Source organism: Gossypium hirsutum, chromosome D08, assembly GCF_007990345.1.
Source record: "Gossypium hirsutum isolate 1008001.06 chromosome D08, Gossypium_hirsutum_v2.1, whole genome shotgun sequence".
Lineage (NCBI taxonomy): Eukaryota > Viridiplantae > Streptophyta > Magnoliopsida > Malvales > Malvaceae > Gossypium > Gossypium hirsutum.
The window spans coordinates 32,381,881-32,453,969 of NC_053444.1; the positions used below are offsets into that span (position 1 = coordinate 32,381,881).

Here is a 72,089-nt window from a genome sequence, read left to right on the forward strand (position 1 = left end):
TTTCACCTTTTCTTCAGTTTCTTTCACCAAATCAACTCCGTGAATCTGATTCTCACTGAGCTCAGTCCAATACAAAGGTGTTCTACACTTACGTCCATATAATTCTTCGTACGGTGCCATTCGTATACTCGACTAATAACTATTTTTATAAGCAAATTCAACCAATGGTATATATTTCTCCCAACTGGCTTCAAATTCTAGAATACAGCACCGGAGCATGTCTTCAAGAACTTGAATCACTCTTTCAGATTGTCCGTAGGTTTGCGGATGGAATGCAATACTAAAGTTCAATTTTGTACCCAGGGCCTCTTGCAACTTTATCCAAAACCTCGAAGTAAACCTCAGATCTCTATCCGATATAATGGACTTAGGCACACCGTACAATCTCACAATTTCAGCAACATATAGCTCTGCCAACCTATCAAGTGAGTAATCTATGCGTACCGGTATAAAATGAGCCAAATTTTTCAATCTATCAACGGTCACCCAAATAGCATCCTTCTTCCTTGGAGTCAGATGTAATCCTGTCACAAAATCCATCGTGATGCTGTCCCATTTCCACTCTGGAATCATTACCGGTTGGAGTAAACCCGATGGTACTTGATGCTCAGCTTTCACTTATTGGAAAATTAAACACTTTGATACAAATTCATAGATATCCTTTTTCATGCCCGGCCACCAATACAATTTCTTCAAATCATTATACATTTTCACACTACCTAGGTGAACTGACAAATCACCACTGTGTGCCTCACATAAAATGGTCTGAATTAACTCATCATTTCCCGGTATACATACCTTGTCCCGGAACATCAGACAATCATCTGATCTAATTCGAAGATCAGAGTCAACACCTGCTTCGCACTGAGCCTTCCTGGCTTGCAATTTACTGTCATTCTTTTGAGCTTCCCGAATTTACTGAAGAAATAACGGTCTAGCCCTCAATTCAGCCAAAATCGAACCATCATCAGATAAAGTTAATCTTGTATTTATAGCTCTCAAAGCAAATAAATATTTTCTGCTCAAGGCATCAGCAACCACATTAGCTTTTCCGGGATGATAATCAATCACTAGCTCATAATCTTTTATTAGCTCAAGCCATCTTCGTTGTCGCAAATTCAAGTCTTTTTGATTCATTAAATACTTCAAGCTCTTATGATCAGTGAAGATTCGGAACTTCTCACCATACAAGTAATGGCGCCAAATTTTTAAAGCAAAAACAATGACAGCCAACTCTAAATCATGCGTTGGATAATTCTTCTCATGCGGTTTCAGCTGTCTCGAAGCATAAGCTATTACTTTGCCCCCTTGCATTAACACACATCCAAGACCATTCAATGATGCATCACTGTAAACTACAAACTCCTTCCCTGACTCGGGTTGTACCAACACTGGTGCCTCAGTCAATAAAGCCTTTAATTTCTCAAAACTTTGTTGACATTTATCGGTCCATTCAAACTTGACATTCTTTTGCAATAACTTGGTCATAGGAGAAGCAATCATCGAGAATCCCTTGACAAAGCGTCTGTAATACCCGGCTAAGCCCAGAAAGCTTCTAATTTCGGATACATTCTTTGGTGGTTCCCAATCAACAATTGCTGAAACTTTGTTTGGATCAACCCGAATACCGTCACTTGAAACTATATGTCCCAAGAATCCAACTTCACGAAGCCAAAACTCACTTTTGTTGAATTTAGCATACAATTTCTTCTCCCTCAGAATCTGCAACACAGTTCTCAAATGTTCTGCATGCTCGGATTCATCCTGAGAATAAATTAAAATATCATCTATGAACACCACCACAGACTTATCCAGATAAGGTCAGAAAATTCGATTCATCAAATCCATAAAAATAGCCGGAGCATTAGTTAAACCAAAAGGCATTACCAAAAATTCGTAGTGTCCGTACCTCGTTCTGAAAGTAGTCTTCGGTACATCTGACTCCCTAACTCTCAACTGATAATAACCGGATCTTAAATTAATCTTTGAAAACACTGTCGCTCCTTTTAGTTGGTCAAACAAACCATCAATTCTCGGAAAGGGATACTTGTTCTTTATAGTCACTTTTTTGAGCTGACGGTAATCAATACAAAGTCTCATAGAACCATCTTTCTTCCTCACAAATAATACAGGAGCATCCCAAGGAGAAAAACTCGGTCTCACAAATCCTTTATCCGTCAATTCTTGCAACTGAGCCTTTAATTCTTTCAATTCAGTCGGAGCCATCCGATATGGAGCAATAGAAATTGGTGCAGTACCAGGTAATAAATCGATAGCAAACTCAACTTCTCTAATCGGAGGTAACCCAGGCAATTCCTCTGGAAATACATCTGGAAATTCAGAGAGTACCGGCACTGATTCTAGCTTCAACCCAGTTATTCCAGTATTCAACACATAAGCAAGATAAGCTTCACATCCTTTTCTCACATACTTCTGGGCAGACATATGCGAAATCACCCTAGGCAGTTTATTCGGCTCCTCCGCTTCAACCCGAAGAGTTTCACCATTTCCACATTTCAATTCAAGGATTTTCTGTCTACAATTTACCTTGGCATCATGCAAAATAAACCAATCCATCCCCAAGATAACATCGAACTCATCAAATGGTAAGAGCATCAGATTAGCCGAGAAACAGTAACCTTGAATCGTCAAAGGACAATTCTTGCAAACCTTATCAACTAAAACATATTTGCCTAAAGGGTTTGTTACTTTTACCACAAATTCAGTGTTTTCAACAGGAAAATTTTTATTAGATACTAAATTCACACATACATACGAATGAGTAGACCCAGGGTCAATCAAAGCAACAACATCAATATCATAAAGAGAAAATGTACCAGTAATCACATCGGGAGATGGTGCATCCTCAGGAGAACGTATGGCATAAGCTCTAGCAGGTGTTTGAGGTTCTGATTTTGCAGCTGTGCCCTTCATTCCACTTTTACCACTATCTCTAGTTCCGGTGTTTCTCGACGGTCTACCTCTGCTGACAGTATCACTCGATCTAACATTCTGAAATTTTTCTTCTTCAATTTTCTCAAGGAAATCTTTAATATAATGTTGTCGAGAACCACACTTGAAACAAGCCCGACTAATTAACCAGCATTCGCAAGGATGTTATCTTCCACAATGCTGACACTCCGGTCTACTAGGCTTCATACTACCCACACTTGATACCGATGTAGCTTGAGCTTTGGAACCCAAATACAATTTCCCCGGTCTTGACGTGGATATCCAGTTAAAGCAATTACTCTAGGATTCATCTCTTTAGACTTCTTTGACTGAGTTTGAAATGGTTTACTCATAGGCCGCTTTCTTGTATCTCGAGCCTCCATCGCAGCTTTTCTCTTTTCTTTATTCAATTCTTCAGCCTTACAAGCTCGATCAACCAATGCTACAAATTCCTTCAGCTCCAACATCCCAAAAAATATTCTAATGTCTTCATTTAAACCATCTTCAAACCTTTTACACATAGCAGCTTTGGTGGGTACACATTCTTGAGCATATTTATTCAATCTAACAAACTCTCTTTCATACTCAGCCACAGACATTTGGCCTTGCTTCAACTCGAGAAATTCCTTGTGTTTTTGATCGATGAGCCGTTGGCTTATGTATTTTTTTCTGAATTTATCTTGGAAGAATTCCCACGTAACATTTTCTTTCGAAACCACAGATACCAATGTTTTCCACCAACGATACGCTAAATCTTTTAACAAAGATATTGCACACTTTAAACATTCTTCGGGAGTACAAGACAATTCATCAAATACCCGAATGGAATTTTCAATCCAAAACTCTGCCTTCTGTGGGTCATCATCTATATTAGCTCTGAAATCTTCAGCTCTATGCTTTCGGATTTTGTCAACGGGAGGCCTACTTGATCTTACCAAGTTAACATTTTGTGGAGCTGCGAGAACCCATTGAGGAATAGGAGAGGGTGGAGGGGGTTGAACATTCGGATTTGCACGAACAAATTCTGTATACCAATTACTCATCATTCGAAGGAAAGCTTCTCGAGTCTCATCTAGACTATGTGTCTCATGTCTACTTTCTTCATGCGCTGTCCCTTATGCGGGAGCCGGCGCGTTACTTTCAACATCATCTGCCACACTTCGGTCAGGATCCATTTACTATATAAAACAAAATTTTAAATTGTCAGAAATCATCTCACTATCACAATATTTAAATGGCATGTATAGATAGACTTTTACACACATTATACTAATTCGAAAACCGGCTAAACCATAGCTCTGATACCACTAAAATGTAACACCCCTTACCTATGCTCCTTATCGAAACAGAGTATGAGGTATTACTAGAACTCAAACACTTAAATTTTTTTGTAAAAATTTCGGCAGCATTTCTGCTTATTTTTACATAAAACCCCCTACAGATTTCCAAAGACAATTTCAACCAACTTCAATATTTCCAACCAATTACAGTTATATATATTCAGACATAATTTATCCATTAATAAACTCCAACATATTTAACCGAACAATACTATATATATACAAATTTATACCACATTACATAAAGTCATCTATACATGCCATTTTTCAAAAGTATTGTTGCAAAATACCCAAAAGATGATGATGATAGTGAAGATGATGTCCTGACTCCGTCCAATTCCCAAGCTGATTAATATCACTATAAAACAAAAGAAAAATAAAAAGGAGTAAGCTTATAGCTTAGAAAGTATGTATGTAATCGATAAATAAATTTCTAGAATAATATCATATATAATAAAATTTCTATCACACATAAATCTATCATTTATTCAATTTCCAGCAAACTGTTTTTCTGCATCATAGCCGCTAAATTATTTTTATCCGGAACTACGGAACTCCAAATTAAGAACTGTAAATTTTCCCTGAAACTAGACTCATATACCTTTCCACCATCAAATTTTAATAATTTTTGGTTCAGCCAATTAGTACATTTTATTCTTTAAACCTTCCCCTGTTTCACTACCTGACAGTTCTGACCTCTCCATACTAAAATTTATTTAACTCTTTGTAAAAAATTCAGACAATGTTCTCATTTCTTTCTCTTAAAAATAGACTCATTAAGGAATTAAAGAATGTAAATTTTAAGCCATAATTATTTTTTTTTTAAATTTTTGGTGATTTTCCAAATTTGGAACAGGGGATTTCGAAATCAATCCAACCCTGTCTCAATAAAATTTAAATATCCCCAAATATACAACTCCTTTACTTACTCAGTTTCTTCCATATGAAAATCGACTCATTCAGCTTCAATTTCCTTTATTATTCAGCGTCTAACTCAATTTCTCTAATTTTTGGTGATTTTTCAAACTAACATCACCGTCACTGTCCAAATCTGTTCTATTCCATCATTCCTTATTCACATAGCACTATAACCATTTATTTTATAACACAACGCAAACTTCATCATTCAATCACTTTTCACAACTTATCACATTCCGATCACATACTCATATTTCATCATCATGACGGTATAAAAAAATATTCGGAGCTTTTCACACAGTACTACTCATATTATTTTTATCATTCGATACACGTAGTAGCCTTCACATAGTACTAGACACGTGATCAGTTTTACAGTTCACGTAGTAGCCTTCACATAGTACTACACACGTGATCAAGTTTTACGGCTCACGTAGTAGCCTTCACATAGTACTACATACGTGACCAAAGCTTTCCGATATCCATAGTAGCCTTCACTTAGTACCACACATGTAACCATAGTTTACCGATACACGTAGTAGGTTTCACACAGTACTACACACGTGCTCAAAAGTTCTCGGTACACATAGTAGCCTTCACTTAGTACTACACATGTGACCATTATTTATCGATACACGTAGTAGCCTTCACACAGTACTACACACGTGTTCAACGATATCCTTACTCAAATTTTTTACTATTACGACAGTTTCACAAAGCTTCTTACTTTCCAAATATATTTACAATTTGTCTAAAACACATTATAATATCGATCCTTTCACATATATTGTCATGAAATATAACAAAAATAATTATAACAATGTATTAATTACATACAACTTACCTCGATACAAAATGTAAAGATTTTGCAATTTAATCCTCAATCTTCTCTTTTCCCCGATTAAGGTTGATTTCTCGTCTTTCTTGATCTATAACAGCAAATTCAGCTTGTTTAATATTCACATTTATTAAAACAAGCTTCGACTCAACTTTCATAAAAATTACAATTTTGTCCCTAAACTTTTGCATAATTACATCTTTGTCCCCAAGCTCGAAAATTAAATTTCACACCTTATTCTTATGTTTTACAACATGCTAACACTTTTCCATTCTATGGCAACATCAAATTCTCACTCTAACATACACTTATGAACAATAAATATTTTTACCGATTATGTCGATTTACTCGTTTTTGCTTAAAATCACTTGGCAAAAGTTGTTTAACATAAATTCTAGCTTCATATTCCACCATAAAACAGAAAAATAAACACATTTCACCTATGGGTATTTTTCCAAATATGAACCCTAACATGAATTATTGATAAAATAAGCTAAACCGAGCTACGAGGATTCTAAAAAATGCGAAGAACATTAAAAACGGGGCTTGGAATCACTTACTATAGATTTTAGAAGCTTGAAAACCCTAAATATGGCTTCCCCCTTGCTGATTTCGTTCACTATGGAGAAGATGATGATTTTTGTCATCTTTTTCCCTTTTTATTATTTTTATTACCAAATGACCAAAATACCCCCATTTAAAAAATCTATTTCACCCATTTCTTATGTCTATTTTTGTCCATCAATTAAATAATAGTCTAATTACCACATAAGGACCCCCAATTTATAATTTTATAACAATTAGACACTTCTAGCATGTAAAAGTCAACTTTTGTACTTTTTACAATTTAGTCCTTTTGACTGAATTGAGTGCCCAAATGTCAGATTTGTGGTTCCGAAACCACTGTTCCGACTAGGCCCAGAATCAGGCTGTTACAAAGTTGGTATGAGATATCACACTTATTTGTTTATTGTAGTCTGCTAAAAAAATCAAGAAATATGAGATTGAACTATACAAATGTGACTATTCCATGACTTGTGTCCAATCTAGATATTAAGGATAAAATGATATAATACATGAAAAGATTATCATAGAAAAGTTATGTCGAATCATGGCTTCTTCTAACTTGGGGGGCAACGATGTATTGCTAGATGCGACTCATTGCTTGTAATGTTAGAAACATTCTACTATTACTATCAATGTTATAAGAGCCTACAGGGTCACACCCTATAGTTGAAATGAACAGAATCCAAATATATTGGGTGTTGTATTTAGTTGTCTCATGAATTAAATTAATTGTTGAATTAATTTAATAGTTAAATATTAAACACGTTATATGTACAAACTTGTTGCACACAAATAAAGAACATAGAAAAAATTAATATATGAATTTGATTCATACAAAATATTAATTGTGTATATTTTACCGAATTTATTAATATAAATAATTATATTAATTAATTTCTGTCAAAATATAAAAGGCATGGAAATTAATATTCTTTTGGAAAGAATATAATTAATATATGAATTTAATTCATACACAATATTAATTGTATATATTTTACTGAATTTATTAATATAAACAGTTATATTAATTAATTTCGGTCAAAATATAAAAGACATGTCAATTAATATTCTTTTGAAAATATAACCCCTTTTTCTAACTTTCCATTTGCCTTCTCTATTAATAAGGGAATCATCCTAGTTTTCCTTTGAATATGTGATATCAAAGAGGATAAAAGGATGATAATCCCTTAGTGTGTTAAGGTTACCAAATTAATAATTTAAAAAGTCTAGCAATCTTTTTTAATTCTCTCTAAAAAATTCAAGAGAAAGTGGTTGTTCGTTTTTGACAGGGTTGGACTATGTAGAGGCCAAGATGTTTTCATTGTGGCTTGGAATCGACATCGAATCAGCAACATCCTTTCAATGTTTTCGGTAAAGAAGGAATATTATCAACTCTATTTCAACCTGATTCGTTCCTCGTACATGGATCCGTGGTTGATGATTTCCAGAATAATTTTTTCGCTACGCCACTGGGCATACCAATAGTCCCAACGTATTTGACTCTGCCCGAATAGATAATAGGGTATAAATTTTTGAATTACATTTTATAAATCGATTCAAATATCATGATCTTATACCATTTTCATCATCAATTTGTATCACATATCATTTAGCAATTCATATCATGCTCGTTTTTACTATATTTAGAACAATTCTATTATCGACATTCAATACCATCGAACATATTTCAATTCATAAGAAAAGTAATAATCTTACCTCAATAATGAATATGCAACAATAATATATATGTATATCTATATTAAGCTTGAATCATAAAAGTACAAATCGAGTTTTCGTCATTTAATTACGATTCTCGTCTTTCCCTTCTCTCAAGGTGACCCAACGTCATTTTTAGATATGTTCAATAATTCAATTATAAAATAAAACTAGATCACATCCAATTTATAGTCATACACATAATCAAACATATTTTTCATTTTGTTCATTCTAGTCCCTATATTTGGGTTACTCGTATTTTTTGTATCTAACATTAGATTAAAATCCGATTTCACATTTTGTGGAGTTATACCTCATATTTTTCGGCTTTTATTCTCCCAATTAAACTCTAGTTTTAGTTTCCCACTTAAACTTTGATTAATGTAAGTTATTTTAATATTAGTTTCACACTTCAACTTTGATTAGTGTAGGTTATTTGAATATTATTTGACCTACAAATTTAGCGTACAAATAGGCCCTTTTTTCACCCTAGAAAGATAATTTATTACACATTTAGATATTAACTTTTATAAGCTTTCAAAGAATTTTGTGTTTATGTTTTGAGGGTTCTTATTTCGGGTTTCGGGGTTTAGTTTTATCTCCATCTTTTGTACTATTCATTTTTCTATTTTAGTGAAATTATCTTTACTCATGGTTTTTATCCTATTCGGAGGGGTTTTTCCACGTAAAATATTTGTGTTTGATCTTTTCAATTTCTTTGTTATTTTACTTATTTGTTTCTTAAACAAGGTTTATCCCCAACAAACTGGTATCAAGAGCTAGCTCGATTTCTGCAATCAACTCGTTCAGAGATGGCAACAACAAAGTTTGATATTGATAAGTTCGATAGCATCACAAATTTCAATCTGTGCCAAGTTTGAATGACGACAATTTGGATTCAGGGCAGTCTTGAGAAGGTCCTTACAATGAAGAAGCCTGCAAATATGGATAAATCAGAATGTGATAGGTTAGATAAAAAATCTCTATCCATGAGTCAATTATGTCTAACAAATAATGTGTTGTAGGAGATTTTGATGGAGAAAATGACATTCACCTTATGGAAAAGGTTAGAAACCTTCTACGCGACTAAGTCTCTAGTTAACCAATTAGTGTTGAAACAACGATTGTCACATTCCACATGAACGAAGGTGAGCACTTTAGAGATCACACCAGTCAATTTATTACTCTTTTGAGTGATTTAAAGAACGTTGAGATTTAGATTGACGATGAAGATCAAAATATACTATTATTGTGCTATTTACCCCCTTCATACAAGTCTTTCGAGGAGACCCTGATTATGGCAGCGATAATCTCTCATTTGAGGATGTGAAGGGTCATCTATTGAGAAAAGACAAACTTGACAATGATTTTGGTAGCAAGTCAGATAGGCAAGCCTTGATTTTGGTAGCATCACGGAAGTGAGACAAGAGATGTCATTATTGTAAGAAGCTAGGTCACATCAAGGCAGATTGTTACAAGCTACAAAGTAAAAGGGCTGTTGAGAGCGACGAGGAAGATTTAGCTAGTGCTAAATTGGCCAATGACAAGAGTGATGATTTCTTGTTGGTGTCAACAAGTGAAAGCTCCAAGCTTACGTCCGGGTGGATCTTGGATTTGGGGTGTTCTTTCCATATGTGTGTCCCAACAGGGTCTGGTTCTTCACATACAATTCAATTGAAGGTGGAGTTGTATGCCTAGGGAATGACTTACCCAGTAAAGTAACTGTTGTTGGTACTATTCAAATCAGGATGCATGATGGGACAATCAAGACACTGTCAGATGTTCGTTCCACATGTGTTCCAATAGGGACTAGTTCTCTACATACAATTAAGTTGAAGGTGGATTTGTGTGCCTAAAGAATGACTTACCTAGTAAAGTAACCGGTGTTGTTACTGTTCAGATCAGGATGCATGACGAGACAATCAAGACACTATCAGATGTTAGACATATGTCTGACTTAAAGAAAAATCTCATCTCCTTGGGAAATTTGGACTCGAAGGGTTGTAAAATCAACATCGAGTCAAGCGGAATTAAGGTATCTCATAAGGATCTCTTTTTGATGAAAGGTAGAAAGATTGACAGTCTTTATGTTTTAGAAAGATCAATGGTGACCGGTGAAATAGGACACCCCTCGTCTAGAGTCAAAGTCCACTCATTTGAAGCGAAAATAACTTAGTCGTAGGAGGAAAAAAGGTTTGACCGTTTCAAATAAGAGAGGTTCTCTTTTGGGTGCAGGTTTGGAAAAGATAGGACACTGCGTTCATGGAAATCAGACCCTGGTCAGTTTTGATTTGGTAGTGCACAAGTTGAAGATTAGAAGTCTTCCAACTTCTAAGCACAACTTTGACTTAGTTAATATCTTGCAAAGTTCGAGATAAGATTGTGGCGAGCTTTGACAAAGAAGGCGTTGTGAAAATACGAGTCAAGATGGAGATTTGTGGAGTTATGCCTCGTATTTTTTGGTTTTTCTTCTCCCAGTTAAAATCTATTTTTAGTTTCCCACTTAAACCCTAAATAGTGTAGGTTATTTTAATATTTGTTTCCCACTTAAACTTTGATTAGTGTAGGTTATTTTAATATTATTTGACCTGCAAATTTAGCTTATAAATAGGCCCTTTTTCTACCCTAGAAAGATAACCCATTACACATTTAGGTATTAGATTTTATAAGCTTTCAGAGAATTTTGTGTTTACATTTTGAGGGTTCTTATTTCGGGCTTCAGGGTTTAGTTTTATTTCCATCTTTTGTACTATTCGTTTTCTTTGTTTTAGTGAAATTATCTTTGCTCGTGCTTTTTTATCCCTTTCGAAGGAGTTTTTCCACGTTAAATATTTGTGTTTGATCTTTTCAATTTCTTCATTATTTTACTTGTTCATTTCTTAGGCCAGGTTTATGCCTAACACATTCATTCACTAAGGACTTTATACTTTCTATTTATAACATAAGTTCATGATAGCTTTCAATTTATTCAATTTAGTCCCTAATATTACAAAGTTATCTAAAAAGTTTAACTTTGTTTCTAACTAAACTTACTACTAACTACCAATTTCTTGAAATTAAGCTCTAAATGATCAATTTCATTTTAATGACAACTTGTTAAGCATAAACTAATTGAACCAATTAATACATTAGCTAGCTAAATCAAACACCCATGATTATAAATGTATAAAAAATTAAGAAAAATAGCTTGATTACCTTAAGAAAATTAATGGTTGAATGCTTGGTTGATAGTTTAAAGTTTTCTTCTTTCTTTTTTATTGGTGGACAACAATGAAGGAATATGATAAATGTTTCATCTTTCTATCCACTAATATATATACTTTAATTAAAGTTTAATTAAAATTTAACTAACCTTAATTAGTTATGTTAATTAAATTAATTTAACATTTATTTATTCATCAATCATAATTATAACCATTTAATGGCTATCATCATCTTCCACTACCAATATGAAAAACAATGGTTTAATAACCATCTAGGCCGTTTGAATAATTGCTAACTAGGTCCTCAATCATTTTCTAATTTAAAACTCAATAGCGATTTGACTTTTACAATTTAGTTCCTAAGCTTTAATTAACAATTTTCTCGATTAAATTACTTAACTGATCTTTAATATATTTTCATATTAACTTTGTTAATCTTTTTATTTCATCCTTACGAACTCAATTTAAGGAAATGGAGTTCTGAAACCACATTTTTTGACACCACCTAAAATTAGGACATACGAAAACACTAACCAAACTTAGATGAACCAGAACTTTGGTACTAGTTACTATGATCCTTATAACCAACATCTCTCACCACACCCATATGAAAAAAGATACTACGAAACCCATCCTAGCTATCAAAACTTGAACCAAACATGCACAAACTAGAATCAAAATGTTGGTTCTCAGAAAATCCCAAGAGTTGCAAGAATAATTTTGAAACTTGCAAGAGCAGTTTAAGTAGACCGAAGAATCTCAACAAAGGTAGTAGCAATATTATAAATAGCAATATGAGATGTTGCAATGAAATATGCAAGAACTATTGAATGTTTACAAGAGAGGAGAAGGCACAATGATGAGGAAGAGTGGCCTCTTCTATTCGCCAAGAAAATGATCGTAATCTAAACCACGAGCTGCAAGAGACCCAAAGTATGTTCCTTGACATGTTTCAACTCGAGAGGCAACATGAAATAGTCTACTAGAAATTCTTTGAAAGGAGCTACAGGAGTTGCGAATTGCGTAACTTAGCTATACTAAATTGACATTTCCAAACCAACGACCCCTTATCCCCTTATATTGACTTGACATCACTTGTAGTAGTTATTTTAGGTCATTTTCATACTTAAGGAGTTTTTTTGTTGGCATTTTATAATTAAATATTACATTTTTGGTATTAGTTGCTTAGGAGTAAAAGTTAATAAAATAAGTGTTTTTATGCATTTTCTGCTATTTTGATGACTCATAAGGCCGACTTGGGCTTTGTGAGTGACTAATGGGCTATTTAGTTGTGTAAGATGCCAATTCAAGTCCAAGAATAGAATGAAAGATGATTGGGTCACGGGGCAAGGAGCCCGATAAGCCAACAAAGCTGCCAAAGGCCCATAACACATTTGTCGTCGTGACGAGGAACTTTCTCTCGTCACGACGATGCGATGAAAATGGGGATACTTACACTGCGGTGACTTCGTGACGAAGAGCATTTCCACATTACGACGACATGACGATGATGGGCCAAAATGAAGTTGATTTTCCTGGATGGCACTTTTGGGATATTTCCATATTTGGACTGTAGATTTTAGCAGGATATTTTATTCATTGGTACCTAAGTGTGTCTTGAGTTGAGTGGTCACCAAGTAGGTTGTTGCCTATATAAGCAACCTTAGGGTCACCGTAATTGTGAGTAGACCTAGACAGAAAAATTTACTATTCAGTTTTATTTTATTTTCATGTTCGTGTAGTCGAAACTTTTCTATTCTGATGTGATGACGATCACAAGCGGAGATTTCTTCGACACTGTGTTTTTAATAAATTTATGATCTTTCTCCTATCTCTTATTCTTCTATTCTTTTATTTGTCTTTCGATTAATCGTTGCATAAATATTAGAATAGATTATTGTGTTTATTTCATATCTCACGTGATTCGATTAATAACTAATTTATTCATTAAGTGATTATTTATTTGAAATTGATTATTTATTCAAGGGTACTTAGTACATTAGGGAGTGACGCCCCTAATAGAATATTGATACAAGTGAGATCGGAAGGGTATCCTGTCGTTTATAACTTTTGTCAAGCGGTGAGATCGAAAAGGTATCCGTATGCCTAGGAAGAGACTGAAAGGGTGACTTAGGTGGTAATCTGTAGTAAAGATGAACTGGGAGGGTAATCTTAGCTAAGTGTGATAAATAATTCAATTTAGGATAATTAATTATTTAATTAGATAGTTAGGGATTTAATCGATCATAGGCTGAGGCTCGCATTACTGATAATAGGAATAAGAATGTCCATTAGGTTAACTAATATAATTGGTTTAATTAATATTTTTATTTGGATTAATACTACTAATTTGTGACTCGATTAGATTAGTAATTATTTTTTTGTAATTGATTTAATATTAATTTCTCCAATCTCCAATCCCTTTGGTACGATCCTCAGAATAGTTACCAGAGCTTCGTTGTAAATTTTACTATATTACAATTTAATCCGTACGCTTGTGGACGCCACCGATTTAATTTTATACATTTTTGGTGTGATATTTATACTATAAATGATAACACGTTTATAGGCGGTCAAGTTGTTGGCGTCATTGCCAAGGACTGCGATGGTGAAATTTTTGTTAGATTGATTACTAAAAATAATATTAATCGAAAGATGAACGAGCTAGATAGTGTTTTAAATTTTATTTTATTTTAGTGTAATAACAATACTAATATAGTTTGAATTTTTATAGCTAAGTAAATATTTTTATTTACCTTATTGGTTATCATCTTTAATTATTAATATTGATTTTTATAGGTCGGTGTACGAACAATCGAAATTAACTTGGTTGTACAGAGATTTGACAAACCAATGGAGTCGTGATTACAAAACCAAGCAACTTGAGTGTTCGAACGAACTTCTATCAAAGCTGAGCAAGTATACGCATGAGAGGGATGGAGATTCATTGAACATATGGGATGAAGATGAAGTATACGAGGAGGGAGTTTACGAACAATGGGAGATTATAGAGAACCAAAAATCACTTATGCTAGAACTTTACCAATGAAGAGACAAAACAATTAATTTATTGGAAGAAATAGATGAGTGACAATTTGGGACATCCACATATTGAGAAAAAATTCCTTATGATATTTATGACTATACGTCCGAACAAGAAAGTCATGAGCAAGAATTCCAAGCTAAATTAAAATGAAACCAACAATAGTTGGATCGATTAGAGGAATTTTTTCGGCAAAAATCCCAAGTAAATACTCCATTGGAAGAGGTTGTACATGATGTCCCCAATTTCTATCCGAAGGACCAATGTACTACCGAAAACCACTCAGAATTAAATCTTGAACGTCAACAAGAGTTTGGATGTATAAATAGGAATGAATGAAACATCGTCAAGGAAATCTCCGATCCAATTAACATAGAAGTAGATGTAATAGTAGATCTAGTGGTAACATTAGAGGTAGAAGATTTTAAACCAATTCTTAATGAAAGTGTAGGTGAGTCGAAACACTTTCTAGCCAAATCCAAAAAGGTGCTAGCCAAAGAAATCTACGGGTTTAACTCGTTCTCGTTTGATGAAGAAGATAAAGCTCGAGTTAATCGAACCTCTCGTGACATGGAAGCAAAGTGGCTCGAGGCAGTAACATCTTGAAAAATAATTTAGGGTTGGTTCGGATTTGACATCAAGTGGCTCGTGATGTGGATGTTGCGCCGGTTGAAGATAAGGTGATATCAATGGAATAGACCAAGGATGCTGGTTTATATCCCTCGAAGGACAAGTAAATGACGAATCAAAGCCTCAAGGACCAGTTGGAAGTTCTTATTCGGGGGCGATACGAATTTTCCCAATCTCGAAACAAGACTTCAATTTTAAATTCTATTAATTTAAATTTTATTAAATTTATTTTTATTATGTATAATTATAGTTTATCTGTAATTGTTACTTTATTTTATCTTAGAGAGTGTTGAGCTTGTGAAAGAGAAAGCAAAAAAATCTTGAGGAGAAGGGTTGAAACAGTCGACATGTCATGATGTGGGAAATCAGGGCACCACGACGAGCCAAGAACCTGACCCAATGGAGCATCCAAAGTAGTGCAACGTTGGGATGAGTTTATAGCCCACGTCGAGACGTGTCGAGTTATGTCATCGAGATGAGATACAGCACAACATGGGGACAAGGCACAAAATAAATGTCCTTGGGATTTGTTTGACGTAGGGACGAACAAGGCAACCCGCGTCAGGATGAGCAAAAGCAAAACGCCTAGTTAAATGAATGGCCCATGATGTCGAGACGTCAAAGGATACCATATCGGGACGACATGGTTAGTACAAAAGATACCACGTCCCAATGAAAAACTAAACAGACGGCTCCTCCACAATCTTCTGCCATCGCCTCCACAATTTCACTCCATCCTGATGCCTTACACTTACTGGACTCCGCTAATAAGAGATTTTGACAGTCGGTAAGGCACCATCCAGCCTTTCCACTTTAGCCTTTGCACAATTACTTACCATTTCATCATCACCATCACCATCACCGCCGATGAACATCCATGAAAGCTGCAAATGAGTCCACCACCGCTCCTACGATCGGGGTTCCACTGCTCTTCACCGTCCTTCCCCAATAGCCATGCCGAACTCTAATTCTCTAACTGGTGGTTCCTTATTATTCTCTGCCACCGTCGCACTGTCGTTTGTTTGCCGTCACGCACTCCATCGTCGAATTCCACCTGTTCCACCTCCACAACATCAACACGTTAGCCTTTCTAACATTCCTCTTTTCTTTTGGAAAAAACACCGTTTCCTCTCTGGTGATAGAAGGTAATGACCGGAGATATACCACTGTGACCGATGGGCACCACGACAACAAAAATCAGTGATATTCACTCTCTTTAATCTATAATTATTTGAGTGATATTTTGATAAAAAGAGTTAGAAACACTAATTTTGATTAATTTTGGTTATTTGTTGCTTACATATTATTGGTTATGACTTCCAGTAAGAGGATAACATCCTAGAGAATCGAGGAACGCGATGTTCCACACGATCTCAGAGGATGATTCATATTTGAAAATGCCATGAAAAGATTCAAAAAATTCACGGACAAACCACTTATACCGAAATGTGAATTTAATTTTTCCACAAACTTATTTCATGATCCAATCATAACTAGGGTCGAGATATTAAGGTGGTCTACCTTCTACTGGCATCCCCTTCAACTAGTAATCATTTTGATTGTGCGAGAATTTTATGCAAACTTTATTGAGGGACAATACCAAAAGATCTTTGTGAAATACATTCTCGTAGGTGCTTCTCCTATCGCAATTGAGGTCTTCCATAGAACCCCTCGTTACACTCTGGACTTTTACGACGAGTTAGATGAGCACAAGGTAGATTATAATGGCATTATAAATTTCTTAACAGAAGGTCAGGGCACCTGGGTTTGAAGGGTGGGAACCAATGACCCAATGAGGTTTCGACAATCAATTGTGATACTTGAGGCCAAAATGTGGATGTATTATATTTTGTCTCGAGTGGAAAATCGAGGAGAATGTAAAATTACCAAAAAATCCCTTGTACTTTGATATTTCTACAATTTAGCTAGGTAAGTTTGTATGAACTATTATCATTTAATGGTTGATTAAATTGAATGTTTAATGTACAGTTTTATTGAAAATGAATCAATATATATATGTTAGTATGAAATTTATCATGTAAGGAAACGATGGAAATTAAATGATGTACTACGACTATCGAGCCCCATTTGAACCTTAGGAATATATAGGATACAAATGACATGTCATTAGGGTTACTATGTTTCCGGGTGTTGGCCCTGAATGTCCTATCGGTGGCTGAGTTCCGACATTTGTTATGGATACTCGACAGCTTGTGTGAGTAGCACTATGTAGCTATATTTCGACTGACAGCTTGTGTGAGCAGACCCATTTATGGCTTGTATGAACATCTATGTAAAGGAAAAGGAAAAGAAAAAGGAAAAGGAAAAGGAAAAGGAAAAAGGAAAAGGAAAAGGACAAGGAAAGGAATGGTTTCGACCATATGTTAGCACACTTTGTGTGAGCTTCCCGTGTATTTGATATTATTCTAAGTGGTTCAACTGGCATGAAAAAGGATGAATTGATAAGGGTTTCAATTGATTTCACTACGAAAATTATGGAAATGAATCATGTATCAATGATCAAAGTATGAACATTCATGATTATGAAAAGTATGATTTAAGTGATGCTATGTTTATATACCATATCTTACCATGTGATGATATTGGTACGTTATGTGTTTAATCACCAGCTTGTGGCTATGGTTAATGTTATGTTTATGTCTTATGTGTTATGCCAAGGATATGGTAAGTGTTCAATATGAACCAAGACATGTATGTATGAAACTCATTGAAATGGTGATACATGGAAAACATGATATGTTATGAAGGATGATTAATCTAATTGGACCATGCTCAAGTATAATTGTTATCTATGTTAAGTTCACATGAATTATGTTAAAGTATGCTAACATGAGTTATTGTTGGTGCTTAGGCTTGTGCCAAGTTTATGATTGGATTATATCATGTTAAATCTTAATGAAATAAATTGAAATGATAAGTGTTCAATTGGTAACGTGCTTATGTTCATGAAAAGGTGGTATAAATCAAAGTATGTAATTTCTTATGAAATGGTTTATCATGTAGTTGATTCCAAAAGAGCCATGTTTAAATGCACTAGCTTGTAGTAATGGTTGATGTTATGCTTATATCTTGTGTGATATGCATATAAAACGGGTGAGGAAAGGTAATGAAATGGTAAATTCATAGTTGAAATGAAATTTGATGGAAAGGAAATAATGAGTTTGAAAGATGCACTTATATGTGAGAAATTTACGTATGCTATGGATGAATATACCTATATCATGGATAAATACACTAAGTTGGGAATTGACAATGTCGTTTAGGCTTATGATAAGCATTGAGAAAGGAATGAAAAGTAAGTAAATTGAAAGATATATAATTTTATAGAATGGTTGATGATTATATATTATGTCTCATAAAATCCTATCATGTTATGAATGATAAATATATGCGACATTAATGAACTTACTCATTTGTGAGTCGATGATCATATAGATTTATGAATCTTATGGCATTGACATAGGTTTATGTTTATTCTAGAAAGTTTATTATTGAAATGGAATATTATGCTTAAAGTTTATACGAGCTTACTAAGTATACATTGCTTACATAGTTATTTTCCTTTACTTTACAGATTATCGAAAGCTCGATCAAATTGAAAGCTAGTCGAAGATCCATCACACTATCCATTAATTTTATTGGTAGATTTTGATGCTTTGGTTGTGGTTATAATGGCATGTATAGGCGGACTTATGTCTAATGTTTAGTTAATGATATTGACATGTAATGTTGCTTTAAATTTGTGAAACTTATGTTATTTTGATACCTTGATGGTTGGTGTGCTTTTGGCACTTTGATGCTTAATGGTTGGTGTTATATGATCAAATTGATGCATGGTTTTATGGCCAAAGTGGCAAGTGTTGGCATGTTTGCAAAGTGATCATTTAGAGCATGTCTTGATATGAAATTTAGTTAAGTATGTTTGGTTGAATTATGACGTTTTGGACACAAATTTAGGTATGTTTGATTATTATGATTGAGGTGCCTTTTGGCATATTGGTTGTATGGATAGATGCCATATCAAATTATCCTTATTATGCATATTTTAGGTATGTTTGAAAGCTTGATTATATGTGCAAATGTCTTGTAGGTGTGAACTTGAAATAGGTGAAAGGAATTGCTTAAAATTGGCCTATTTCTTGTCCACACGGTCTAAGATACGGACGTGTGTCTCAACTGTGTGTGACACACGGCTACGCGACACGGCCGTGTGTCCCCTGTAGGTTTTAATGCTTGCATTTCGATGGTTACACAGCCTGGCACACGGGCATGTGGCTTGGCCGTGTGACCCAATTCAGAGAGTTACACGGGCATAGACACGGGCTAGGACATGGTCGTGTGTCCCTATTTCGAATGTTACACGGCCTAAGACATAGGCATGTGTCTCAACCGTGTGAGTCACACTGCCGTGTGACCCCTGCAATGTGAATTTTTTAATCTTTTTCCATAAAGTTTTTAAATGTTTCCGATTTAGTCCCGAATCATTTCTAAAGTGTTTTTAAGGCCTCGAGGGATTAAATAAAAGACGATATGCATGTGTTGAATGGATTATGTTATGATTTATGAAATGATTGGAAATAAATGATTTAAGTTACGTTTTTACGGTAATGCTTCGTAACCCTTTTTCGACAATAGATATGAGTTAGGGGTGTTACAATTCTTAGATCAGATCATCATTGTGTTTATCAATGACATCCTGGTTTACTCAAAAACTGAAATTGATCATGATGGGCATCTTAGAGTTGTTTTATATATTCTCCAAGAAGAGAAGCTCTTTGCGCAACTGAGTATATCTAAGTTCTGGCTAAGAGAAGTAATGTTTCTGGGTCATGTGGTATCAATCGAGGGTATTCATGTGGATTCGAAGAAATTAGAGGCTCTTTTGGAATGGAAGCAACCTAAGAATGTTTTCGAGATCTGAAGTTTCCTTGGTTTAGCTAGGTATTGTTAGAAATTTGTTGAGGGGTTTTCTCTGATTGATGCTCCTTTTATGAAGTTGTTGGTGAAGAATTCCCCTTTTTAGTGGATGGATGATTAGCAAGCTAGCTTTGAGAAGGTAAAAGTTGTGTTGACTGGAGCACCAGTTTTGATTCAGCCCGAATCAGGTAAAGATTATGTGGTGTATAATGATGTATCCCATACTGGTCTTAGATGTGTGTTGATGCAAGACAATAAGGTTATGGCTTATGCATCGAGGCAGCTTAAACTGTATGAGTGCAATTATTCAATTCATGACTTGGAACTGGCAGCTGTAGTGTTTGCACTAAAAAACTAAAGACATTATATATGGTGAGAAGCGTATTAGTTACACAGATCACAAGAGTCTCTAGTATCTTTTCTCCTAAAAAGAGTTGAACTTAAGACAACAGAGATGGATTGAGTTTCTTAGGGACTATGATTGTGTTATTGAGTACCATACTGGGAAAGACAATGTAACAACCCGTTTTTCAGTGGTGTCGAAAATAGTGGTTTCGGGGCCACCAAATTTGACGAAAAAGTTCATAAATATTGTTATTTAATTTCTACGAGTCTAACATGGTTTTAAAAAGGTTTTTGATATAGTGATTTATGTTATATAAGTAAATTTTTAAGTTCAAGTGGTAAGACCTTAAAGTAAAGTAGTTTTAGAAAATGAGGTATCGAGACCTCATTTCTGTAAACCGAGCCTTAAATATTTTTATAAATATTTATGAAGTGTTTTTAAGGTGGTATTAAAGTTTCGTTGAAAAATTTTAATGTTTCGATAATTAAAGAAAAATGACTAAATTGTAAAATATGCAAAACTTAATAATTATTACATTTAGATGATTAAATAGCTTATTAACTAAATGACGAAGGACCTATGTGGTAATTTAGCCTTAATTAATATGGTTGGACGGCAACTTGAATGAAAATGATGAAATAAAATATGTTTAATGGAAAATTTGTAAATAAGTTGAAATGTAACTTAAAGCATATTGAAATTCATAAACAGTTTTCTTCATTCTTCTTCCTGGATGGCCAAACCTCCATGAAAGAGTACTCAAGCTTCTGCCAAACTTCATAGGATGCATGTAAGTCTGATTTAGCCCCATTTCTAATAATTTTTATGTTTTATGAGTCGTTGCAACTAGGTCCAACTAGCCTGTAACTTCAATTTTGAAATTGTTAAAGATTTTGAATGTTTCCATTGATGAATCTGGTGATTTTTTATGTTAATTGATGAATTTGAAATATTAGTTGTTATGTGAAAGTATTTTGTTAAGTGATTTCTGATGAATTTGTCGATTAGGGACTAAATTGTTAAAATAGAAAAAATACAAGGATCTATTGTGAAATTGTTGCATGAATGGTATTTTTGGATTCCATAAGTATTCGGCTAGGCTCAATTTTGGGTAAAAATGGTTAATTTACATGTTTTAGGCTCAGAGACTAAATTGAATAAAAGTAAAACTTTAGGGGTAATTTTGTAAAAATGTCAAAAAAGACTAAATTGCATAAAATACATTTTTTACTATATAAATTAATAAATTGAATAGAATTATTAATTGAGATCAAGATCGAGTGGAAAATTGAGAAGAGTGGAAAATTACCAAAATGCCCCTATACTTTGACTTTTCTACAAATTAGCCCGGTAAGTTCGTATAAACTAAAGTCACTTAAATGTTGATTAAATTAAATATTTAATGTGGTGTTCTAATGCAATGAATTATTATATATGTTATGTATTAATATGCAATTTATCATAAAAAGAAACGAGGACTATCGAGCCCCGTTTGAATCTTAGGAATATATAGGATAAAAATGACATGTTATTAGGGTTACTGTGTTTTGGGTGTTGGTCCTGAACGTCTTAACAGTGGCTGGGTTTCCACCATTTGTTGCGAATACTTGACAGCTTGTGTGAGCAGACCCAAGTTACTATGTTTCAGGTGTTGGTCTTGATTGTCCTACTGATGGCTGAGGTCTGACATTAGTTGCGGATACGCGATAGCTTGTGTAAGCAGGCCCATTTGACAGCTCATGTGAGCTACGACTATATGTTTAGCACACTTTGTGTGAGCTTTCCCGCGTATCCGGTATTATTCTAAGTGGTTCAATGGGCATACAAAGGGAAGGAACGGTAAGTGTTTCGATTGAAAATGTCATGAAGGTATGGAAATGTATGAGTTGTTGATGATTAAAGTATGGATAGCCATGTTCATGGAAAGTATGAAGGCTTATATGCTATATTCATGAAAGTTATTTAATCATGTGGTGATTTTTGTTAAGTTATGTGTTTAATCACTAACTTGTGAAGTTAATGCTATTTTTATGTCTTATGTGTTATGCAAATGAAATGGTAAATGTTCAATATGAATTAAGATATGTATGCATGAAACTCATTGAAATGGTGATACATGGAAAACATGATATGTTATGAGATAGATGATATAATACAATTGAATTATGCTCAAGTATAATGGTTATCCATGTTAAATTCACTTGAATTATGTTAAAATGAACTAACATGTGTTGTTGATGTGCTTAGGCTTGTGCCAAGCTTATGATTGGATTATATCATGCTTAGTGTTAATGAAATACATTGAGACGGTAATTGTTCAATTGGTAATATGCTTATGTACATGAAAAGGTGGTATAAATTAAAGTATGTAATTTCTATGAAATGGTTTATCATGTAGTTGATTCCAAAGAGTTATGTTAAATGCACTAGCTCGTAGTCATGGTTGATGTTATGCTTATGTCTTGTATTATGTAAAGGAAACGAGTATGAAAATGTAATGAAAATGGTAAGTTCATAGTTGAAATGAAATATGATGAAATAAAAAGGAATGAATGAGTTGAAATATGTACTTGTATGTGAGAAGTTTACGTATGTTATAGATGAATATACCTAGTTCATGAACAATTATGCTAATTAATGAATTAATGTTGTTACTTAAGCTAAAGTAAGTAAATGCAAGGGAAAGTACAAAAATGGAAGGGTTCAAGTCTATGAAATCCTACTATGCTAGGAATGGTAAATTTATATGGTGTTGATAGACTTATTCCATTGTGAGTGGATGATTGTGGTTCGATAAATATTGAGGCATTGGTATAGGTTTATACTTAACCTATAATGTTCATTATTGGAATGGAATGCTATGTCTAAAGTTTATACGAGCTTACTAAGCCTTCATTGCTTATGTGGTTATCTTTATCTTGCTTTACAGATTATCGGAAGCTTGATTGGGTTGGAAACTAGTCAGAGATTCATCACACTATCCATCAATTTTATAGGTAGATTTTTATGCTTTGGTCGTGGTTATAATGTCATGTATAGGTGTTTTGTACTTGATGATATAGACATTATGTTTGGCTTGTAAATATGGTATTTTGGTTGATGAAATAGTTATCATGTTGGCATGTATATATATGTGGTTTAAGGAATGATGAAATTTAGCATTTTGGTGCTTTTTTGGTTAAATGTTGAAATGGTTTAGTGATGATAGGTTTGAATGGCCAAATTGGTATATTTGAGTGTGGTATTGGTATGTGAACATTTTGGTATGTTTTGGTGTGAATTTAGTTGCAAAGGTTGGATGGTTAATGACTAAACTATGTAAATGTATAAACATGTTTGATTGTGGTGATTGAGGTGCCTTTTGGGCATATTGGTTGTATTAACAAATACCATGATGATCTAGCTTGAATATGCATGTGTTAGGTACATTTTGGATGCTTGAAAATAGGTACAAATGGTTAGTATATGTAATCATGTTTTGGGCGAGGGAAATGGCTTGAAAATGGCCTATTTTTCGTCCACACAGCATACGACACGGGAGTGTGTCTCAGTTGTGTGTGACCCATGGTCATGCGACACGACTGTGTGTCCCCTGTAGGTTTCAGAAGGTTGCAAGTCAGGCAGTTACACGGCCTAGCACACGAACATGTGGCTTGGCCGTGTGAGCCATGTCATATAGTTACATGGGCACGGACACGAGCTGGGACACAACCGTGTGTCCCTATTTCGAATGCCCACACGGCCTGAGACACGGGTGTGTCTCTCAGCCGTGTGAGTTACAAGGCCTGGCCACACGGCCGTGTGACCGCTGTAGTTTGAAAAATTTCTTCTTTTTTTGAAAAATTCTATATGTTTCTGATTTAGTCCCAATTGTTTCTAATGTGTTTTTAGTGCCTCGAAGGCTTGTATAAGGGACAATATGAATAATATTGATTGATTTTTCTATGATTGATGTTGAGTTATTAAATGATTAAAATTTTTTATAGTTGAAATGTAAACTCTAGTAATGCTCTATAACCCTATTCTGACGATAGATACGGGTTAGGGGTGTTACAGCCAATGTTGTGGCAGATTGGAGGGCCATGTTTTGTAGAATGAGTTTGTTTGAGGATGGTGGCTTACTAGCAGAGTTGCAAGTGAGGCCAACTTTGGTCAGTGAGATTAAGGAGAAACAACCTTTGGATGTGTCCTTTTTGCCTCCAGTTAAGCAAGTTGAGGAAGGTAAGACAACAAACTTTGGGTTTAATTCTAATGGCATTTGTTTTTCAAAGAGAGGAATTGTGTGTCAGATGATAGGGAAATGAAATAGTCTATTTTTCGAGAAGTACATAATAGCCCTTACATTATGCATCCCAGAGGAAATAAGATGTATCGAGATTTTAGGGAACTGTACTGGTGGCTTGGTCTAAAGCGAGTGGTAATGGATTTTGTGGCTAAGTGTCTGACATACCAACAGGTGAAAGCTGAGCACTAATTTCCTTCTAGACTGTTGCATCCTATTAAGATTCCTTATTTGAAATGGGAGCGAGTGACTATGGACTTTGTTAGTGGCTTGCCCTTAACACATACTAAGAAAGATCCCATTTGGGTGATAGGGGACAGGTTGACTAAGTCGACTCACTTCTTACCGGTTCGTACATATTTTTCTCTGAGTTGTATATTTTTGAGATTGTGAGACTGCATGGGGTACCGGTATCAACTATTTCTGATCGTGATCCTCCTTTTACATCTTGATTCTAGAAGTAACTGCATGAGGCACTGGGTGCTAGACTGGATTCAATACGACTTTCCATTCGCAGACAGATAGATAGACAGAGCGGGTTGTTCAAGTTTTGGAGGACGTGTTAAGGAGTTGTATGATTGACTTCAGAGGTAGTTGGAAGGAGCACTTCCCGTTAGATGAGTTCGCGTACAATCAGAGTTTTTAATCGAGCATATAGATGGCATCGTATGAGGCTTTGTATGTTTGTAAGTGTCAGATACCTCTGTGTTGGACTGAGTTGGGTGAAAGGAATATTTTGGGTCCATAATTGGTTCAGGAAACTGAGGGTAAGGTTAGATTGATTCAAGATTCTCTAAAAAAGGCTTTGAATAGGAAGAAGTTGTATGCTGATCTAAAGAGAAAGGATGTAGAATTTTGTATCGGAGGTCGGGTTTATTCTGAAAGTATCACCATAGAGGAAGCTTCTGAGGTTTGGACAGAAGGGCAAGTTGAGCCCAAGTTTCATTGGGCCTTACAGAATTCTTAAGTGGATTGGATCGGTGGCTTATCAGTTGGAGTTAACTTCTGAGCTGGAGCATATGAATTATGTGTTCCATGTTTAGAGCTTGAGACGGTACCGATCTTAAAAATCTCATATCATTTCGATTGAGGAGATAGAGGTGAGACCAGATTTGTCTTTTGAGGAGAAACCTATGCAAATTCTTGATCGTGAGGTAAAAAATTTGAGAAAGAAATATATTCCATTGGTTAAAGTTTTGTGGCAAAATCATAGCTCTGAAGAGGTCACATAGGAGTTGGAAGACTCGATTTGGCAACAGTATCCTCATCTGTTCGGATCAGGTAAATTTTGAGGATGAAATTTCTTTTAAGGAGGGAACAGTTGTTACACCCCGAGTTTTATTGTAATTTTATGTACTTTCAAGATATAATTAGTTTCTGACTATATAGTTAAATGTTACTAGTTTTGTCCTTGAGTTTCGAGATCAATTCCTCTCCTATACATATTATTTTGCAACTTATATTTTGCTCCAAAACCCTAATTGTTGTCCATATGCTTCTAAATCCTAGTATATAGCATGATTTATTTTTTATTCAGGCTTTTTTTTCTCTCAAACCTTAATTATCTCCCTTTTGTTCTTGTGTCATCCCTTTTGCTCTTCTCTTCTCTTCTCTATTTTTTTCTTTTCTCCATTGAGGCCGAATCTTTTCTCCCACCATTCTCATTTTCTCATCTATCACATCTTCTTTTCTTTTTTCTCTCTCCTCCTTTTAATTTCATCCAAACTGATATCATCTTCACTGTTCTTTGTTGAATCCCCATCTCTGTTGCTTACATCTCCACTGACTTTTCCATTTTCAATTTGTAAGTGAGCATAGCTCATTTTTGTAATGGGATCATCCTATTTCTGTTTTGCGAATCGATTATATAGATCTTATCACAGATCTGGCATGGCCAAATCTTTTTATGGTGCTTAGTTGATTCTAATGTGTGATCTTATGTGTTTTATTAACATCAAGGTACAAATTTGGAAGGAACCGAATCAGATTTGAATCATAAAAGTGCTTTAGAGGACTGTTAGTGCTGGTTAAAGGTGTGTGTCCTAACCATGAGTGAATCGTGTATTTTTTTGTGATGATTGAATGCGTGTATACCTTATTTATGATCAGTTAAATTTGTGTGTACCCCTTTTGTGCCTTGATCGATTATTTGTATGTCGTAACTAGGATGATCTGCTATTGGGCGAATGTGTATAATGACTTTTCTACAATGGTCGAATGTATGTATGTGTTATTCTGTTTTGACCGAATTTGATGTAAGTGATTTCGGTACTTAGTCGATTGTATATGAGATCTAATTTTTGCTGGCTCAATATGGGTGTGCTGTTATTAAATGCTATTGTTCTGTTATAGCATGACTCGTGATTCTATCACATGCTTACTAATTTTGCCTTGAACATTAAATTGAAATTGATTACATGATTAAAAGCATGTTAATATTGTTACTGATTTTGTCATTCACATGATATGTCTATCTGTTGCATAAGGTTGGGTGACTGTGGAGTTCTGAAGGCATTTAATGTTGGTGTGGAGTTCTAGCGATTCATCTGCAATATTATTGGTGGTTTATCCACACATTTACTGGCAGTTTATCTGCAGTCTTTACTAGCAGTTCATCTGCAATCTACTGGTGGTTTACTCGCAATTATTATGGTGTGTACGGCTAGATGAGTTCCGAGAAAATCTTATGGTGTGTAGCGGATGGGTGGGTAGGAACTTTCACTACATTATATAAAATTGTACTATTGTACATGAGCATGAGCATAAACCCTATAAACTCTGTGAACTATGATTGATGCTCTACTGCAATATTGTTACCTTGTATGTTGTATTTACTATTTCTGTATTGGTTACTTATGTGTCATGACTCACACTTAGCTTTATAGCTCACCCTTTTGACTACTCTTTTACAGATAACCCGCGAGGTTAGAACTCATACTCGACATTTGGAGGATTCATCTTGGATTTTCAAAAAGTATTTTAGACTTGATTTTTTTTGTAAGCTTTATTGGTTTTGTATAGTTTTATATATTCTAACGCATGGGTTTGGATTTGGTTTGTTTTGGAACTCTGCATATACATTGGATAACTTTGAAACTAGTTAAATTAAATAATTTGGTTAAGCAAGCAAGAAGCATGTTTTTAAATAAAATCTGTAAACAATGAACTTTTCCTTTGCGAAACTCAAACTTTAAAAGCTCACTTGATCGAAAATAATACAAGTTTTCAAATGTCATAATGATACTACAATTTAGACATTAGTTCTAATTTGGCTTAAAGATTAATGTTTCAGTAAAATTAAGATAAACAAGCTAAGTTATTCTTCAAAGATAAGAAGATGACCTAGAAACACCATTTTGAAAATATAATTATTTTACTAGGCCATTTCAATGACTAATTTAGCCTTCAGAATCTGACTGTAACGTCTGGGCTGAGTTAGGGAGGTTACAATTTTGCTGCTCAAAGAACTTCTGAAATACTTCTCTCAAACTCTTGTGTTTCCCTCTCAAATGGGTAGTGAAAGAATAGGGAATGGGAGAAGAGATGAATGAAATGAGTGAATAGCTAACGGGTATTTATACTTGAAGAGGTTGGCTATCTTTAGCAAAATGTGAGCCTTGAAGATCTCTCTTCCCATGGCTGGCCCTTGCTTTAAGTAAAGTGGATGTATGACTTTGCTATTTTTGGGTTATTCTATGCTTCATTCATGGGAGAGAAACCTTAAAAGGGGGAGGGGAGTTGAACGGCCACATGAGGAGTTTTTATGATTGATTTTAAATATTTTACCAATTCTTGTGTGGCTGATTTGGGCACCTCTATGGACAGTTGGGCCTTCTCTTTCTTAATGGATGGTTTGACTCCCTACCTCCTTAGAAGGCTGTCCATTTTGTTGTCCGAATTCTTGAGTTACGTCAAAAGAATTTCAAAGGTCCATTATTCCTTTAATTGGGTATCCAAAGTTGATCATACATCAGCCATAGCTCATGCTGTAGAAATGCTACAAAACTGAGCATAAAAAAAGGTGAGCTTTTATACTGCCTTTTCCTCCAGTGCATCAGTTGTTATGAAAATTGCAAAAAATCGTGTGTTTTAGTGTATAAAATGATAAAATTAGCAAATTCTTCATAGTATCAGCTAATAAGACACAATTATAGCAGAAACTCCAAAATTTTTATCAAACATTTGAAATTTGCATGAATTATTAGTTTAAAAAGTGCTAAAGATAACTCTATATTTTAGAGTTATCACACCCCAAACTTAACTCATTGCTCGACCCTAGCAATGACACTTTATAGAGGTAAGAACAACATAATTGCAACATACTAAGTATAATTAATTTTTCATCTAGTCATGTATTAGTGAAATCATACTCAAATTAAATTTTGCAAGTATGTAACTCAAGTATGTACATTTTCCAAATTTTCTCAAGTACTAGAGTCCTATAAGAAATTCTAAATTGAATGCCTTCTTTTCATAAATGTGCTTTAAATTCTCTCCAATCAAATTTTTTGTTTCCCTCGAGTAATGCTAAACAAAAGTCCTAAAGTTTAAATTATGTCTTCATATGTTGAGCTAAGTAATTCCTCTTCACTAATGTAGTTGACATAGAAATCTAAATTAATAGGTCTTTAACAAGGTTGTAACATGGCTTGGGTCAAGGTAGAAAAAAGATAGACAAATTTTAGGCTAAACTTAAACACAAAAATATTCAAAATGAACTGAGTCTAAGGCTTGGGACAAATAAAGATAAATATTAAATAAGGGATGGCTCATCAATGAAATGTTTAGAAAAAAAAAAGACAGACCATATAACTCAAAGTAAGGCTTCAAGGAATAAATAATTACTAAGGTTGGCTTGAAAGGCTCAAATGGTCCAAACAAAAATTTGCCTAAATTATTTTTAAATTACCATGCCTCCTAGGATTTTGTCTCAAAGAAGTTACTAAATCAATTCTTATGACTTAAACTTTCATGAATGCTTAGATTTTCTAAGGAATTAAAAATTTTCATGGTAGCCTTTATACACAATCACTAAGATCTATATACATATCATAACTTAGTTAGCATACAAATTCTTGAAATAATAAGGATTTATGCATACACTAGAGCTAACATTATAATGCAAAAAATTTTAAATTTTGAGCAATTTTCACTTCAAAAATACCTTTATGAAAAAATTAATTATCTCATATTACAATATGGTCCCTTGACTAAAGAGAAACAATGTCCTCATTGTTTAAAAACATAAATCATAAGGGAAAAAAATAAACATAACTGTGCACCAGGAGGTAAGTCTTATTTGACTGCTTAAATACCAAGTCTTTCATTGACATAGTCAATCCTAGACATGCACATTCACATTGCCACACTTCTTATTTTTCGGTGAGCATACCATAATCCAACATTCTATTATTCATGAATTTAACTTAATTTTATTATGCGAAAAAGGGGAAAATATAAATATAAATATTAAAAATGTAATTATGCAACAGCCTGTTTTCAATGATGTCAGAAATAATGGTTTTGAGATCACAATTCCAATTAGTGAGTCCATAAATATTATTTATTTAATATTTATGGTGTTATTAGAGTGTCGTATTAAATTTTGGTTCAATAATTTTAATGTCTATTTAGTTAATTAAGGAAAAAGGACTAAACCGTAAAAACTGCCAAAGTTAATCACTATTAACTAATAAATGCTAATTGAGAGTAAAAACAAATTTTAATGGTTTTATATGGCAATTTATCCATAGTTATGCTAGAGGACGGTATATATGTATGTTTTAGAATTAAAATATGTGAAATTAAGGGTATAATGGTAAATAAATAAAAGGTTTAACAAATGTAAAAAGAAAAGAAATCACAAATTTTTTCATTTCTTCTTGGCCTCAACCGAATAACCATTTCTAAGGGAGACTAAGCTTCGGTCAAGCTTTCAATCGTGCATGTAGGTTAATTTGAGGTCTATTTTTCGTAAGTTTTATGTTTTTAAGGTCGTTATAGCTTAATCTACCAAGCCCAATGACTATATTTTGTGACACTTTCAAAGTTTTGAGAAGTTACCATTGTTATTTCTTAAGCTATTTGGATGTTAATGGTTGAGTTTGAAGCTTTGTGTTGAAATATGACTATTTTGCAAAGTGAATTTAATTAGTTTTGAGTTTAAGGACTAAAATGATATTATGTTGAAAATGGCATCAAATTATAGTAAATTTAGTTACTTGGGAGATGTTAAGGGATGATAATGAATTCAAATTTAAGTTTTTTGGTTTAATTGTGAAAAATAATCTTGTTACAATTTTAGGTACTAAATTGAATAATGTACAAAACTTTGGGGAAATTGAAAAAAATGATAATAAGTGGTCACATGCATTAAATAAGCTATTATAATGTATTTATGACTGATAATTAGAAATAAATTACTGTATAAATCAAAAATTGATTGATAATCGAGGAAAAGGAAAAATAACAGATTAGTCATTGAAATTCTTCTATTGTTGTTATTCCTTGGTAAGTTCATATGGTGTAATTCTTTATATATTTTATTAATAGTTATGCATGAATTGTATAATTGAATTGTTTGGATATGAACTTAAAATTTTTAATTGATACAAAGGTGATAAAAAGGACTTGATTGAAAAGTGATAAATTGTTACATGTTTTGAGCCCGAATGAACGTGAGATAGGATACGATTGGCATGCCAATAGAGTTATTTTGCATGTTGTATATGAGCTGAGACAATGAAAAATGATATGTTTATTTGTTCATTAAATGTAACAGAATCCTAAATTTGTTATTGATTACCGAGTTATATTTACAGTGATTCAAGTGTGTTTCTGAGGGAGGATGTGTAGCCTTTGGGAGTGACACTTAGTTCCCAGGCGTGTTTCTAGAAGGATATTATCCTTCGGGCTTGGCACTCAGTGTCCAGGCATGTTCTTGGATGGATTAGCTCGTTTGAACATTCTGGCGTGTTTTAGGTGGATGACCGAGTATTTTTATTCATTAAAGTTCATCGTGTTGAATTATTGTTATTAAAAGGCTTGGTGACTAGCTACCACGTGTATTGTGATAGAATATAGATGAGTTATTTGAAAGTGTATTTGTATTGATTCATATGATGACTTGAAATGGTATTGAATCAACTTTTATAGTTTGGAAAATTTTATGACTTGAATGTGATGAACTCACCTATTGATACGATTTATGGTAACAAGATAAAATGTTAGTAAATTATTTTGTTATTTAAACTTGGATGTTAAGATATGCTATATTGTTTTCAACCTATGAACTTACTAAGCTCAACTGAATCTTACTCTGTTTCTTTTCCTATTTCTTATAGTTATCGTTTTCCAGAACTCGGCGATCGGATCAACTTGAAGATCGCACTGTCCAGCCACTTTTTGGTAGACTTTGAAAATGTTATATTTTGATTATGTGGCATGTAATAAGGGTTGAATTGTATAAAAAATTTTTAATAGCAAGTGTTTATATACTATGTTTGCATATTGGCATTATTATAGGGTTGATTATGGTTTGAAGTGATGACTTTGAAGATGATTGATAAGTATGGAAAATGTGATAGATTAACATGAAAATTTGGCATGTTTGGTCATGAAATATGATGTTTAAACATGTATGATTGTGTTGGTGAAGGTGGCTTAAAAGCTTTATGATTGAATTAGATTTTTAAGAATGGTATGTGAATTAGTTTTGGTAACAAATTTGAAAGTTATAGACTTGTCATTTTTTGTCATGTTTGGATGATTAATAGTTGTATCTTGCTTGTGTAATGGGTGTATGTATGGTCACCTACTATTTTGGCATTAATTGAACTAAATTTTGGTGTTGTTTTATGTTTGTGATGCTGCCTTATGGAATATTGGTTAGAGCTAGGAAAATAACATATTTTGTGCATTTTGAATAGGTTTATGAATGGTCAATGGCATGTTTATGGCTTAAGTAAGTATTTGATGTTTGTGACTTCCATTATAAGACACATTATGACACACACAGGTTAGTACACAACCGTGTATTACACATGGGCTTGGGACACGGTCGTGTGCTCTGTGTTGATTGGGAAGCTTTGGGTGAACACAACATCAGTTAGTCACAAAGGCTGGCCACACACCCATGTGGTATTGTTCATTTGGTCAATAAATTTTGGCACACAGTTTCAATTTGTCGCATGGTCCAGAACACGGCCATGTGACTTTTTGTTGGAAATTTTGCATTTAGGTCCAGATGGCTTCAATTTGTTACACGACATGGTGACACAACCATGTGACTCCATCTTTCAAGGCTTCAGCTTGTAACATAGTTTTGGCACACGACCATGTGATCTAGCACTACACAGCCTCAGCTTGTCACACAGCCGTGTGACCCTATTTTATGATTTTTCCCTATTTGTTTCAAATTTTGTAATTTAGTCCATATTTGTACTTGGGTTACCTTAAGAGCTTTCCTAAACTTGAATAAGACTCAAAATTGTTTGTAATTCATGATAAACATGATTCATGACTTGTATTTGATGATTTATTGAATATTGTTGTTATTAAATGTATGTGATTGATCTTGTAAAATGTGCAAGTGTACATAATTGGAACAAGTAATAAAGTGACAAGTAAATGTCGAGTTATCATACCCACAGGGACTGTATAAGAAAATATTTATGAAATGCAATTAAAAACTAAAATTTTAATTTTGATGAAGTTATTAAGAACTAAAATTTAACTAAGTAAAATAAAATCAAATAAAAATAAAAATTCCAATGCACGATTGCAAAATATTATTTTAATAAAGATGACATAATTGTGTTAGATTAATCACATTTCTTAACTTAACATTATTAAAACAGTGTTCATGTTGTTACAAAATAACTCATGACAACTTGGTAATTTGTTAACTATAGCACATACAGACTTACAAACTTAACTAATCTCTTGAACATATTACTATGCCAATTCAAAAAATTAATCAATTTTAATAAGAAAGTAAAAGATTAAGTGAGGTGACAATATATACCTACATTGAAACAATTTAATCACAATAATCTTGCAAGTTATGCAAGGATAATGTACCATTTAATACCGTCGCTAATTTAACCCTCAGCTATCTTAGAAGATTAAACATGCACTGATTAAGTATCGTGTCAATTAATTAAAATTTCAATACGATTAATAATTAATTCATTAGTTACCTTACAATAGTAATGTAAGAATAACTTAATCATGGTTTTACTTAATCAAACAATTTACCAAGACCTATATCAACACAAACATAATTTTCATAACTTAAGTGGACGAAATGCAATCAACCTAACACGAATTAAATTTAAGTCATGTTAATTAAATTTAAAATAAAAACATAACAAATAATCATAGACATGTTCATAAGAACAACAATAAAAGTTAAATGATAGGAAACTAGAATCAAATCCAGTGTTTCTCTGAAATTTGACTAGTTTGCTCCGCTCCTCCTTATTCGCTCATTCTTGTTGAACCGAGGCTTCTACAAGCACTTTAATGATGCTACCAATGGTGGTTGAAGGGCTCTTTTCCAAGAGGGAAATTGACAAGGGAATGGAACGGAAAAATGGAAAGCAAAGGAAGGCTTGGAAGAGAGAAAATGATAGAGAAGTGTGGAATTAAAGGTGTGAGAGATGTGTTGAAATGAGTAGCAAAGGGGGTATTTATAGGTGAGATTGGCTGCTAAAAATAGCAAAAAAATTAGCAGCCATAGACCCCCTTGCCCTGTCACACATGTGGAAAGTTTGAATGTTCCAAACTTGCTAAATTTAGCTAGGGGTAAATCTACAAAAGCTTGATAACTAGAGGGGTTTGAATGCAATTTCAAGGAAAATTCAAGGGCTGATTTGCAAGTCAAATAATAAGCTAATTCAAGCTGATTGGGTCAGCATGTTGGACAGTTTTGGATTAAAACTTTCAGTTTAGCACAATTGGACCTTTTTTCATAATTTAATTAATAATAATAATTTAACCCAAAATAAATTGGATTAAAATTAAAATTAATTATATTATGTATTAAAACTCATCAATTGGACCGTCTTAGGTTAAGATATTAATTCGCCTCGATGCTTCAAAAATCGCTTCCTGGTTTTGCGCTTTTAATAGTGTCTGTCGAGCCAATTTTCACCCTTTGTGCAAATTTGTTGAAATTAAATCAAAATTTATGAAAATTTATTATAAAATTAATTAAAATTTAATATGTTAATAATTTAAGTACAATTTAATTATTTTATAATTATATTATATTTTCGACAAGAATTTAAGTTAAAAAGGGCATGAAAAAGTATATATATTTTTGTGTTTCTACACCCCAAACTTAATTCATTGCTTGTCCCGAGTAATGCACAAATTGAAAATAATTTCTTGGAAACATCTTTGAAAAATTGCTTCAGAAAAAATTCTTATCAAAATTATGAATTTAGCATACTTATGCTCAAGAATAAAAATTTTGAGATTTAGGCTACTGAAGTATACATGTCATTCAAATTAATCTGAATAATTATTATGATAGAAAAAATAGACTAAATGTTTTCTCAATAAAGGCATGCTAAACCCCTACCAATTCGACTTTATTCCCTTATTTAAGATTAAGCTTCAATCATTAAGTGTAATTTATGCCTTCATATGTTGGACATAGCAATTTATCTCCACTAATATAGGTAGCACATAAACTTGAATCAATAGGTCTTTCAATAGGTTGTAACATGGCTAGGCTAGGGGTAGGTAAAAGATAGATAAATTTAGGCTAAAAACCCTAGACACAGCTTGAATCAGACTTTCGGAATAACTCCCTTCAATACACCAACTTATTTTTCTTTCGAGTGCATATACTCTCTCTTTTTTTTACACGAGCATTTTATTGTATGTACTACAATATTTTGAGCATTTGATACTTCCTTTCAACTCCCCCAAACTTATTTTCGAACAATGTTCTAAATAGTACTGAGAAAAGTGATAGCTAAATATTGCAAAGGTTCAAATAAAATTAGGCCATATAGTCTCAAAGTTGGGTTTCAACGGATAAAAATTTATTAAGGTTAGCTTGAAAGGCTCAAATGGTTTAAACAAAAATTTTCCTAAATCATTTTCAACATTCCATGCTTCATAGGATTTTGCCTTAAGAAATTACTAAGTCAATTCGAGAGACTTAAACTTTCATGCATGCCTAGCTTTCTTAAGGAACTAAAAATTTTATAATATGATTTACATACTTGATTAAGAGTACATTTATGTCACAATTCAGCTAACATACAATTATTGAAATAATAGAACTTTATTCATACTGAAATTTAGCATACTTAACAAAATTTCAAATTCTTTGAACAAAATATAACCTAATCATAATTAAAAGAAAATTTTATTCTAAAAGGAAATAATTTCAATTTTTTGGTCCCCTCTACTTAAGATGAACAATGTCCTCATTGTTAGAAGTGAATAAATACTATACACCAGGTAGGATTCTGGAAAAGAGGAGGTGAGTTAGTTTGACTGCTTACGTACCAAGCTCTCTCTAGATCCAATCCTAGACATGTACATATCTATTGTCACACTTCTAATGTTGCAATTTGTTTGTTTTTCTTTATGATTTCCACCTCTTATTTTATTATGCGAGAAATAAAAATCCTAATAGAACCTAATCCTAAAACATTAAATAACCTAGGAAAGGAAATGAAATAAAGTCAAGATCCCCTCATTCTTATTTATTTGCAGATCCCTCAGAATTTGACTCACCTTTTGCTCTATAATCTTTGTTTTTCCATGAACTGCTCCGTTCCCTCTTCGATATTGGACTCCATGGTTCAAATATAAAATCTGGAAAATCAAGCACAAAAATAAATGGGTCATCTCGAGCGCTTCTCATTGAGTCATCCAGTATTTTTTAATATCTCTAGTAAGCTTATTGTTTCCACTGCATATGTTGCATTATGTCCATCAACTTTGACAGCTCATCTCGAAGATCTTGGCAAGGCGATTGAGTTTTGAATGTTGAGGTTGCCATGTCAAGTTTGGTTATTGGTTCCATTGGTTCTACCTTATCAGGGATTTCAGCTAACTGCATTGGTTCGATTTCTATAGGATCTTATTCTTCTTCTTCGAGATCCTCGCTCTTTCCAACTTGTTGCTGTAGAATTGAATCTCTAGCTATTCGGTAGAGGTCCCAATTTATGATTGTGCCCTGGCTATAACCTGTCTTCTTTATTTTTGCAAGAATTTTAGCTTTCAAGCATAAAATTGTTATCATAAAGGGAAAGTAAGCTGGGCCGAAATGTCTAACAGCACAATTTCTCATTTCTCTTTGAATGATTTTTCCCACATCAATGGTCTTTGTAATTAAAATCGAGTATAACAAGACCATTCACTCTAATGAAAATGTAGTCCCATGTGAAATAGGCATAAGGCCGAATCAAATGAAATAGAACCATACCTTCGCTATTGGTGTCAAATATTCTTTACGAAAAGTATGAGTTCCATGCTTTGACATCGTCCACTTAGAACCTGAAACTGTAAGTTCCTTGAAAATTTCTTCTAATTTTTCAGCCTCAATATTTCTAATCAAAGAAGAATATTCATCGTCTTCAAAATCATGTAATTCAAAGGATTCATTAATAGTGTTTGAGCTTATTGATACCTTGATTCCTGGGACAGAAACTTCCGTTAATTCGCTTGAGGTCAAATTCGTATAAAATTCACGAACTAACTCTTCATCTGCACCAGGTCATTTCTCACAATATAGCTCCCAATTAAGAGTTTCAACAATTTTTTGAATGCGCACCATGAAATCGATATAGTTGCTTTCTTTCAATGTAAAGTATTTTTCAGGGTGCATTTGTTGATTCTTGAAAACGCTATTGTATCTCGCTTTGGCTTCTTTATAGTGAAACTTGTTGTATGATTCTTCAATTTGGACAGAGGCACAAGTTCTTTTGTGAGGCATGATTAACCACCTTTGTATGGGAAAAAACTTAGAAAATAAATATAAAGCTAAAGAGGTCCGTTTAGGGATGTTTGGAAGGTGTATTGATCATGTGGTGTGTGCAAGGCAAACATGAGGCGCGACAGTGCTGGCACGCGCAGGCTGGAGCTGGTAGTGGCAATGGCATGTGCAGAGCAGCTTGGAGCTGGGCGTGCGGGCAGGTGTGATGACAGGAAACAATTTTTGGGTTGGTGCTCGTGTAGGTGAGTTGAGCGAGTGCATGTATGGGTAGCAGGGCTTGGCATGAGCGACAGCAGTAGTGTGCGCAAGCAGCAAGCAATGGCGTCGGGTAGGCTAGCGACGTGCACAAGGAAGCAAGTCATGAGGTACGCACAAGGGTGGCTGCTAGGTGATGAAGCTGCTAAGGGTGCTGATGGTGGATGTTGGTGTAGTTGGTTAAGGTGATGTGAATGGTGGAGAGAGTTGGTAGAATTTATAGTGAATCGAGACAGGGATTCAATTAGAACTCTTAGAATGATTTAATAATAAAATACTATAAGTCCTAATTCCATACGAAGTTAATAACAAGTAATAATTAACATGATGCATATTAAAATATTATTTACTATTAATTTATTGAAATAAAAACTATTAATTAAAATATTATCAAGTATAAACTAATCCTAATTCTATGCAAAGTTGATAATAATTAATGTGTATTATAATATAATTATATATTAGTTATTATCATCTTATTTATTAAAAATTAAATTAAAAACCTTTATTTTAGCTGCCTTTATAAATATTTTCAAAAAGAGACAGCTAATTTTTAATATTTACAAAAAGAGCAACCAAATTTGAAAAGAAAATTTTAGTACCTAGACTTAAAAGAAAATTTGAAAATTGAGCTACAATTAAAACTTGGATCAAAATTGACCCTTTTATTTGAAAAACTAAAAATTTATTTTGCCATTTAGGGAATAATTTCTCGGAGATTTTGCTAAAATCAATTCCCAAGAAAGATTGGAGGGGTCACAAGCGGTCCCGCTGAATTTCCAATTTCCTAGACAATTTTATTTTAACATACTAATTTTGAAAATATACCCTAAATCATTTATTTAAAAGAAAACTAGAGAGATTAAGTATCTGATAAAATGAATGAGACTTTATGCCACTCTATTTTATCTCCTTGGTAATGTTTTAAGTATCGAGCATTAACTCAAAAATTACCTCCCTGACCTTGAAGTTCGACAACTCCATATGGAAAAACTTGGTGAATCGTAAACGAACCAGACCAACTTAATTTTAACTTACCTAAAAAGAACCTTAATCTGGAATTAAATAACAAGACTTGCTAACCTGCTTCAAATTCTCGAACTCGAATGTGCTTGTCATGCCATCTTTTAAGTCCTTTGAATAGTTTGGCATTCGTGTATGAGAACATTTAGAACTTTCTCTTTAGCAATCTTAAGATCCAAGTTGAGTTGTTAGAGAGCCCAGTAAGCTTTGTGTTCTAACTCCAAGGGCAGATGACAGGCTTTCCCAAAAACCAACCTATAGGGTGACATCCCTAAAGGTGTTGTATGCTGTCTTGTAGGCCTATAAAGCATCGTCCAGTCTTTTAGACCAATCTCATCGATTCAAGCAAACTACATTCTCGAGTATGCCTTTTATCTTTTTGTTTGCCAATTCATCTTGCCCATTTGTCTGTGGATGGTAAACTGTGGCAACTTTGTTAACAAAATGGGACCCCTCATCACTAATAATGGCCCTAGGAGTTCCAAACCTTATGAACACATGTTTCTGCAAAACTTCATCACAACCTTGGCATTGTTTGTTGGTTATGCCTCGACCTCAACCCACTTAGACACGTAGTCTACTGCTACCAATATGCACTTGTGACCAAAAGATGGAGGGAAAGGACCGAAAATGTCAATACCCTAAACATTGAATAATTCTACGTCAATGATATTTGTCCAGGGAATCTCATTTCTGTTGGTGATGTTTCCAACCCTCTAGCATCGATCACAACTCTTTATGTTGGCATATACGTCTTTAAATAGTGCTGGCCAAAAGAATTCGGCTTGCAATACTTTAACTGCAGTACGTGTACCTCCAAAGTGTCCCCCACTCAGAGCTATGTGGCAATGATATAAAATCTTAGGAACTTCAAATTCTGCCACGCATCTCCTGATCATTTGATCTGCATACTTTTTGAACAAGTATGGTTCTTCCCAAAAATAGTACTTCACATTGTGAAGCAACTTTTTCTTTTGATGATATGTCTTATCAATTGACATCAAACTACAAGCTAAATAGTTAGCAAAATTAGCAAACCAAGAGGTATTATGGATATAATTTACCTTAAGTGTGTGCTCATTTGGGAATGTCTCCTAAATGGGTATAAGTGGAGAAGTCCCTTATTGCGGCTCCAATCTAGACAAGTGGTCTCCTAAATTGGTTTAGCAATTTTGGAGAAGTCCTTGATAAATCTCCGATAGAAATTAGCATGGCCCGAAAAGCTCCTAACACCCTTTACAGATGTTGGAGGAGGGAGTTTCTCAATAACATCTATCTTTGCTTTACCTACCTCGATCCTATGTCTCTTTATCTGATGCCCTAGAAAAATACCTTCTCATACCATGAAATGACACTTTTCCCAGTTAAGTACGAGGTTTGTTTCTTCATACTACCTTAGTACCTTAGCTAGATTGGCTAAGTAATCATCATACGTGTCTTCAAACACTGAAAAATCATCTCTAAACATTTCCAAATACTTCTCAACCATGTCAGTAAAAATAGACATCATACATCTTTAAAATGTAGCAGGTGTATTACATAAACCAAATGGCAGGCATCTAAATGCAAATGTACCGTACGGGTACGTGAATGTTGTTTTGTGTTGATCCTCCAGTGCTAGTGTAATCTGATTATACCCTGAGTATCCATCGAGAAAATAGTAATAGTCCCGCCCCACAAGTCTATCCAGCATTTGATCCAAGATCGGCAAAGGAAAGTGATCTTTCCTAGTTACCTTGTTCAACTTCTGGTAATCGATGCAAATTTTCCATCCCGTAACCGTTCTAGTTGGTATCAACTCATTGTTTTCATTCTCTACGACAATGATACCTCCTTTCTTCAGCATACACTAGACTGGACTTACCACTGAACTATCTGAGATGGGATAAATTATACCCGCATCTAACCACTTAATGATTTCTTTCTTTACCACGTCCATGATAGGGTTCAGTCTTCGTTGTCCATCAATTGTCCCTTTCTCGCCGTATTCCAAGACAATCTTGTGTATGCATACAGATGGACTAATGCCATGAATATCAGCTATGGTCCATCTGATAGCCTTCTTGAATTGTTTCAACACTAGTATGAGTTTCTCTTCTTGCTCTTTGGTCAATTCTACTGAAACAATCACAAGCAAAGTAGAAACGTTACCTAAATAAAAATATTTTAAATGTGAAGAAAGTAGCTTGAGTTCTAATTTAGGTGGCTCCTCAATTGATGCTTTTAGTTGGGCATAATCCCTACTTCCTAACTACAAGGAATTAAAGTGGGATTGTGGATTAAATCCCTTTTGATTAGCTTCTAGCAAAGCTAAGTATTCCTCCTCCTCTTCATCACTTGGAGGGTCTGACATCAAAATTTTCTCCAATGGGTCCTCAAAAAATTTGAGTTCATTTTCCATGACTAATTCCTCTAACTCAAATACTACAGAACAATCATCAACTGTGTCAGGAAATTGCATAAACTTAAAAACATTAAACGCTACCTGATCGTCCTGAACAAGTATAGTAAACTCGCCCTTTTGCACATCAATAAGGGTCCTTCCAATTGCTAGGAAAGGCCTTCTTAGGATGATTGACACCTCTTTATCTGCTTCAAAGTCTAGAATAACAAAGTCAGCAGGGAAAATAAATATATCTACACATACCAATACATCATCGATTTTTCCTTTTGGATGTGCTAAAGATCGATATGCTAATTGAAGTGTATCTGTAGTAGGTCTAACTTCACCTATCCCCAACTTTCTGAATATGGATATGGGCATCAAGTTGATTCTCGCACCCAAATCGCATAGTGCCTTCTATAATAAGTTGATCTAATGTTGCAAGGTATGGTAAAACATCCAGAATCCTTCAACTTTAGGGGCAGTTTGTCTTGAAGATATGCACTGCATTCTTTCGTCAAGGCTACCGTATCAGATTTCCAAGTCTTCCTTCCTTAGGCAAGATATTCTTCATGAATTTGACGTAGTTTGGCATCTGCTTAAGTGCTTCTACCAACAGAATGTTGATATGAAGTTGCTTGAGTACGTCTAAGAACTTCTTGAACTGGACTTCCCGATTCTGCTTCTAAAGTCTTTGAGGGATTGGTTGATTCATCTTTTGTGACAATTTTGCATCTAATGAAATTGTTAGTTTATCAGAATTGACCAGTTCAGAAATTACCTTATCAGGTTTTGCATATTCTAGTTCTGGTGAAGCTGGAATTTCAACACTTGGTTGAACTTCCACTAAATCTTAAGCATCAGCTGGCTCTTCTTGAACTTCGACAACATTGGGCTTTAATGTCTTTCTACTCCACAATGTCAATGCTTGAAAATGCTCTTTCCATAGATTTCTTAGATTCTCTGTATCACTAGGCAAAGCACCTTGTGATCGATTCCTAAGTTCAGTTGCAAGTTGGCCCATTTGGTTCTCTAAGTTTTTCAGTGTGGTTTCTTGGCTTTGGATTAAGGCATCATTTTTGGCTATGTATGCCTTCAACAAGTTTCCTAGGTCATTAGAAGATTCATCTTGAGATTTCTTTTGAACTTGTTGGGTAAAAATAGGTGGCTGGGTCGGTCTAGGTTGGGCATAAGTGTTACTAGGTCTAGCCCCTTACTTACTCTAAGAGAAATTAGGGTAGTTTAGCCAAGATAGGTTATAGAAATTGTATTGAAATCCTTGCCTTCCTCAGTTTTAGTTCCGGTTACCCATGTAATACACGGATTCTGGGTTTGATGGACATTCTTTGAACGAATGCCCTTTCCCACAATAAACACAGGCTACATTTTCAAATTGATTCGGTGGCTGAGCTGCAAAATTATTAAACCTATTAGTGGTAAAATTTTTAAGCATCAATGAAATTGAGGATACTTGAGATGGAAGTGAAGTGAGAGTGTCCGCTTCATGTATTCCAACAACTCGTCTTCTTGACGCTGCTTAATTGGTTGGCCATTGATAATTGTTGCTGGCAATCCTCTCAATGATTTCATAAGCCTCGTTATAAGACTTAGAAAGGAGAGCACAAGTGTCCACTACCATTCTCGTGTGAGCATTGAGACCATTATAGCATGTCTCAAGTTGAATGCAATATGGGATTCCATGATGAAGGCACTTCCGTAGTAAATCTTTGTACCTTTCTTATGCCTCATACAAGGACTCATCATCCATTTGTTGGAAAGTAGTGATCTCGTCCCTCAACTTAGCATTCTTGCTAGGCAAGAAATACTTCATGAGGAATCTTTCTGCTAACTCTTGCCATGTGGTAATGGAATGTGGTGGCAATGAGTTCAACCAGGCTCGACCTCTGTCCCTCAGTGAATATGGGAACAACTTTAATTGTAGTGCATCTTCGGGTACTCTGGCTAACATAAAAGAATCGCTCACCTCCATAAACAGTCTAAAGTGAAGGTGAGGATCTTTGGTAGGCATTCCATTAAATTGACCCACTGTCTGAAGCATCTGGAACATGATTGGCTTCAGCTCAAATTGTTGTGCCTCAATTTTGGGTCTCTTAATACCCGGATTAAGATCATGAAACACTGGCACGGCATAATTTCTTATATTTCTATCCCTATCATCAGTAATAAGGATAGGATTTTGAGCAGGGTTGGCTCTATTTCCTTGATTTGGATTTTCGAAGTTCATCTCTTCGGTCCTTTTCTGACTTGCTTGTCTTCTTCGTTGTCAAAAAGTTCTTTCAATTTCAGGGTCTATGGGGAGTAAATCGATAATTCGATCAATACTTATAAACACCTGAAACAACACAGAAAAAATTAACTAAGTTAAAATTGAACAGAAAAATAAACCAAAATGTAAAATTAATAAATTCACAAATAATGACTTTTAAAACAGTCCCCGGTAACGGCGTCAAAAACTTGGATCTATGGAAATGTGTAATTGTACACAATCGCAACAAGTAATAAAGTGACAAGTAAATGTCGACTTATCATACCCACAGGGATTGTATAAGAAAATATTTATGAAATGCAATTAAAAACACTTTGGTGATTAAAAATATTTTGATTTTGAGGAAATGACTAAGAACTAAAATTTAACTAAGTAAAAAAAATCAAATAAAAATAAAAGTTCCAATGCATGGTTTTGCAAGATGATTTTAATTAATATGACATAATTGTGTTAGATTAATCACATTTCTTACCTTAATATTATTAAAACAATTTTCATGTTGTTACGAAATAATTCACGGTAACTTGGTACTTTGTTAACTATATAGCACATACAGACTTACAAAATTAACTAATCCCTTGAACATATTACTATGCCAATTCAAACAATTAATCAATTTTAATAAGCAAGTAAAAGATTAAGTGAGGTAACAATATATACCTACATTGAAACAATTTAATCACAATAATCTTGCAAGTTATGCAAGGCTAATGTACCGTTTAATACTGTCGCTAATTTAATCCTCAGCTATCTTAGAAGATTAAACATGCACTGATTCAGTATCATGTCAATTAATTAAAATTTCAATATGATTAATAATTAATTCATTATTTACCTTACAATAGTAATGCAAGAATAACTTAATCATGGTTTTACTTAATCAAACAATTTACCAAGACCTATATCAACACAAACATAATTTTAATAACTTAAGTGGACGAAATGAAATCAACCTAACACTGTAACACCCCGAACCCGAGACCGACACCGGAGTCGAACACGAGGTGTTAATAGACTTTAAACCCCTTATAAAAATATTTCTCAGACACTGCCAATCTGCGTACTAGTCGCTTTAAAAATCATATCTTGAGTTTCACAACTCGAAAATCAGTTTTGTGATTTTTCCCTGAAACTAGACTCATATGCCCATCTACATATTTTTTTCTAGAATTTTTGGTCGGGCCAATTAGTACAGTTTATTAGTCAAAGTCTCCCATGTTACAGGGATTGACTACCCTGACCTTTGCGCATTACGACTTGGATATCTCCTTGTACAGGGCTCCAATACTGATGCCGTTTGTTTCTATAGAAACTAGACTCAGAGAGGAATCTATTCATATATGGTATGACTCCTAATTATCTCTGGTTAATTTGTAATGAATTTCCAAAGTCGGAACAGGAAATCCAGAAACCGTTCTGGCCCTGTCTCACGAGAACCTGAATATCTCTTAACATACTATCTGTATGATGGTTTCGTTACTTTCCTATGAAAGTAGATTCATCAAGGTTTGTTTACATAATTTATTCACTATTTAATTCCCTTCCTACTATTTTTAGTGATTTTCCAAATCTACATCACTGCTGCTGTCAGCATCTGCCTTTAAGGTAGACTTTACCTATTTCATGCTTTCCATGATTCAACTAGCCCTTTTTGCATAAATAGCACAATTTATGAAAGTGATTAACCATCCCCATGGCCAATCCTTGTCAAGCATATCCACACCAAATGATTATAACAATATACTCAAACACATATAAGCCATTTTCGCATGGCTATCCAAAATTTATACAAGTCCAAAGGGTCCACGACCCACAACAAACGGGTAGTCCTATACATGCCATTTCGAAGTTCAACCAAAATTGTACCAAAAGGGGGCTTTGATAGTGTGGGCGACTTTGACCTCAAGATCCCGAGTCCGATAGCTGGAGAACCAAATCTATAAAACAGAGGAGCAATGAAACGGAGTAAGCAATTTATGCTTAGTAAGTTTTGAGCAAGGAATTCCAGCACAACAAAAGTATAGCATTCATATAGCTAAACGGATAATTTCATATGCACAAATTTACGATATCGTACTTGCTTCACATTATCAACCCTTATGTACATACACAAAAGATCAACTCAGCCAAAGGCCGGTAGCTCGTTTATCAACTGAGCGAATACTTATTTGTAAGGGCTCAACTAAATTCAAGCACATACGAAACATACCTCAATGTTGGGATGTTTCGAGAGTATTACCTGGAATTTTACAGCAAGTTCATTCATTCCCAAATCACGTACCTTCGGAATTTAACCGGATATAGCTCCTCGTTCAAATGCCTTCGGGACATAGCCCGGTTATAGTAATTCGCACAAATGCCTTCGGGACTTAACCCGGATTTAGTAACTCGAACAAATGCCTTCGGGCTTAGCCCGGAATTAGTATCTCGCACAAATGCCTTCGGGCTTAGCCCGGAATTAGTATCTCGCACAAATGCCTTCGGATCTTAGTCCGGATGTTGTCACTTAGCACAAGCCTTCGGGACTTAGCCTGGACATCATTCAAATAACCATGCACATTTAACAATAAATCATGGCCCATTCGTATTTCATTTTCGTTAGCAAAACTCAAACACAAGACATTTATCATTCTTGCAAATTCGGCTCAATAGCCACACAAAGAGCATGATTTTAATTTGCTTAAAACATGATCTAATCAAATCTTAATTTAAGCTCTCTTACTCAAGAACTTACCTCGGGTGTTGTCGAACGATTCCGATAGCTATTCGACCACTTTTTCCTTCCCTTTATCGGATTTAGTTCCCCTTTGCTCTTGAGCTTAATTAAACAAATAAATTGATTTAATCATTTGAGCATCGAAAAGAGGAACACAAGGCACTTAGCCCATATTTATACATTAGACATTAAAGTCACATATGTACGGAATCATGGATCAAACTCAACATTTTAGCTAATTTTTCCCCCTTGGCCGAATATGCATGTCTATTTTGGGGCCGATTTCAACACTTAATACATTCTACAAGTATGGTCACTTGTATTGACTAAACACCCTTTTGTTTCAAGTTCAAAACTTGGCTAATACACACATATACACACTAGTAAAGCATCCTCTCCCTTTCCATCAATTTAACACATGCATTGCTCAATAACATGCAAAAGTTATATTCGGCCTTAGCACACAACTTGCTAGCCGATTCTTCTCCATTTAGCAACCAATGCACATATGTACTCACTCAAAAATGCTAAAAAGGAGGTTCAAGAATCATCAAGCCACCATCACATGCATCATTAACAAGCTTCATATTTAGCATGCAATGGCATTAACACAAACTCCACCTAGGCCGAATCTTAACTCATCCTCATGCCTCATCACCACAACATCAAACATCAACCAAGAATGATGCATCCATGGCCGAGTGTCATTTCCATCACATAGCAAGATTTAGACCATGGGCTAGGTAGAACTCAAGCTAACAACTAAAACATGCATGCATCTCATGGAACATCATCAAACATACCTTAGCCTAGCTACATGCATGGCCGAACCTCTTCAACCTTTCTTCTTCCTTCCTCCTTAAAATTTTTGGCCAAGGATGAACCAAAGGATGAGCATTTTTTTTTCTTTGTTTTTTTCTTTCTAGTTTCGGCTAAATGAAGATGAGAAAGGATGAACAAAAACTTTCTCCTTTCTTTTCTTTAGCTCACGGCAATGGGGGGGGGGAAAACAACTACACACATTTTTTTTTGTATTCATCATAATCCTTTTCATTATTTTATGCCCATGCCCCTTATTTTATTTTTTTCCTACATACCTCACTAGGCCAACATGTTCCCAACATGTTTCCACCCATAGCATGGCCAACCACTAGCTCAAATTTTGGGTAATTTGACATGCAAACCCATCATTTTCACAACATGCATTAATAGACCATTTTAAATTAGCCTATCATATTTTCACCATGTCTCATATCAATCCCTATTTAATAATTTCTCATGCAATTGGCAAAATTGGAGAATGAAACTTCCACATACTCATGTACACACATAATAAGCATAGAATATGGAAACCAATTATTTTTATGACTCGGTTTTGTGGTCCCGAAACCACTTCCTGACTAGGGTCAATTTTGGGCTGTCTCAAACACGAATTAAATTTAAGTCATGTTAATTAAATTTAAAATAACAACATAAAAAATATTCATAGACATGTTCATAAAAACAACAATAAAATTTAAAGGATAGGAAACTAGACTCAAATCCTGTGTTTCTCTGAAGTCTGACTAGTTTGCTCTGCTCCTCCTTCTTCGCTCGTTCTTGTTGAACCGAGGCTTCTGCAAGCACTTTAATGATGCTACCAATGGTGATTGATCCAAGTGGGAAATCGGCAAGGGAATCGATGGGAAAAATGAAAAGCAAAGGAAGGTTTGGAAGAGAGAAAATAAAAGAGATGTGTGGAATGAAAGGTGTGAGAGACGTGTTGAAATGAGTGGAAAATGGGGGCATTTATGGGTGGGATTGTCTGCTAAAAATAGAAAAAAATCAGCAGCCATAAACCCCCTTGGCCGGCCACACATGTGGCAAGTTTGAATGTTTGAAACTTGCTAAATTTAGTTAGGGGCAAATCTACAAAAGCTTCATAACTGGAAGGGTTTGAATGCAATTTCACGAAAACTTCAAGGGTTTATTTGCAAGTTAAATGATAAGCTAATTCAAGCTGATTGGTTTAGCATGTTGAGCAGTTTTGGGCAGCCCATGTGCTCGGTTTAGCACAATTGGACCTCTTTTCAAAATTTAATTTATAATAATTATTTAACCCAAAATAAATTAGATTAAAATTAAAATTAATTATATTATGTATTAATACTCATCAATTGGACCTTCTTAGGTTGAGAAATTAACTCGCCTCGATGCTTCAAAAATCGCTTTCTAGTTTTGCGCTTCTAATAGTGTCTGTCAAGCCAATTTTCACCCTTTGTGCAAATTTGTCGAAATTAAATAAAAATTTATGAAAATTTATTATAAAATTAATTAAAATTAAATATTTTAATAATTTAAGTAAAATTTAATTATTTTATAATTATATTATATTTTTCGATAAGAATTACACCGAAACTGCATGAATTTGGGTTAAAAAAGGCATGAAAAAGTATATATTTTTTTGTGTTTCAAGCGATTGAACTAGGTAAAGAGTCTTAATAATTAAATATAAAATATCCTAAAATAATAAAGAAAAACCCTTATTTATTTAGTAGCATCCTCGCTTTTTGGTATTGTTTCCACTTCTTCGTGACCATCTTTGTGCCTTGTTGCTCTTTCCGGAATGGTGAAATCATTACGCCTAGTATTCAAATTTGGAGCCCAATGATCGAAGATAAAATTTGGGAATTCAGGCACAAAGTCAAACCGGTTACCGTAACGCGTGGTTTGTGCAAGTGTACACAATCACTTCAAGTAATAAGTAAGTAAAAGAGTTATCGTCTCTACAGGGGCTGTATATGTTAATCAATCGATTGTAAAATTAATACTAGCAATTTGGTAAGAAAACACAATATTTTTGAAGTGATTGGTTGTTAAATTAAATTAAATAAACTAAATGCAAAGTGATCCCTAATGCAAATTAATCTAAATGCAATGTATGCAATAGAATAAGATGGGTTCAGCAACAAATTCACAAACTTCAACAATCAATAACATAAATAGGATAGAACAATCACATCATTCAACTTAATTCATTTTCATCATGCTTAATAATGTTCCAGAAAATATGCCATGGCAACTCGAACTTTCATCAGCTTGAAACCAATTTAATGTCCTTTCGGAATCTTTTACTTGGAAAAACATGCATACTACCATGATCATATTTAACTAAGGTTTTCTTAGTATTTGAAATGTCATGCTTGCAATGCATGTTTGTGATGTATGGAGTATAGATAGGGTTGCCTAGACGGGGTGGATGGAGTTAGGAAAATTAGAGTAATGGAAGATTGGGCAGATTTTTATGGGATCCAAAGGAGTTAGGCAGCATCGTGGAATGGTTATCTACTGGCTCTATAGGACGACACCGTGACAACGGTCTATTGACTCTATAGAGCGACATGTGATGACGGTTATCAACTGGTCCTTCAGGGTGACATCATGTAAATGGTATATAGGTCATTCGGGGTAACACCATGTAAACTGTATATAAGTCCTTCAAGGCGACACCGTGTAAAAGGTTTATAAGTCCTTTGGAGCGACACGTTGCAAAAAATATACAGTTCCTATAGGATAGCATCTCGAAAGGGGTTTATTGATTCTTCAGAATCAAAAGTCCATGGATGGCCATGGCATGACCCAATGATGGATAGGTACACATTAAGGCCAAGTGGAAGTCCGCTAGAATGGTAAACAAGGAAAACCCACCAGGGCACAAAAATGGAAATTACTGTATAACTCGTATGGCGAGTAGTATGAAAGGATGATCGTGGTGCATCTATGAATGCAAGTAAACATGATAATAAGAGAATCCACCAAAAGGTCAAATTTATACTAAATACAATCAACCTATATACATACTCCTAACCAATCACTTGTATTTCTACAAGCTCAAGCACACATTTGACAATAAAAATTAAAAAGAATCCTATGTTACTCCCCCCACACGTTAGATAGCATATTGTCCCTAATGTGCAGCCTTGAAAAGATAGGGAAAGAAGTTACCTAATTGATCATGACATTCCTATAGACTAATGGTGGGTGCTCCCTTCCTTTTTTCGTTGAAAGCTCAAATTTTTCGTGCTTCTTTCATATGGGGTTCCTACATAGAAAACTTGAAACAAAAAATAAAACAAATAAACACCTACTGTTAATCCTACTTTTAAAATGAAAAAACATGAAAATTATCCAAAAATTAATACAATTCTTAAAAAACTTAAAATTTCAATTCAATCTTCATCCTCCTCCTAAAAGTCCATCTCATTACCTTCTTATTCTTCTTCCTCGTTCTCGCTATCTTTTTGTTCCTCGCTCTCTTGCTCCTCTTCTTCATGCTTAGAATGCATTGAACCAGACAGATCCAATGAATAATTTGGTACTCTAATATTATTTTTTCGTACAAAGTCATGGAAAATCGAGCCCATCTCTTGCATCCATTTTATCATCCAATCTAGTTTTATATTGTTGCTTTCACCAATTTCTTGTCAAGTTGTCGATTTTGCTTTCCTTTTAGATGAAGCCAGAGTATCTGTCTTCTCTTTTTGGCATTTGTTCTAATCCTTTATTTGTTTTGTACGAAGCTCCGTGTACTGTATGTAGAGTGTACCTCCTATAATACTTTTGGACGGCTTTATAGATTTCTCGATAGTCGTAATTTGTACATCAGCTCTCTTGCACAATGTTGTTCCTAAGTGAGGAAAGAAAACCCTAACTTTTTAGTCGCTAATGCGCTGTTTCATGTGATGGTATATCCATGTCCCGATGCATACTTGTTTTCTCTACAAAACTGCTCAAAAAGTATTGACATTAGAGACATTTACTGTCGGAGCGATTCAGGTGAATAAAAATTGGATCCACATTTTGGCCACTGAGAACATGATTGCCTGAGTAAAGGACGTGGGTACTTCATAATCGGGGAGACATTTCCATTCACCCCTACCCTCTGTTATGTAATTTATAATGTTATCCATATTTATGTCACTAAAATATTTTAAACCAATTTCTTCTACAAAATCATTTTCATAATATGAAGTGTTATAAAAATCACAGTTAACTCGAGGGATGACTTGTACATCCTTCCTCTGTACTGAAATTGTTTCCCATGTGGCACCATCTGGTCTTTTAGACTCTTGGTACTTTAAAGATGCCTAAAATTCTTAAATTATTGGACCATAGCAGAGTCTTTGGGGATAGCACAAAGACGTTCCCATCTATGATATCGAGCCAAAAGCCTAATCTCCTGACATAAAACCATTAACGTTTCAAACCCTCATTCTTCAATAAATGTTTTTCCTTGAAAATTTAAGAAAAAATTTTGACGTTCGATTTTGGAAAATTAGAGGGGATTGTACTTGTCGATAGTTCAAGTTCATTTGTATTCATAGATTTTCTTGGAGGCATATTTGATATGTTTAAATCTAGAATAGTAACAAACTTCAAACAATAATCAATGAAACAGTAAAACAAGATAAAAACCCTTAACCTCAGTTTCTTTTACTTTTAATTCTTTGTGGAGATTGTGTTGATGTAACTCTTTTACGTTTCACTTCTGTTCCTGCACCACTTGGAATATATAAAGAAAAAAAGAGATTGCAAGAATAGGAATTTGAGTAGAAAAAGGGTTTTAGAGTTTAAGAAATTTGAGAGGTTTTGAAAGGGTTTAGATGTTGTTAAGGGTTTAAAACTAAGTAGGAATGAATTTAGGTTAAAATTTTTTATGTTTTTAAGCTTGAAATCATGTTAAAAAAGTTAAAATTAGTAGGTTGTGTAATGGGTCAGGTCGACCTTGCAAAATATTGTAGCGATGTCGTGACATAGAGGTTCTGTGTTGCAACACCCATATCGATTTCACGACATGAGGGTTCGATGTCGCGACACACCTTGAAATTTTTTACTCTGTGAGTATATTGGATGTTGTGTTGTGACACATAGGTGTTGTGTCACAACTTCGAGACAGATTTCTCGATTTCTTGAGTCTGTGGGTGGTGTCTCAACAAAGAGATTTTGTGTTGCAACATCGACTATGTTTCAACCCCTTTTCTCATTTTTTAAAGTGTTCAGTAAAAAATTTTGATCATTTTAAGCAAAAATAAATTTTATGCTACTTGTTAACATAATATACACTAATATAACAAAATTTTTAGTTCAGTTTAAAGAGGTTAGGTTTTCCTACTAGATTCATTTGTTAGCTCTGTTACAGCACATATAAATGCTTTGCCAGTTTCGTTTCTATCAATGTTCATCCAGCATCCATCGTGCCACTCCACCTTTCTTCGTTTCTCTCGCTCTTTGAATTTGCTCTTTCAACCTGCACTAATCACAAAAAACACCTTTTCTGGCTCAAGGTAATTAGGGATTCTTATAGATATCTCAAAACATTGCTTCCCTAATTTTTCCTTGTTCACCTTATTCTGTTGGTGACCACATTTGAAAATTTTGGTCTCACCATTTATCTCATCGTTAATCCATTCTTTCCTAGGTTAATAGTGGATCTCGATGTTGCTAAAAATGGTCTACCCAGCAAAATGGGTATTTCACTGTCTTCTTTAAAATCTAAAATTACAAACTCGACCGGGATGATAAAATTCCGCACCTTAACAAAACACATCTTAGAGTACCCCTTTCGATTGTACTGAAGACATGTCAACTAATTCTAGTGTAATTTGTGTATTCTTAAGCTCCTCTAACCCAAGTTTTTTGTATATAAACAAATGAATCAAATTGATACTGGCTCCTAAATCACATAAAGTCTTAGGGTGGGTTTGGATGGGCGATTGGGTGCCGTGCGATGCGTTTAGCTTACTTTTTATCTCATGCTACAGTATCGCTACAGTATCTAATTTCACCACCACCGCTGTTTTTACACTAACTGTAGGTAAACGCACCGCCCATCCAAACTCACCCTTAATAAAATGAATGTCCCCTATCTCAATTTGTATTGTAAAACTCCTAGGGTCTTTTACTTTTAAGGCATCTGTTTGGATATAATTGCACTACAAGTGGCACTTAAGTTGACTTGCTCTCCAATTTTTATTTTCCTACGCCTAGACATAATTTTTTTAAATACTTGGCATATTTAGGAACTTTTTCAATCAAATCAATTAGGGGCAAGTTAATGTTCATATAGTTAAATAAGTTTAATAAACTTACAAATTTTGCCTCATCCCATCTTTGTTTTTCTTCTAAACATGAAGGGGATGGTACCCTTGTTAGTGTAGATTCCTTGATTGGCTCTTCCTTCGGCTTGGCTACTTCCTCTGGTCCTGGTTCATTCTCAACTTGTTGGGGGTCCTTTTGAAGATCTTCGGTATCCTATTTGATCCCCTCTTGAGGTAAGTTGTCTAGGCTACTCAGTACATTTCCCAAGTAGAGCGCAATGGCTTTTACATTCTCTTTCCCTTCCCTGCGAGTTTGTGCACATTTATATTTCACTTGTTGAATGCTAGATCTTATTAACTGCATTTCTCTTTCGATTTGATCCAGTCTTAAACCAAAACCAACGTGATCATTTCCCATGGATCTTTCTTGAGATCTTTGAATATGTGAAGGTTGATACGGAAGATTTAGTAGGTTCTGACTTGGGTTTCTACCACATTGGTTGCTTCCCCACTTCAGATTGGGATGGTCCTTCTAATTGAAGTTATAAGTGTTCGAGTAGGGATTTTTGCCCCTATTGCCCAAGTAATTGACTACAACACATAGCTTCGAGCAACATCGTTCATTGACGACTTAATAATGGTCTCCAAGCGATATAGCTTTTCCAATTTTTCTTGATATTTATCGTCCTCTTTGACCGCTTTAGCCGTCGATGACTTTGGATTATATGAGAATCGCTTGTTGGGCCACATATACGAGTTCATGGCCATGCCCTCAATTAATTGACAAGCTTGCTCATAGGTGTTGCTCATGAAGGCCCCGTCTGATGCGCCATTTAATCCGACTCTCAAGCTACCATCTAGCCATTATAAAATATGTACAGTTGCAGCCCCTCTAGTATTCCGTGATAGGGGCACTTCCTTAATAACAACTTAAAACATTCCCACGCTTCGTATAGGTTCTCGCCCTCGATTTGCTTGAAATTGGCAATGTCACGTCTTAATTGAATGGTTCTACTTATGGGGAAATTTTTATGTAAGAACTTTCCTAATAATTTGTCCCATGTAGTGATGGAACTAGGCTCTTGCGAATCAAGTCATTCGTATGCGTTGTCGCATAATGAAAAGGGGAACAACAGAAGACGAATAACGTCATCAATGACCCCGTTATACTTAAAAGTATCACATAATTGAAGGATTCGCTTTAAGTGTTGATTTGGGTCTTCCATTATATTGCCCCTGAATTGCAAGTTATTTTGAACCATTTGTATTATTTTTAATATTGTATATTATATTATTTTAAAAAAATTAAAAATTTTATATAAATAATTCAAATTGAAAAACTTGAAAATTTTATTTTGAAATTTAGAATAATCTAATATTTTCTAAAATATATAAATGTAAATTCTAAATACTCAAAATAATATATAAAAATTCAAAAAATTGGAAAATTTTAGTTATGTTTTAAAAGTTACAAAAAAAACCCTCAATATTTCAAAAATACATAATCTAGAAATTTTTTAATAATTTTTATTATTTTTATTTTTGCAAAACAGCAAAATATTAAAAAAATTAAAAATTCAAAGCAATATATCAAAAATTCTAAAACAAATGAAACAGTTTTAACTAAAAAAATAGATTCTACAAATTGATGAAGTTGAAAAGAAATTTCTAGACAAATGTAATAATTTTAATAAATTAAAAATATGTATAACTTTTATAAAAGTTCTTAAAATTTTTAAAATATTAAAATTCAAATGGACATTCCACGTTCCACGTTCCACAATGGTTAAAGTGAATGGTATATTTTCTAACATATTTAACTTTATTTAAAATTTTTTAAAAAATTCATTTATTTTTATTTCAATAAACATGAGCTCCAAATGTCGCTTTTCTAAATGACCAAAAGTTTTTAGAAGCAAAAGTCTTAAGTGATACATTTTGATGCAGAGGTAGATTCTCATTAGGGCCTAGTGCCTGGCCTCCAGAGTTTTTAATTATACCCTTAAAATTACAATTTTTAATTAAATCCTTCCAAAAATTTTAAATGTTTCAATTAATGTTTTTTTTAATTTTCGTAATACCTCTAAAATTTTTGAAAGTTTTAATTAGATCTATCAAAATTTTTAAAAATTATCACTAAAATTCTCAGTTTTTAAAAATTCTAATTAGACTCCTAAAACTTAGTGCTAATATCCGCTGACCACATTCAATAGTTTTTTTTAGTCAATGCAAAATTTGGATTAAATTGAATAACAAAAATGACAGTTTAAGTTCTAAAGTGGGGCAAAAAAGTTTGGCACCAATGTTGGAAAACAATATAATTCGGGGGCTAAACTAAGCATTATGCCTATTTCTGTGGATGCATTTTTATTCAGTATTTATTTTTGGATTAATGTATTTTTTTACCCTAAACATGAAAATTAAGTTGAAATTGGACACATCATTATTTTTTTACAAAATCCAAATTTACGGGCCAAAATAAAAATATGCTACCAAATATAGATACAAAATAAAAAAAAAGTACAAATATTAAAGTGAATCTAATTATCACATTAACCCTTTACTTATCATCGGATGTTAGTTTCATTTCACCCAGTAAATCAGTCGATAGCATGTAATGTGTTCACACTGGTTCATGTCAATGCTTAATTTATTTTACCAAATACATGGCAAAATTACTATACCTTCGGAGTTTTAAAGCTACAATGAACTTCCTTCCTATTGCCTCGGCAAACAAGAGGCTTCCTTTCCCTAGAACAACAAAGTATGTCCGCTCATTTGAAATTCGAGCAGCTAAAACACCGTTAAGAAAATATGAGAAGTTGATTTAGAGAAGTATTCCAAAACACTACAATGGGTTGAAAAGATCTTCAATAATTTCAGGACTTACTCAAATCTTTTGTTTCATTTGTGAAAAAACAATGTATGTTCATCGACCATACATACATGGAATAGAATAGAATATTGTTGAGGTGTGAAGGTTGATGGACTTGTAGAGATATTCAAAAAGAGATAGAACTGAAACTCCAAGCATTAGGATGGTCTCAGGGCGTTTTCCAATGCTGTATGCAAGTGAAGAACCGGAGGTGTATATATTATTAGCGAGAAAAGATGGCCATTCCTCTACCCATTTCTTCGAACATCCTGCGAAACAAGAAGATAACATCGGCACATCAATGTTGATCACCAACTGCCATCATTGAAGAAAAACCATTATTAGTTGACGAATAACCTTGAACGTCCATAAGAAGCAACTAGAGTGGTGTCATAAAACAATACACCATAAAAATGAGTTAGGCATTAACACAAACAGAAAATGGGCATTCATGTTCACGGACACGGAATGCATACTCACATCAAGAATCAGCCCTGATATGGAGCCCACATATCAATGTAACCCTTTAAAGAATGCGGAAGCGCCTTCTTCCAGGCATCACGATCCGGCACCGCCAATTCGCCAGTTAAAGCGAGGGAACTATCATCATCCTTTCGGTTCCGAAGATTCAATACAAAAAGCTTGTCGCCAAAAACCCTATGCATGGCCTTCAATGTCTCTTCCATCACCATCTTCCCATTTCTGCCTTCATCCTCAGCCTCCACGCAACTACCCCCTACATTCACCATGATTCTCCCGCCTTTTCTCAGGCTCTTCCTTAACTTGTGCCACGTGCTTGGTTCCTGAAGCTCTGGTATCAAACTACCTTTACTGAATAAATCCACTAAAATACCTGCAAACCCGTTTCTAATGCTAGCTTTCAATCCGTTTCCAATGGAAATGAAAAGTCTATTTGGGTATTGTTTTTCAAGCTTTTCAAGGCCAAAATATTCTCTTCCAACTGCAACCACAGATGGGTCAAGTTCCCATCCGTGGATTATCAAATCTGGGTATAATTCAAGCATCAGGCGAGCCGTGGAGCCCGCCCCGAAGCCGAGAATGCCAACGGCTCCAGGGGGTAAAATGGGAGGCAGAGTGGCGAAAACGTCGAAATAAGTGTTGGTGAGTGATTTGAAGAGGAAAGAAATGCTGTGGATGTTTCCAGGGGAATCAAGGAGGAGGAGCCTAGAGCCGGCGAAAGGGTGGTCGGCCCTTCGAGAAACTTGGAGAACGCGGATATAGTTATACCTGGTTTTGAATTTGGCGATGACTTTGACGTCGTCGATGGGGATGCCGTCGTCTTGGGTCCCTGTTTGGGTTTGGTGGGAGTTGTGGGACGGTAGAGGGAGTGGGAGTTGGAGATGGAATGGTTTTGGCATTCCAGGTGTTTTGAAAGAGAAATGGTTCCATGACCGGGAAGGTTGGAGAGTGTGGGCAGTTAATAGAAATGGGTGTGAGACGTTGGGTCGACTTTGGTAGGAAATTAACCTTAGGCCTTGGCCTTGGGACATCATTACTCTGTGCAATATCTATCCTCCCTACCCTTCTGGACCGGGGGGTTGTGGGGGGGTTAGCTCTTATCTTTTACGATCTTCTTTTGCTTTTCTGCTCAGACTGCATCCTCAGTTCCCACAATATGTTGCCCTGCTAGTTTTATATTTTTAACTAGAATTGTTTCCCTGTATTCGCAGGGGTGAATGCGTTTTCAATAAAAATTAATAATTTATCTCCTTTACTTAGATGGTTAAATATTATTGTTTTTGTTTTTCAGTCTTAAGATCAATTCCTTTCTTACTCATATTTATATTTTTTGTATCATTTTATTTCAAGTTTTTTATCTTTAATTAATATTTGTAATATATTAGCTCTTCTGATTAAATGGCTTGATAATTATAAGCTAATTGTTGAGGACTACCAAGTTCAATTTCTTTTATAAACATTTTAATATGTATTTTTTATGTTGTTTCAAGCTTTTTTTTAATTAATGTTTATAATTAAAAATTATATTGTTTTCAAGTTTTTTTTATTTTTAATTAATAACTCTTTTATTTATAACATCAAATAATTATTGCAAATATCATTATTTGTAGTAAATATATATTTTTTACGTGTAATATTTATTTTTCAATCCATAGTATTAAACACTGTACCCACAATATAGGTAAAGAAAATAAATATTTGACATATAAATATAGTATATAAAGAAAAATATATCAAAAGAATTAATTGATTTTAAAAAAAACAACTACATATTTATTATTTGATTTAATAAATAAAATAGTTATTAATTAAAAAACTTGAAAACAATATATTTATTAATTATAAACATTAATTAAAAAATAAAACAAAAGCTTTAAACAACATGAAATAAAAAATACATATTAAAATGTTTGTAAGAGGAAATAAACTTAAGGATGAAATCACAATTATCTAATTATTTAATCATCTAACAAAAAGAGCTAATGTATTAAAAATATTAATTAAAAATATAAAAAACTTGAAACAATATGAAATTAAAAAATATAAATGCGAGTAAGAAAGGAATCGAACCCGAGACTCTATGACAAAAGCATTAATATTTAACTATCTAACCAAAAACACTAAGTTGTTAATTTTTTTTTGTGAAAATGCATCCTATAGGGCGCGTTTTCAGTTGATGTGGTTGAAAGCACGCCCTGTAGGACGCGTTTATTTTTATGAACCAACGAAATACTTATAGTTTGATATATAATAAATTGTCCATCATTTTTTATCGACAGACGAACTGGATTGATAATCAATATTCCTTTTTCCATTAATTCTCTATGAGTTAAATCCTTCTGAAATTATCAAAATATCCAGATTCATTTCTCCTCGTTGAATAGAGGATATAATGATTTTGTTTGGATTTCTCAGTCTAAGCAGGAGGTAATATAATTTGATATTATTGATTATTCTTTGATTTAAAGAACCATCTCGTCTCAATTGAAAATGCAAAAACCTTTTTAGGAAGAAATCAAGTTCTGCTTCTGTGTTGCTCTTATATTGTTTTTTCTTTCTACGTTTTTTTTTTGTTTGGTTTATCATAATCTTTTTCAACATCTTTTTCTTGGTTTGAGAAAACAGAATTCAAATTTCCTTGTTTTTGTACATATGATACAAGATCCCTTTCACCTATGGGTTCTTTTTCTTATTGATTTCAAAGCCCTGCAAGACACCACATAGGCTTTTCAGATAATTCGTCACAAAGGTTTTACAGATAACACGCCACAATGGCTTTACAAATAACTTGCCACAAAGGCTTTACAAATTACTTGCCACAAAGGCTCGGTTTGGTTTGTCACCAAGGTACCATATAAACTGTCGTGTTTGGCGATATGGATTTTCCTAAACTCAACATCGCCTAAGGTTTGCCCATCATCGTCCCCAAGACACTAAAAACCTTAATAGACAAATGTGACTCATTCACCATTTCCAAGATGTGTCATGGCATGGTCTTTCCACGTATTTGTCACACTGGCCTTTTCTCGTGTTTACTGTCCCATTGAACCTCATGTTTACGGTTTCGACAGACTACATTTTTGCCATATTGGCTTTTGTTTTTACTGTCCAGGTGGACGTCATCAAAGCACCACCTCGAGGTCCATTATCATATTGCATATTTTCCCGACACTACACCCGACCCCCTTACTCCAACCTTACTTTGTCATGCATCAGTCATATTAAACATAATGAACACATTTACATTGATTTCACTTATACCCCTAATAGAATCATACTTCCCAACACATAATTTCCCATGCATACTTACCACACATCGTCATATTCATGTAGCACATCGTATACTTCATTTACCTACATGCAGATGCTTTATAGAAAACACCTACACACATATATACAATAACTCCTCAAGAAGACATGCACAACTATTGGGACATTAGCCATACAAAGATTCATCATAAAATAACATACAGGAGTCTGGTCTAGAAAGCCACCTTTACCTTGGCTCGGAGCTTCTGTTTCAATCGTCCTTCTCGATCTAGCAGTAGCAACTACTTAAAAATCATGAAATTTCCATTAGAATGCTCATTTACAGATAGTTTAATAACATTTCAACTACATGCGACCCCCATGTAGGGCCTTCCACTCATACCCTATTGTTCTTACATCTTTTAACATCCCTACTCTTCAACAATCGTAACATGCAGAGCTATAAGACTTACCAGAAGGTTGAATCATCCACTGATTAAACAAAATCTTAGCTCTAGCTTAACGAAGAAGAAAAGAACATTTAGGTTAGAAAGAAGGACCAGAATGTAGAGTAGAAAGAAAAATCATCTGGAATGTCCCCCTCGACTATATATACTCTCGGTCCCCTATAGTGGATTTTGACAAGTAGCGATACTTACTAAAATTGTCCCCTGATTTCACTACAAAATTTGGAGGGAAACGACGCAGATCGGTATTACTATTTGACTAGTTATGAGGAGGGTCAAATCAATCTAGTTGATTCCCAACTAATCCTGTTACAAGAACCAACTTGAACAGTGTTCATGCAAACCGAATGTACTATACCTTGACGGTGACTCGCGTATGGCATAGTCTTAAAGATAATTAAGTCTCCTACAACTTCCTCATACACTTAGTAGGCTCTTCGTGCTCAACCAAAACTCTAGGGCGTACTTTTCCTTAGGCGTACTCTTTCTTAGGCATATTCTTTCTTTACTAAAAGATACCCTGTAATTAAATCTTTAGATACCGCCAATGGGCAGATACTTTAACGCTAGTATGTGTTAATACTCTAACTCGCTAGCAAGCCAGTAGGGTGGTGGATTATGCTACCATAGTGCGTCAAAAAAATTAATATGCATACCTCACTCGTCTTTTTGGATCTACCGTTTTTGGGGTGTGACAAATCCCTATTAGACAATAACTATAAAATTGCAAAATACAATTTACTAATAAAAACCAATGTAAAGTGGATTGCTAGAGATTTATTATTCAATGCTATCTCAATCCATTCACCACAATCCAATGGATTTGGTTGCTTGATCCAATCCAATCTAATTTTCAAGATAAGTTTCTTCATATGGATTGATCTTCAAAGTTAGACTTCATACATCCATGATTTCAACATCATTTAAATCCCAAAGATTTCATTTCAACAAATTGAAAACTTTAAATATATCAAGTAACGATATATCCCAATGGTGGTGAAAGTGGCCACTTTCATTTGGCATTTATCTATCCAGTTCAAATACTTGTCTAAATAAGGGCTATAGGCCATTTTTTTTAATTATGTTTTTAGGCCATTTTTAAAATTAATTAGGGAAATAGGTCAATTTTAGGAAAGAGAAAGTGAAAGCGCGTCCAGTTTGGTGCACTTTCTATTTCTCTCTCTAGGGTTAGGGTTTTATTTTTTAGGGTTAGGGTTTATGGCTTTTTTAAGGTTTAGGGTATTTTAAAAGTTTTTAGGTTTTTCAACTAAAATGACAGAAATTCTTAGGTAGTTTTGAAGGGTCGGGGATGTGATAATGCGCTTCAGCACACATAAATTTTATATGTCATGGTGAGATAGGACCATCACCTTAGAAATCCATTGTAGGCAAATCTGATTTCAGGGTAATAATGCTTGATACGATCAAGGGTTGACATTTAGGTAGAGATCTAAGTCGACGGCTATGATACGGTCACGTGTTCGAGTATAACTGGGGGGCTAGGTGACAGTTGTTACGTGATTAAGAGTTCAAGCTTTTTGGATTCCCACAAACAGTGCCCTATATATATTATACATAAGATTGATGCGAACCATACGGAAAAACTCTAAGAACTTCCAGTGTAATCAAAATAATTTTTTATCTATTTCTATGCAAGTATATTTAACATTTCATTCTTATCCGAAGGCTGACACTGAGGTGGACACAAGAGGGCTCTTAGGTGAACAGCGGATGTTCCGTCACGATAGAGGTCAAAATTGGGTCGGCGCAGCGGCGGTTGTAGTTATTAATGGGTTGTGTAATAATGACAATCGTTGTCGCCCCGAAATGAGCATCACATCTATTGCACCGTAATACCCACTCCTCGCCTGAGAATCCTTTTGCGTCTACAACAGTGCCAGTCTTCGAATAAGAATAAATGTTAAAGGTACTGGTTGCCTGGAAATGGAGAAAAAAATTACACCGATTATAACAGGAAGCCCTAGAGTTTTTCCATATGAATATGCCATCAAACTTCTATATTATCTTTATAGGGCATCATTTTTTGGTATTCAAAAAGATTGAGCTCATGGTCGCGTAACAACCATCAACTGGCTCCTCCATTATACCCTGATCTATTATCGCGTAACAACTGTCGATTGAGACCTCCAACTCGACTTCTACCCTTGACTGTAAAAAGCAAAATCACCCTATAATAAACTTTCCTAGGATAGGCTTCGGAGGTAATGATCCTATCTCGATATGATATATCAAATGTGTGCGAATCAGAGCGATATCACATTGCCAACATCTCAAGAATACCTCGAATGTAAACCAAATATCTTTAGCAATCAAAATTTTTAAAACTGGGAAATTTTTTATAGTGGAGAAATGGAAAGGATTGAGGAGAAATTATATGACTGAGGGATGATGAAGCTTGGTCTGTGTGAGGTATTTTATAGCCGTAGGAACATATTCTAAACGTGTTTAAAGTCTCTGAATTATTCGAAGTGTTAGGCTTTTCTCCCTGAAGAATAGGAAATTTGTTAGAGAAAGCTCGCTCAACTAGGGGTGCTTTCCTATTAACATCGCAAGAAAGCTGTAAACTCTAAATCATATAGGTTTTTCTAGTAGTTTTTACCACCTTTTTAATTAAAAATAATACTAATCCTGAGTATTTGTTAATTAATTAAGTGAATTTTGTTTATATTCCAACAATAGACATGAATTTATAAAATATGCAAATTTATGCTTTATTATGTTAATTTTGTGCATAAATTAAATTATTTCTGGTTATTTATTAATGTGCTATATTTAATTATGCAATGAGGCCATAAAATTAATTTAATAAAGAGCTTATTATAATTTTTGCATGGACATGAGCAATTCTACCCTACTTGGACGGCAAAAATCATGCAAATTGGGTCATGAAGATGTTGCTTTGACCCAGTGAAAAATGGTGCTACATGGTGGACAAGTCTGACTATTAAATGGGGCACAAAATGTCCAAACAAGAAGAAGAGAAGCCCAATTCAACAATGATATTTGGGCAGCCAAAAATAAGTTTTTGGGATAATTATTTGGAGGTCCCTACACTTGGAAAATCATTGAAAATCAACACACTATGTTTGTTCAAGAAACCGTCCACCCCTTGCATGATTCAAACATGATTTTATGCTGGAATCAAGCAACCAAATCACCCGCCTTTCCACATATCATGGTCGGCCAAAGATGGGAGAAATATAAGGGATTTTTGATGCCATATTTAGTAAACTCCTCCACCAACCTCAAGTATAAATACCTACTCCCATCTCTCATCTCACATTTCAATCATTCATCATTCATCCTTCATTTAATATTTCTGTTTTATTCTCTCATTCTCTCATTTCCTCTCTTCATTCTCACACAAAGCGTCTCATATTTCTTTCTTACCCAACAAAACCTTGATAAGATCATCTCTTGACTAGCCACCTTGAAGAGCCATTAGCAAATAAGCAACACAAGGATGGAAGGAAACTTCTTCAATTAGATTTTGCAAGGTTGCTGATTCGAACAGAGTTTATTCTTCCTTTACTTGTTACTTTGATTTTAATCATGTGTGCAATGTGTTTTGTTATATTGTCATCAATAGTGGTAACTTAAATTTGTTTAGCTAGAATGATTGCATCAATTCAATGAAGTTTTTTTAATTCATGTTTATAGTATTTGTGCCTCAGTCAATCATGTTTTTAATTAAACTTAAGCATGTATTTCATTCATACATGATTGGATGCATTGGAATTAGCTGAACAATCCTAACCAGATGATGACTAATAGACACAATAGTTGAAAAATTCATGGTTAATTTAGATCCTAACGCGAATAAATTAAAGGTTCATAATAACTTTAAGGAGCTCTATTATCTTGCATAGTTTTTAGGTAATGTGATGAAATTGTTTCAAACCTAACCCGTCCCTATTACTTCATATGAATTTTAAGAAACTCTTAGTTTAATATTATCAGTAAAATACAAGTTTTACTAAGTAAAAGATTCCGAAAGGACATAATTTGGTTTCAAACTCATGAAAGATCGAGTTTCCATGGAATATTTTCCGAACACTGTTAAACTTGAGAAAAATGAATTAAGTTGAATGATGTAATTATTCTAGCCTATTCATGTTATTGATTATTGAAGTTTGTGTTGTTGCTACTAAATCCATCTCATACATTTTAGTTAATTATCATACTTATATAAAAACACAACATTTTGAGTAATGGATGTCAAGAGTAATTAACTAGATGCAATAATCAATAATCAATAATTTGATAACACCCCCAACTACGTGAGCTTTCTCTAACAAATTTCCTATCTTCTGGTGGTGAAAGTACCTTTTCAAATGACCTTCGAGCACGCTATGCAGTGCAAAATCTCAATGAAAATATATGACTTATGAACACATGATGAAAATTATTTGCACTATACAGTATGCAATGAATGTCTGCATTCGTAAACGAAATTCATAGAACGTATTCGTTTTCTCCCTACATAATTCTCTTATAAAATGGCGTAATTTTCATAACATGGACACATAAATTTAATATCAAACAGAAGTACCTTGTATCACGGGTGAGAGTTGTGTGTATTCCTTCAGACAACTCTCTACTTTTTTTGTGTTTATTCATCCAAATCGTGATCGATATTGAAATGAGTCAACGAGTGAAATTTGTTATATGCTACAATGGTCAAATATGTAATATAGAGTTCAAGGTGGTTCCATGGAATTTGCATTCAATAGTATCATTCAAATGTGTGAGCTACGAACCAGAATTAGGAGGAAAGTCAGGGGATCGACCCGGGAAGAATTATGAGGTTGCATGCAGATTTCTTGCATCTGTTGACCCCTATAAGTATGAGCTATCTGATGTGATTAGTGAGACGTATCTCGAGACAGTCATATCATCGCACACCGTAAACTGAAATACTATTATTAAGTTATATGTCGAGTTCACAGATGCTGATGGATCTGGCCCATCTTTGACCACAGTCACGACAAATACGAATACTGAAGCTGAAGTAGAAAGTCCTACTACACGGTTGTGCGGTGGGTTTTTTAGCCTCTTTTAAGGCGGGTACTACAATGTTCCCGAAACATATATGGGCAGACATTCATCGGTCTCTGGCATCGATTTTAAATTTAAGAGTTAGTACCAATCAGGGTTATCAGAATAACCCAAATCTAGACACTCAGGCTTGATATTCAATCAGTGCATTCGATTTCAACTTTGACACTGGGTCGATGTTATGTGGCAGAAGCAGTTATACCGAGGGATCATTAATGTACACCGATCATCAACCCATTAAATATTCTGACGGGCACATGGTTTACAAGAGAACTGATGACCTAATCCTTTCAACGGGGGATGATGATGATACGTCCAACACCGTAGTCAAAGGTGACAATGAAGGCACAGACGAGAAAGGAGATGCAAGCGCAGAAAAAAGGGCTACGAACGTAAAGGAGTAGGAAGAGTCAGAACTTGAGCCAATCCGACAACGCAATCTGGATGGTTCAGAAGTGACACTATTTTTCGAATCAGATTCGGTTATAATGGAGCCGGAACCTTGAGAGTCTAATGATGATGCCTCAGATAATACTCCAGATCCAAAGGCACAATTCAGAACATATGAACCTTTGCCCCACAAAATGAATATCGACATATCGATCAAGGGTGGTTTAGATTTTTCTTGGCTTCCGCATAGAACACCTGGTCATGCAAGCGCATATCATGATGTACAAGTATTGGAAGTTGGACTGGAATGCCCCAAAAAATATGTTTTTCTTGCTACACTAAAGTAGTACAACATCAATAACGATGTGAACTACTATGTCACAAAATCTCGTTTTGAGAAATTAGAAGGAAAGTGTGCAACGAAGGATAGGAGGTGTAACTGGAAAATCATGGTGTCTTACTAGAAGAAAACTGGGATGTGGACGATAAAGAAAGATCCCGGTCCCCATACATGTGTTACAACAGGTGCAAGTCAATACCATTCAAGGCTAGACTCAGACATGATTGCTGACATTATTCTATCGATGGTGAAAGCTAGTCCCCGTATTGAAATACTAGTGCTGATTATAGACATACGTAGCCAGTACCAGTACACTCCAACGTGCTACAAAGTGTGGGTTGTAAAATAGAAAGCTATGGAGTAGTTACATCATGGGTGGGGGGTTTGTAAAACTATCTATGGCAATGGTGTCAGGTACTGGATCAGTATGTACCATGTACCGTAACTAATCTTGAAATACGCCCAGGGTACTGCGACGATCAGTTGATCCCTAGGAAAAGAGTATTCCACTGGTTCTTTTGGACCTTTGAGCAATGCAGAGAGGCATTTCAGCACTGCAAGCTTATGGTCCAAATTAATGACACCTAGTTGTATGGAAGGTATCAGCAGTGTCTTTTGCTTATCGTTGCTCAGGATGGTAATTAGAAGATTCTACCTATAGCATTTACAATAACTTTAGGAGAAATGGTAGATGAATGGGATTTCTTCTTAAACTGATTGCGTCACCGTATTTGCCCGTAGCCCGACATATGTGTCATATTGGATAGGGAACCTATAATACTCTCGGTGATTGGTTATCACAGATCCCTCTGGGATCGCACTCATCATCAGTACTGCATACAGCATGTGGGATCCAACTACCACAAAAATATCCTTCAGCAACTGAGCGAGATCTAATCGTTGACATGAGTTTGTAGTTTGAACTATGTATTCACTGCACATTGAATATTTATAACGGGTTATTTCATTGCACTAATTGGTAGCTATTTCTCGAGAGGTTATGAGCTCGTCTAACATCGATTCTATCAAATTTTGAACAACTTGAGCACCATTAATGCCTACAGGTGTGGCGTAGTATTGAATATACAGTTCGAATAGTAGATGTAGTCATACGACAAGGGTCTATGATACAAGCACATGACATCAAATTTGGCTGAGTTCATCAATTTCATACAAAAGGGGACGCGTCATTTGTCAGTAATACTAGTTGTCAATAAGACATACTTTCAACTGGCCGTCTTATTTCTTAAGAGGGAATCGACGTATGCTAGATAGATAGTGGGCAGCAGTACATTCTACGATGACGTGATGAAAGAGATTCAGTGAAGTACAACGAGAGCGAACACCATGTTTTTAGTGTGCCACTCGCATTAGAACCTCAATTTTTGAGTCACGAAGCACGCTAGGCCCGACCATAAAATGTTAGGTGCATCTTATCGTGTGAACCTAATTGAAGGGACCTACGATTGTGGGAGGTTCCAAGTACTTCGGTTCCAATACGCACATGCAATTATCATATGTGGGAACATACAGATTGAGTACGCACCTTACATCAATGACGTTTACTAACTACAATGCATTCACAATGTGTAGAGTCTTGAATTCCAACCCATTCAAGATAAGAGTATGTGGCTGCTTATGTCCAGCGCATTGATCGAGTTGGTGCCAAACAAGGACCTGCATCACTTCCCAAAAGGTCGCTCAAATTCCACCTGGATGAGGAACAATATGGATATTTAGGAGAGACATGGTCAATAGAAATTATGCTGGTATTGTAGAAACCTAGGGCATACGAAGACAACATGTTCTCTGTACAGGGATACGTTGGAGCCCCAACATCGATAACATTACTTTCTACCAAATTTCATATTTATTAGTGTGCTTCATGTATTCCCTTTGGTTTAATTTCTTATATATTGTTAACTTACGCATAACTCATGAAAAGACAAAGGTATTGTTCAAATAAAGACTTTATACTAATTGTAATAATTAATAACGTACACAACCTAAGAGGATTTTTTTGTAATAATGAACTATTTTTTATTTATGACATATTTATATTTACATCACAATATTTATAACAAAAAACACAATTATATCATTGGGGAGAATGTGTGCCGCAAGGTGGTGGATAATAGTCATGTGAAGGATTTATATGTGGAACCGGGCGTACAACCAGAGGTTCAAATGGAGCTGTAACCGGAGGTGCGGGCATGTAGACTTCCTCCTTATCGTTATCATCGCCTGAATATGCACCTAGTATGGCCCCTTGGGAAACCATTTCTTTGAGATCAGTAGCACCATCATCTTTTTCTGTGGTCGATTGCTACGTCATCCTCGCCTACCATCGTGTATCCGCCACTCTCATGTCTGGTGGTTGCGACGATGAGCCACCCTGGTAAAACAGTGATGATACGCCCCGGCTGGGGAAGGAGAGTTGAGCCGTAGATGTGCCCGATCGTGAATTGGAGTAATACTCGAGGGTGGACGAAATAGGTTAAGAAAGAAGAGATAAAGGCTCAAATTTAGTTCAAAAGGGGTTATGGAATGTATTAAGGTTGATAGGTGAATGAATTGAACCAACACAATATAAGTGTGTTAACCCGGGACTTATACGAATACTTAGGAAAGGTTAAATGTTGTATGGATGGAAAACGAATAAAATGGAACCTCGACCCACTATCAAAGATGATAGGAACCTCGGTATAACTTTGAATGCCACACTTTGGGTGCAAAGTGATAAGTTCGAAATACAAAAACGGGTTGACGCCACAAGGGTTACTTGATAAGTCTAACCAGTCCTTGGAGAACAATGAGAGTTGAAAACAAACTCACAAAGTAAACAAATTTCATATAAGTTTTAAAAATATATTGTCTAACCTTTACATGTTTACAAGCCAACTATTTATACTAAAACTAGGACATGAATAGCCAATTTTGGCCATTAATAAGTAACATGAATCAGCCCATGAACCGATTTTAATGATATATGTTCATCCATTGAATGACATTTAAGTCACATTCTTCCCCCTTGCCATCCATAGATGCATCCTTAGTCATGAAGCAAATGTTTGTTCATCGTGGGTAATAAATTTGACTTCTAGAATCTGCCCATTCATCCCTTCAATTTGGATGGTGCTTTTAAGGCTTCTTTGTTTCAACGAAAAAGGCTCTTAGGTGAGCTCAAACGGCAGCTTAATGAGGGTTTTAATTGCTGCTCATGCATTTTCTTAATTGGGCGGCACCTTGATGATATTGTAGAGAATTAAATAACGTCCATGCATGGAAAGAAGAATTCGGCAGCTCCTTTATTGCCATCCACGCATGCCTCCTTAAATGCTAACTAAGTCAGCAACCTATCTTTAATGTCGTCCATGTACCTTGCATGTAGAACAGCAACTTAAATGCATGTCTCCTTTGCCATTAAGTAGTTGTTTCCAGCTGAATTAATTACCTGCAGACACAAAATAAATTCGGTCAAGACATAAATTAAACCTCATTAAATTCGGTTGTAGCAAAACAACTTAAATGATGTAATGACAATTAAATTCAGCTGGACACCTTAAAAACATACATTAAATTCAGCCAAACATGTAGTAGCAGCATTAAATTCGTCCAGGCATATTTATAACATGTAGTGGCAGCATTAAATTCGTCCAGTTTTAATAAATTTAATACTAACACTTATTTGAGCTGGAATAAATAAATAAACCAACTTATTCAATTTGTTTCAGCAAATGAAATTATAAGAATTAAAATAAACTCAAATTGAGCAAAATGATCCCATTGAGTTGGAAACGAGCTAAACGAAGCTCAGTGAGATGCAATTGAGCTAATTTAGCTCGCATGGGTGTGCAAGAAATACTTATGGAGCTGATCGAAAATTGTGCCCGGGGCGTGGTCGTATCATCCCCTCCCTCTTTAAGGCAATTTGTCCTCAAATCGGGCCACTTGCTCGAGAAAAATTTTTCAAGATCTCGAACCCTTTTGTTCATGATCCGAATAGAATCATTTCCAAAACTTTGAAAATCACAAATGGTTCGATAAGAAATTGAATTATTTCCATGCCCTCCCTCTTTAAGAGGGAAACAATTTAGAGTGTCACCTACACGAGAATGAAAGGAATTAGAGACACTAAAAATTATAAACACAAATGATCTTTTCAGATGCTTATTCAAAATTGGGATGCTTAACCCAATGCCAGGATCAAAAATGAAATTCGGTCTTACCTTTCCAAAATGAATCAAAAAGTTCATAGATAGAAACAAACCCGAACCACAAAACAGTCGAAAGGCATAATCTCGAAGGTTAGAATTACAAAATCCAAGCCCTTTTAACAAGAACAAATAAAAATAATCTCCAGGGTCAAAAATGAAGCTTCCTCTTGCTATTTCAATTTGATGTGACAATTTCAAGATCGGCATTATAGAAATGACGAAATGCAATCTTATGTCATTTTTATGCAAAACATGTACAAACCCTTTAAACCATGACATGGAGCACTTTTCAGAATCACAAATCGAATTTTGGTTTTGCAAGACAATGATGTTTGCATGCTTTATTTTCGAACTAGATAAAGATAACGTTGGAAACAAATAGAAGGGGTCAACATATTGATTCGAAACACAATTTTGATATTCGAAACACAATTTTGATACTCACATTGGTTTGACGTCAACTTAGGAATGTATATCCCGAGTTTAAAAACGCAATTTTCTTTGGTCGTTTTGCAACGCAACAGAAATTTCTTCTTCACCAAGACTTCACACATGTCAAGCAAACAGGAGTTAGGCATACATACATTCGAGCAATCAAACCCTTCATATTTCATTTGCACACGTAAACAGAAAAAGTTCACACCACAATTTAGATAATTCACATGATCAACACAAGCAAACAGATTAGATAACAACTTTTTATCACATAAGCCCAAATTTTGTTTGTGTGGTTTTAAGCTTGCTTCATCATCAAACCTGTCAACACCAGACATATCATGAGGAAAACTCTTCAATCCAATCAAAAATTGATACTTAGACAAATCAGGATAGGAAAGTCTCTTACTAACTAAGTGTTCGACAATCTCACCATTATCATGCATATGAATTTGTTGAAGCTCAACTAGCATAGAACCCTTACCGTGCTTACCTTTAGGCGCTAGTGGACTAGGGTCATTTACGATCATTCCTTTCTGAATCAACTTGAATCGCCTCTCATCAGGGAAATATTGTAATTGAAACTCGTCACACGAATCTTTAGGAATCTGAAAAGAAGAAACAGATCAAGGACAACTTACATGTGGGTTAGTTAAAACAACACTCACTTTTTCTTGTTCTCTCTCGTCTTTTTCACTAGTTTCTTTTTCAAACTCTTTTTCAAACCCTCTCCCTTTTTCCATGACACTTGTTTCTTTTACACTGTCGTTTCTTGCTTCAATCTCACTTTCAATTTTATTTTCTATCTCACACTCATCTTCTTTTTCTTTCATTTCTTTTTCTTTTTCATTTTCTCACTCGCACTCTTTTTCTTCTTCACATGATGTTTCGATTTCATTACAAAAGTATAAATCATCAAAATGAGAAGTCTTTTGTTGAGAATAAGAAAATGTTTCTTCATACAAAAGACGATCATCTCTTTGTGATAGATCTTCCATATTCGAGTACTTTGACACTCTTGAAACACGTTCGCCTCTTCGTAAATAATCCTTTGTAGATGAATAAATTGAGGCACTTGTA

The 72,089-nt window shown here is 34.7% G+C and overlaps 1 protein-coding gene and 1 non-coding gene across 3 annotated transcripts; one reads left to right on the forward strand and one right to left on the reverse strand.

Moving 5' to 3' along the window:
- The first annotated feature begins 43,092 nt into the window (after positions 1-43,092).
- Positions 43,093-43,199, forward strand: LOC121220489 (small nucleolar RNA R71). Its single transcript, XR_005917691.1, has one exon. It is a non-coding gene; the product is annotated as a small nucleolar RNA R71 (small nucleolar RNA).
- Positions 43,200-56,281: 13,082 nt separating this feature from the next.
- Positions 56,282-58,081, reverse strand: LOC107908911 (uncharacterized). 2 transcript variants are annotated; one of them, XM_016836216.2, is made up of 2 exons: positions 56,833-58,081; positions 56,282-56,621 (listed from the first exon to the last, which is right to left on the reverse strand). In XM_016836216.2, exon 1 carries the CDS (start codon positions 57,864-57,866, stop codon positions 56,841-56,843), a length of 1,026 nt encoding a protein of 341 aa, XP_016691705.2. In that variant the 5' UTR covers positions 57,867-58,081; the 3' UTR covers positions 56,282-56,621; positions 56,833-56,840. The 2 variants fall into 2 exon arrangements, with proteins under 2 accessions (XP_016691705.2, XP_016691697.2); XM_016836208.2 differs by having other exon boundaries at positions 56,282-56,667; positions 56,833-58,078.
- Positions 58,082-72,089: the final 14,008 nt, after the last annotated feature.

Coding starts and splice junctions, on each gene's coding strand:
- LOC107908911 (XM_016836216.2), bottom strand. CDS start 57,866: ATGATGTCCCAAGGCCAAGGCCTAAGGTTAATTTCCTACCAAAGTCGA.